Here is a 51,327-nt window from a genome sequence, read left to right on the forward strand (position 1 = left end):
ATTTAAAAGCTGGGATATATTGTGAATATCTGGTGAAAAGTTTGGGCTGGAGAGCTGAGCATCCTGCTAATGCCAAACTTCATCTGCTGTCTGCTGAAATTTAATGAAAGGCGAGAAATAATCTGTCTAAACCATTGGGCTAAATTTATTCCTGGGCTGGAAGTTATTACCCCTGAGCATCAGGCTCTTGAACCAAAGGGGATAAATTCACTTAATTTCACTTGCCTCATCACCAAAATATTCCCACAACCTATGGCTCACTTTCAAGGACTTGTCAGCCCATTTTCTCGATATTTATTGCTTATTTATTAATTATTGTTCTTCCGTTTTATAGTTGCACAGTGTATCTTCATTTGCACACTGGCTGAACACCCAGTTGGGTGGACTTTCATTGATTGTATTATGATTTTCGTGTTTATTGAGTATGCCTGCAAGAAAATGAATCTCAGGGTTGTAAATGCTGACATATATGTACTCTGATAATTAATTTACTTTTAACTTCTCATCCACAGTAATATTCTATCCAGTGCAGTAGCTTCCCCCACTCCCCCATACCAGACAGTGATGCAGCCTGTCAGAATGCTCTCCACGGTACATCCACAGAAGTTTTCGAGTGTTCTATTTGACAAACCAAATCTCTTCAGACTCCTAACGAAATATAGGTGCTGTTTTGCCGCCTTTATAGCTGCATTGATATGTTGGGGCCAGGTTAGATCCTGAAGAGATATTGACACCCAGGAACTTGAAATTGCTCACTCCCTCAACTTCTGATCACTCTATTAGGATTGGTTCGTGTTCCCTCGTGTTACTCATCATGAAGTCCACAATCAGCTCTTTTGTCTTAATGACATTGAGAGCAAGGTTGTTGCTGTGACACCACTCCACTAGTTGGTAAGTAGTATCTTGCTCCTGTATGCCCTCCCATCTCCATCTCCAGAAGACAGAATAAGAAAGTGGGAGAGGAAAAGGTGTCCAAGCTAGAAGGTGATAGGTGAGACCAGGTGAGGGAAAGGTAGCTGGCTGGAGGAAGGAGGGATGAAGTGGGAAGCAGGATGGTGATGGGTGATTCCTTCTTCTTCTGACCTTTACCATTTCTACCTATCCCCTCCCAACTTCTGAATTCATCTCCCCTCCCCCAACCACTCAACTCCCCCTTCACCTGCTCTTACCTATCACCTGCAAGCTCATACTCCTTCAGCTCTTCCCACCTTCTTATTCTGGCTTCTTCCCCTTTCTTTTCCAGTCCTGAAGAAGGGTTTCAGCCCGAAATGTTGACTCTTTATTCCTCTCCATGCCTGACCTGCTGAGTTCCTCCAGCATTTTGTGTGTATTACTCTGGATATCCAGCTTCAACAGAACCTCTTGTGTCCATGTTACAGACAAAGGTTGTGAAATGGTGAGATGGGAAAGATTTGAAACAAAGGGATCCAAAGTTCAACTTCTTCACATGGAGGGAGGTGAGTATATGGAATGAGCCTGCAGAGGGAGTAGTAGAGATAGATACAATAACAACATTTTTAAGGCCTATAGACAGGGAAAATACAAATGGGCTTTTTCCACTGTTGGGTGAGACTGGAACTAACATGGGTTAAGGGTATAGAGGCCTACAATCCGGGTGTAGGTCAATTGGACTATGCAGGTTAATACTCCTTCGAGAAGCTTGTTTCTCTGCTGAGGTTTCCTGTGACTCTATGACTCTAAAAGACATTTCGATAAGCATGAAGATAGAAACGGTTTATAAATAATGCTGGAGGAACCCAGCAGGTTAGGCAGCATCTATGGAAAGGAATCAGCAGTGAGACCAAATTTTAAAAGTGGGTAAGCCACCTATTGATAGATCTGGTGACTGCACTATCACTGGTCAACAAGAGCCAAGAGTAGCTCATCTTTCACTCTTAGGTTAGCACAGCTTTATTGGCATTGCAGTTGGATCTTTGACTGCCTGAAGGAAAATGGAAGAAATATACTGAGACAAATTTGACAAAGGAACTCTGTCTTATAGTCACTCCTTCATTGACTTGCTATTACTGTTATGGCTTTGGGTCCAGTAGGTAATGGTTCACTAGTTTAATTTCCAACATACTGTAGGTTTGCTTTGCCTGTTTGTCCACATCCAAATACCTGTGCCCTCAGGAAACTTGCTTTTGGATGAATTGTCTGCAGCAGAAATTTAACATTTATGCTCAGTGGCTACTGTATTGAGTCTACTTGCTTGTTAATGCAAATATCTAATCAGTCAATCATGTGGCAGGCAGCATCTCAATACATAAAAGCATGCAGACATAGTCAAAAGGTCCAGTTGTTGTTCAGACCAAACATCAGAATGGGGAAGAAATGTGATCTAGTGACTTTGACAATGGAATGATTGTTCGTGCCAGATGGGGTGGTTTGGGTACCTCAGAAACAGCTGATCTGGGATTTTAACACACAACGGACTCTAGACTTTACAGAGAATGGTGCAATAAATAAACAAAAAACATCTAGTGAGTGTCAATTCTTTGGGCAAAAATGCCTTGTTAATGAGAGATATCAGAGGAAAATGGCCAAACTGGTTCAAGATGACAGGAAGGAAACAGTAACTCAAATAACCCATGTATTACAACAGTGGTGTGTAGAAGAGCATATTTGAGTGCACAACACATTGAACTTGAAGTGGATGGGCTACAGCAGCAGATGACCACAAACATCCATTCAGTGGCCACTTTATTAGATACAGGAGGCACCTAATCAAGTGGCCACTGAATGTATGTTTGCTTTGCCTGTTTGCCCGCAGCCAAAGCCAACTCCTCAGGAAACCTGTCCAAATTCATGACTTATGTTGACATGCTTAAGAACAAGGATTATGCATAATCTGCATGAAATGAGAACAGAAAATGATTATAATAGTTTTAAACTGGTACCCAAGAGATTCTGCGGATGCTGGAAATCCAGAGTAACACACCACTTCTACTTGCAGCTTTTTTGCAAACACTCACCCAGCCTCTGAGTGAAGAAGATTCCCCTCATGTTCCTCTTAAACATTTTGCCTTTCACCCTTCACCCGTGTTAGTTCTAGTCTCACCCAACCTCAGTGGAAAAAGCCTGTTTATATTTGCCCTGTCTATTATCCTTATAAATGTTGTTATCGTATCTGCCTCAACTACTATCTCTGCAGGCTCATTCCATATACTCACCTCCATCCATGTGAAGAAGTTGCACTTTGGATCCCTTTGTTTCAAATCTTTCCCATCTCACCAGTGTTTCTTTCACAACCTTTCTTTGTAACACAGACACAAGAGGTTCTGCAGATGCTGGGTGAGACCAGGTGAGGGGCAAGATGAGTGCTTGGGGTGGGGAGATGAATTCAGAAGCTGGGTTGGGATAGGTGGAAATGGTAAAGGGATGAAGGAGGACTCATATCTCACCTCACAACTTCTCATTTTAATTCCTCCTCCCCCACTTCTCCCACCTACACATCTTTCCCTCAGCTGGTCTCACCTATCACCTTCTAGCTTGTACTCTTTCCCCTCCTCCTCGTTCTTATTCTGTCTTCTGCCTCCTTCCTTTCCAGTCCTGATAAAAGGTCACAGCCCAGAACGGCTATTCTTTACTCCTGACCATAGATGCTGCTGGATTTGCCGAGTTCCTTCAGCACTTTGTGTGCATTGCTCTGGATTTCCAGCATTGCCGAATCTTGTGTCCATGTTACAAGCAAAGACTGTGAAGGAAACAGTGGCAAGATGAGTTCCTCCAGCATTTTGTGTGTGCCACTTAAAAATGAAACAGCAGGGATAATAGAGATGTCAGAGAGGCAAAAAACAAAAATAGTCTAAAAAATAAAAATCAGAATGACAGGAGTTAGATTGAAAGTTAAAATCCTTTTATTGTGCAAGGTTAAACAAGGCTGTAGACAAAGCAAATTCTGCAGTACTAAGTTGGCAATGTTCATACAAAGATTTGATAATTTTTTAAAAATAAAATATTGAGCAGATTTTAATTAGCTCCCAGTTTGACTGAATTCTTATTATTTGTTACACAGGAGCACAAAGTAAGCATCTCTATGAACGAGGAAAACACGTCCCTTGGGTTGTACCAGCAGCATCTATTTAAAATAAAACAATGTGAAAATAAAACCTGTACAAAAATAAATAGCTTTGAAAGGAAGCTTAAAAGTACCTACTCTCCTTCATTGAAGGTATGACACTTCAGGTACACTATATACAATATTGGAATGCTACATCTGAATTGCTATTAAAATCTTCTATAAAATACACACTCTTGTGTGGGGTGTACTATATTAAACTATTACAGACAGTACCTTAATTAAATTACAGTTAATATGATTACAGGTTTGTCGCCCTTGCAATGGCCGACTTGTCAAGAGTTAAGACTGGACAGCAGCATAAGAAACAATTACAGTATGTTGGCCTGACTTGTGAAAGGCAACATTCTTAGCATCACTGAGGTAGATAGCTTTCTGGCAAACAACAAAGAGGAGATAACCAGTGGTATTTATTACCTTACTACATCAAACCAGTCTACATGGTTGACCTTATTCAGTCAGTTAGTGCATTTTCCCCATTTGCCCATGCCTACACAATCTGGAGCTAAACAAGCTTGCATCCAGTTAGTAACGGGCTTTCAATGATGTTGCTTTCCACTGAGAAAATGTAGCCACATTTAGCATTCCTGCAGGAAGCACTCCTCCGTCATGGGCTTGGGCCGTTTGGAAGGGTCGCATTTATTCTCTTCTGTGGTTTTGCCAGTATATTCAACACACAACACACTCTGTCTTCTTTCCCCAACGCCACAGGTTCTGGAGCAAGAGGACCAGGAGCCCAGCTGCCAAAGTGGGCACGGGACATCAGCGCAGGGTCTGATGCCTTCTGGCCCCAATGCCTTGTTACAGACCAAGGACACGTTGCCATCATTGTCCCGACACTCCACGTTTCTCCTCTGCCAACCAGACCCGCAGCTGCGAGAACATTCGGACCACTCTCCGGGAGTGTACTGAGAGACGATGGCCTGCTTGAAGGCGTTAGGAGATTTCTTGGTTGACTTGGCTTTCTGCTTGCTCAGTAAGACATCGTTGGTGATGAAGAAGCTATACTTCACCCTGGGAGGCAGTGCATTGGTAGAGATCGACAACAACTGAATTGTCAGTGGCTCCCGCAGCTGTTTGAAACTCTGAATTCTTTCCAGTGTGGTCGAAGAGCCACTGTACTTGAGAATAGCCCCTCCAAATGGAATGAATTGTTCTACCGTGATCACAGAATAATCTCCATTCAGAATGTACGTATCATCCAGCAGTTTAACAGCCAAGTAATTCCCATCATGCTTAATTCCTTTGTGACTTCGCTGTTTGACATCAATATTGGTGGCTCCAGCAGGGATGGTAACGATGTCATTGTAGCCATAGCTAGGAAGATAAAGCCACACCATTAATGCATTCAACATCCAAGATTGTTGAATGTCATTTCCAGTACACAAGTGTAAAGGAGAACAAAATAATTGTTACTCTGGATCCGATGCAGCACATGAAAAAATACAAGATAACGAGCACAATAAAAATAAAAAACTCAACGAATATAAATACATAAACACAAGGAAGTCTACAGATACTGGAAACACACACAAAATGCAGGAGGAACTCTGCAGGTCAGACAGCATCTATGGAAATGAATGAACAGTCGACGTTTCGGGCTGAGAGCCTTCTATGAAATAGCTTGTGTACATAGATTGATTATATGTCCACAAAGTGACACGAGGCACAGGAGTGTCTGTACACAAGGTGACTTACAGGAAATGATAAAGTAGTGGTGACAGGGGGTGTGGAGGGCTGAGCTAGTGGATGGAGGTTATGATTCATCTGACTGCTTGGGGCAAGTACTGTTTTTGAGTCTGGTGGTCCTGGCATGGATGCTACATAGCCTCCTCCCTGATGGGAGTGGGGTGGTTATGAACAGGGTTAGTGGGATCCTTTGCCTTTTCCAGCACCTTTCTGTATATACTGTATGTGCTTGATGGTGGGCAGGCTGGTACCAGTGCTGTGTCGGGCAGCAACCACCCGTTGTAGAGGCTTCCTGTCCGCCACAGTGCTGGTATCAAGGGTGATATTTGAACAAGAAAATAACACAAGGTAAGAAATACAGTTCAGACACAAGTGACGATTAAGTATGAACAGGGCATGAAAGATGGCCTTCAGTCTCTGGGGTGGCACGGTAGTGTAGTGGTTCGCATAATGGTTTACAGGGGTTCAGTTCCTGCCACTGTCTGTAAGGAGTTTGCACATTCTCCCCGTGACTGCATGGATCTCCTTTGGCTGCTCCAGTTTCTTCCCATTTCCCAGAACTGTACTGGCTGGGTGGTAAATCGTGGGCGTGCTGTGTTGGTGTCAGAAGTGTGGCGACACTTGTGGACTGCCCAGCACAGTCCTCGCTAATTTGAGTTGTTGCAAATGATGCCTTTCATTGTATGTTTTGTTGTGCATGTGACAAATAAATCTAACCTTTGGAAGTTGAATTGGATGCAACTGTAAACAATGATGAGCTCATGCACAGAATCTGCCTATTGTTCAGTAATGTTATGCCTGTAGAGCTAAGGTCTGACTGGCTTGCAAGCCCTAATTCACTCCAGGAGTAGACTAATAAGGACCAGATGGGGCCTGCAAAGTCTCTACTAATGTTAGAACTATTCAGTCTATTTTGCTTGCATTCAAGCAAGCTCTTCAGCTACACTGGTCTTCTCTAATACAACCTTTTCCCTTTCTGAGTATTTCCACATGCTTCATTTTCAAAATGTTTAAAGCATCTTTGTGTTTACCTACAGATGTATTGTGGAGAGCATTCTGAATGGTTGCATCACTGTCTGGTATGAGAACACCAGTGCATAGGATCAGAAAAAGCTCATGACCACTACCCTCCCTAGCACTGAGGACATCTTTAAAAGGCGATGCCTCAAGAAGGCAGCATCCATCATTAAGGACTCTCACTGTCTAGGACGTACCCTGTCTCATTACTACCATCATGGAGGAGCTATAGAAGTCTGAAGACACACACTCACCGTTTTAGGAATGACTTTTTCCTCTCCATGAGATTTCTGAAAGGTCCATGAACACTATCTTGCTCTCTTTTTGCACTTACTCATTTAAAAAAAAATAACTTATTGTAAGTTATAGTACTTTAGGTATTGCACTGCACTGTGCCATAAAACAACAAATTTCATGACAAGTGTCAGTGATATTAAACCTGATACTGCTATTTGCCTTTTTCACCTTGCAAGGTACAGGCTGAGGATCTCCTGTACTAATTACTAATGTGAATAAATGTCAGACTGGCTTCACTAACATTGAGGTGTGTAACTAACCAGTGGAAATAATGGCCCAGTTTCCCCACATGAGGACGTGGGGACAGTCCAAACATAATGATTGTTAATCTGCTGCTGTAACTTCTTTGCAAAATATTGGCCCAGTCACATGGCAACGTGAGGTGGCAATACACACAAATGCCATCTCGTGGCGGTAATGTATGGACTGCCATCTTGTGGGAGATCCAGAACAACTCCCACCCACCAAAATCACCAAGCCATACTAGCTGCTGGCTTAACTGGCAAGTCAAATATGCCAAGGACAATAAGACAAGGAGGCCGCCATCTTGTTCCTACTGTCTGTTCAACTCTTCAATAAAGTTTTGGCTTTTTATCTCAGTGTCTCTTTCCTGTACCAATTCCAAATTCCTCAATTCCAATTGCTCAGTCTTGAATATACTCAGAAACGGTGTCTTCATAATACTCATAAGAATTCCAATGATTCATTAAGTCTAGGTGAAGAAATTTCTTCTTCTCTAGATCCTGTATAGCAACCCTTACTGAGGCTGTGGCCCAGCCAGAAAATGCCAACTCAAAGCTAATTTTAGACCATCACAAATTCTGTATGTTTCAGTAAGATGATCAAAGTCTTAAACTTGAGTATAGGCCTAGTCTGCAAAATCCATCCTCATTCCCAGAATCATCCTGGTGAAATATTGTTACTTTCCCTCTATTGCAGTATCTTAAGCTTTCAAACTCTCAAATATTCTGACATATTCAAACAATATTACAAGAAAATTCAAATAATTAGTTCGTGTGTACTTGTAGAAATTAAACTTGGTGCCACAGTCACCTGTGGAGGCCAAGTCATTGGGTTTACTAAAAGCAAAAAATGGAGGGGAGGGGGAGAATCTCATGAAACCTACCAAATATTGAAAGGCCTAGACAGAGTGGACATCAAGAGAATGTTTCCAATAGTGGGGGAGTCTAGCACTAGACAGCACAGCCTCAGTACAAGGATATCCCTTTAGAACAGAGATGAGGAGGAATTTCTTTAGTCAGAGAGCAGTGAATCTATGGAATTCATTGCCACAGATGGCTGTGGAGAACAAGCGATTGGATATATTTAAAGTGGAGTTTGATAGGTTCTTGATTAATAAGGGCATCAAAGGTTATGGGGAGAAGGCATGAGAATGGGATTGAGAGGGATAACAAATCAGCCATGATGGAATGCCAGAGCAGACTTGATGGGCTGAATGGCCTAATTCTAGTTCCGTTTCTTTGTCTTATTGTCACGTTTGCAGGTAAATATTGCAGGTTAAATATAGAGCAGCATTTTGTTTACAATCCTAACTTGTAAAATTTTGAAAAACCCTTTAATTCCATTCCTTTTCCTGTTTTAGAAAAGGTTTAAAAGATTGAATCTTTCTCCTCTCTTGCTCCTGTAATTCTATCAACAGCTCTTAATTGCATCCTTTCCAAAACTTGAATTCTCTTCCAATAATGGGGCCCCAGTTCACCAGATGTGATTTAATAATTTTTTTTTCTGCAATTTCAGCATTAAGGCACTGGCATTAAAAGATTTAACAACCTCGGATTCACAGTGTAAATTTAAAGACTCTTACCCCATCTACACTCTCATCAACATAATTATGTGCTGTGTCGTATGACATGGGAGATCACGGTCACCATGATCATGATTGTTTTGGCAAATTTTTCTAAAGAAGTTGTTTGCCATTGCCTTATTCTGGGTGGTGTCTACAAGATGGGTGACCCAGCCATTACCAATACTCTTCAGAGATTGTCTGCCTGGCGTCAGTGGTCGCATAACCAGGACTTGCGATTTTCACCAGCTGCTCATACAACCATCCACCACCTGCTCACATGGCTTCGCGTGACCCTGGTCTGTTGCTGCACCTTTCCCAGGGGTGACCTGCAGGCTGCCGGGGAGAAGAAGCACCCTCCATCTCCACCCCACCACCCTCATCTGCATTCACCTCTTAATTACGACTCTAAAAGCCACTTGTTCCATCAAGCCTGTGCCAGCTCCCAGAGAAATCTCACAAATCCATGCCACCTCCTCCAGATTTTTTGTAGCCCTAACACTTGCTCTCACTTGTCTCCACCAAGTCCTCTTTGATTCCTCTGTCACTTGCCCACACCAAGGTGTCATTCACAGTAGCAAGTCAATATACCAGCACGTTCCTGGGATGTGGAAGGAAACTGACCACAGGGGCAACATGCAAACTCTACACAGACAGCATCCAAAATCGGGATCAAGCAAAGGGTTCTCGAGGCAGCTGAACTTACTGCTACACCATCAGTTCTTTTAAGCAGGTGCTTCTCCATGTACATCTGTGGAGTGGTTTTAACAAATTACTTATTATTTTCATGTAAATAGATTTTCAATCTGGTATAATTTGAGCTAAAATTATTTTTTTTAAAAATAGTATGTCCTGAAGAAGAGCCTTTGCCCAAAACATCGACTGTTTATTCATTTCCATAGATGCTGTCTGACCTGCCAAGTTCCTCCAACACTTTGTGTGTGTTGCTTTTTTTGTTAAATAGTTTTACTACTGATATTTAGAATAGTTTTGACATCTTTTGAAAGTTCCTAGGATTTCACTCATTGGAAAGTTGATGTGGAATTTTGTCAGGACTTGAGGGCCTGAGTTATGAGAGGTTAGGCAGACTTTATTCAGTGTTGGCTGAGGAGTAACCTCCTAGAGATGCGTAAAATCATGAGGGGCATGAGGTGAATGCATGAACACGACCCCTTTGCATTTATTTATCTATTTATACAACACAGTAACAGGCCTGCATCAACCAATTACACCCACGCGACCAATTAACCCACTGACTTGTACTCGTTTGGAATGTGGGAGGAAACTGAAGCAGCCAGAGCAAAGCCATGTGGTTATGGGGAGAACGTACGAGCTCTTTACAGACAGTGGCAGGAATTGAACACTGGTTTCTCATGCAATAATAGCACTACACTAACTGCTACACTACTGTGTCACACCCCAATTTTATTTCTAATTTTCTTACTTTTTTGCAACATAGTAACTTTTATGTCATGCATTCCAATGCCACACAACAACAAATGTCATGGCATACAGTAGGTCAGTGATAATAAACATGACTCTAATTCTCTTTTTTCCTCCCCTCGGGGTTGGGAAATTAACCACTACAGAACAGGGGTTTAAGATGATGGGGAAAGATTCAGGAAGGACTCAATGGGCAACCTCTTCATACAGAAACTGCTGGGTAAATGGAACCTGCTGTCAGAGGAAGCAGTCGAGATCTCTACAATGACATCATCATCATCATTAGCAGCACACACAAAATGCTGGAGGAACTCAGCAGGTCAGACAGCATGCATGGAAAACAGTAGAGTCAACGTTTCGGGCCGACACCCTTCAGCAGGACTGGAGAAGGGTCTCGGCCCAAAACAGCGACTGTTTACTCTTTTCCATAGATGCTGCCTGACCTGCTGAGTTCCTCCAGCATTCCGTGTGTGTTGCTCTGGATTTCCAGCATCTGCAGATTTTCTCTTGTTTGTGATCATCATCATTGTGTGCCATGTCGTATGACGTGGGTGATCATGATATTTCACCATGATTGTTCTTGGCAATTTTTTTTCTACAGAAATGGTTTGCCATTGTCTTCTTCTGGGCAGTGTCTTTACAAAACAGGTGATCCCAGCCATTATCAATACTCTTCAGAGATCGTCTGCGTGGCATCAGTGGACACTTAACCAGGACTTGTGATCTGCACCAGCTGCTCATACGACCACCCACCACCTGCTCCCATGGCTTCATGCGAACCCGATTGGGGATGGTGGGGGGTGGCGGTAGGGGAGCTAAGCAGGTGCTACACCTTGCCCAAGGGTGACCTGCAGGCTAGCGGAGGGAAGGAGTGCCTTACACCTCCTTTGGTAGAGATGTATCTCCACCCCACCACCTGACATTGCAATAACATTTAAAAAGCCATTTTGACAGGTACAGTTGATAGCCAGGAAAGGTTTAGAGCAGGAGTTCCTGACCTGGAGTCCGCAAACCTCTTGGTTAATCGTAGAGGTCCATGGCATTAAAAAAAAGTTAGGAACACCTGGCTTAGAGGAATATGGGCATCTTGGTTGGCATGGACAAGCAGGACCAAAGAATCTGTCTCCTCTTTGACTTTGAAAGATGAGGAGCATGAGGGAAACTTCTTCACTCAGATTGTGGTGCGAGTGTGGAACAAGCTGCCAGCAGATGTGGCAGATGTGAGTTTGATTTCAACATTTAAGAGAAACTTGAATAGATGCATAGATGTGAGGGATATGGAGGGCTACAGTATGGGTGCAGGTCGATTGGACTGGGCTGAAAATCATTCAGCATGGACTAGATGGACCGAAGGGCCTGTTTCTGTGCTGTAGTGCTCTACGACTCTACCGGCACAGAACTATTTGTAGAAGTGGACTTACTTGGATTTATTCAGAGAGCCGGTGACCTTCCTGCATGTCGAGCTATTCCCACCACAAACAGCACACTTGTCGAATTTCTTACTGGATCCAATGACGTGGTCACAGCCGGCCTTCACACACTGCCCATGGACACAAACTGACGTGGTTTCTGGGCCACATGGAGTGCCATCAATTACCTGCAACACCAAGAATTTGTTGAAATTAGGTTTAAATTTCATTGCCAAAAATACGCTGATGCCCAATATCTGACTGCTCCCAAGGATTCATTGGTCTAAGGATGGATTATGAGATGCTGGATGGAGAAGAAGGGGTGGGGAGGGTCTGAATTAGTATTCCATCTACAAACGCATCGCTTATCCAAAAGCCCACAGGATATTAAAGCGACCTTACACAAAACCCAATTTATATAATACTCTAAGAATGTATACAACCGCTTGGTAACCTTTAGAAGTATTTATTTATTTAGAGAAATAGCGCATCACAGGCTCTTCTGGCCTTTTGAGCCACGCCACCAGCAATCCCAATATAACCCTAGCCTAATCACAGGACAACTTAAAATGACTAATTAACCTAACTGGAACGTCTTTGCAGTGTGGGACGAAACTGGAGCATACAGAGGAAACCCACATCGTCACGGAGAGGACATACAAGGTCCTTACAGAAGACGCCAGGATTGAACTCCGAACCGTAATAGTATGCCACTAACTGCTATGCCCTATGGAGGAGTACATTCCTTCCTGGGAAAACAAGTTAGAAGTTTTTTTTTTGTGATGTCTCAAAGGATGAGAAGTTTATAACATAACATCTGTTTGCAAAGTTTAATAATCAGAATTCAGAGAATCCTGTAATTGCTGTCTTTTAAAATTGTCAAATTATCTTGGCAAGTGTTTTCAAATAGTCACACATTTCTGAAAACAATAATTGTACTGAAGGAAACTAGAAAACCTATTTAACTAATGCATCTGAGAAATTAATCAGACCTGTTTTAACTGGTTTGAAAGACAACTTATCTTAACTGAAGAAATTGGGGGCGAAGGACATCACCATCTCCAGTGGGAAGGCTGAAGCTCAGGTTCTTTAATGGGTTTCTCTATGGAACGGTCCCATTTTCAAAGATGGCGATTAGATTTATGTGTCACATGTGAAACCCATTTGGCTGGAATGGTGGGAGGGAAACATGACTTCAGTCGCTACTCAGTCACATTTAGGAGAAATGAGGATGAGAATTTGTGGGATACCACAACTTAATCCACTTGAATAAAACTGCAGATTTCCAGAATTTGACATTTCAAGTAACAAGTATTAGTCTTATATATAAAAAAACTAAAAAAAAATCCACATTTTATTATAGCTGTTGCTGTTATTCCTCTCTGCGCTTTATGGTGCATGGGGTGACAACCTTTGCTGTTTCTTTAGCATTTTGCCTGTTTTTTTTTACAAGCCCAAGTTGCTAGCTCAGTGCTTATCATGGATGGGAAGCCGGCTGGATTCGTACCTGTGACCACTCGCCTCGCAGTCCGGTGCGGCTGCCACTGCACCATCCGCCGGCATTTTATAGTTAGCCATGTGCAAATATTTGAAATTTTCTGATAGAAGTCTTTGAAAGTAAAATATACAGTGGATTCCTGTTAATAAGAAATATACATTGGATTCCAGATCATTGGGCCATTGATTAATCATGGCAGCCACTTATTTGGGATAACACTTACAGAACAAAAAACTAATTGAGAAAATATCCTGGATTCTCTTCATTTATTTAGGAAACTGCCAATAAGTTGGGACAGGAGGCAATTGCCCAACAGTTTCTAACTAGATACAGTTGCATGCACTTGTGTGGCTGTTAAGACACTATACTGTGCTTACAGCAAACAGTTTTTAAATAGCATCAGTTGTGTGTGTTTGTCTTCAGAAAAGTTGTGTGATTGGTGTCACTAATAGTTGGTCAGAGATAAGCAATAAGACAATTCAGAACAATTTTGCTCACTGCAGTTTCAGGCACTCTGGCTTGGAAATGCCAGAAACGGCCAGGAGTGAAAATTAAACAATTTCGCTACTTCAGCAAGTTAGGAGCTGCAAAGAATTTGAAGGTGTTGACAACTATCTTGAATGTTACAATGAAAATGAAGATTTGGAGGATTCAATCATCAGAAGCATTGGATCAAGATAGTCCATTATCTGCACTAGGTGTCTGTGCTGATTTTGTTCATTTACTGTAAATCAAAAGAACACAGCAGTGTATGATGGATTAATTCTTCTGTTGATAACTATGAGGAAATAATACAAAGTTTTATAGTACTGTAGTAGATTTGGCAGCGTTCTAATTTGTTCTGTATTTCATTTAAATACATAATTTGTTACTCAGTTTAATGATAGTTTGTCTTTTTTATACCTTTCTAACAACTTCCATGAAACTTCAGCTAATTGGGGCAGTCACTTAATTTGGGCCAAAATGTACTGGATCCGATGTGTCCTAAGTAACCGAAATCCACTGTATTTATTTTTGTGATATGAAATCTCCAAACATAATTAAATGCAAATTCCAACACTGCCATTAAAAGCCTTTTAATCCACACAGTGCCAAACATATGATTCACAGATAAAACTCATCCAAGGGACTATACAGAGCTGAGGCATTGACAGCATGGCCAATTGTCCTGCCAAGTTGGAGAGTAGTAAATTAAACAGAAAAAGTATTTCAAGATTCCTTAAAACTCAACTACCCACAGTTACATTGGGAGAGATCCAGTGGCTTGCAACTTCATTCTATTTTGTAGGGAGGGAAGTGTTTGAGAAGGTTTAACCAAATCATGGTGGATGCTCAGCGATGTTTGATACATGGACGTGAGCTGGGGGCGGTCAAGCTCATCCTTTATCGATTTAGAAAAAAAAACAGTACCTAGAGATGGAGTTTGTACTGAAAAGAAGAAAATAATATTAAAATAAAGAAAATGATACTGAAAAATATCACTGCATTTTAAACTTAATAACAAAAAAAATTAATTGTAGAGATTTTCAGCAGAGTGGCTGCAATAATGGATATTTTGCAGATTGTGCTTTTTGAATCTCTCACAACGATATGAGGTGAGAGGAAATCCCATCAATACAGCAAAGCAGCCGGTCACAGAGTTACACTGACAAGAGATTCAGATTCACCTACTTATCACATGTACATTGAAATACACAGTGAAATGAGTCATTTGTGTTAACAACCAACACAGTGATTAACTGGGGGACTACCCGCAAGTGTTGCCATAGGTTCTGGCAATACAAGTCAATATAAAACATGGTGAAACTGATGGGAACCCATCGTGAGATTTTGACAGAACCAGTCACCATGTTGTAGTTGACTAAGTGGTACCTAATGTTCTCCACAGCTGTTATTCAGGTTGCATGAAGCACACAACTATGTAGATTGCAGTTAAACTAGGATTACACTGGGTTTACAGTTCAATACAGTTAATCATAAATACAAGAGATTCTGCAGTTGCTGGAAATCCTGAGCAACACGCACAACATGCTGGAAGAACTCAGCAGGTCAGGCAGCATCCATGGAGGGGAATAAACAACCGATGGTTTGGGCTGAGCCCCTTCCCATCACTGTAAAACTGGGATTGCACTGCCTGCAACCGGGGAATGACATATCATCAATCACTCCATCACATCAGCACCATGATCCGATGGCAAGTGACAAGACAGAGACTTGCAACTTAATTTACTGAAAACAAATCTGCCCTAAATGATCAGGTTCATTAACTCTGCTGGAGAAATAGAACATTTAAAAGCTCACTGGAGATCAACAGTCAGCAGTCGATGTTTTTAAATTGCAATGTCAGCTGTTGAAGTACACTGAACCACTTGGAGTGTTGCAGTTGCTGACAATTGCTCATTAAACACACCCTCTATTGTATGTAGTATATATATAATAAATGTACTTTCAACTTAAGGATGAACATCCAATTCCATGTGTCAGGCGACTTTGCTTCATCATACTATCGCTGCTTTATTTTAACCTTTCTACCCACCTACGTACTATTACTACAGGTCATTAAGATACATCCATCTACAGACGAATATATTGTACATGTAAATCATGTGCTATTGCCTCTCCTAAGTGCCCATCCCAGGTCTCTGGTAAACAGAGCGGGCCAGCCACTCTGTAGTCCTGGTGTACCAGAAATCCTTGGACTGCCAAGTACAGAGGCTGCACACTTCAACATAGAACACAGAACAGTACAGCATAGCCCCTTCAGTCCACAATGTTCTAACCTTCTCTAAGATCAATCTAACCCTTCCCTCCCACATAGCCCTCCATTTTTCTGTCATGTGCCTGAGTCTCTTAAATGGCCCTAATGTATCTGCCTCTACCACCACCACTTGCAACAGATTCCATGCACCTTCCACTCTGTGTATATAACCTACTTCTGACATCCTTACTATCCCTGCTAGTAGAAGATAGAATAATTCAATACAGTCCAGGCCCTTCAGCCCACAATGTTGTACTGACCTCTTAACCGACTTTGAGCCAGAAATCGAGCCCATAAACATGAAATTAACTGGCCTAATGTAATGAAGGAATGGACGGCCAGATACCAGATGTTTATCAGTAGTACCGCCTCTTGTGGAATTGTATATTGTGGTTCTTCTGATGTCCTAACAGTGCTGTTAACAAAAGTTCTCAAATATATTTGGGCTTGTTAATTTTAAGCTTATTTTTATTTCTTATTTATTTTATTTAGGGATACATTGCAGAACAGGCCCTTGTAGCCCAACAAGCCGCAGCACCCAGCAACCCCGATTTAATTAACGGACAACTTACAATGACCAATTAACTTATTAATTGGTACGTCTTTGGACAGTGGGAGGAAACCAGAGCACCTAAAGGAAACCCACGCAGTCACGGGGACAATACGTAGACTCCTTACAGATGAAGTTGGAATTGAACTCTGAATTCCGATGCCCCGAGCTGTGACAGCACTGTGCCAACCTCTGCATTAATGTGCTGCTCCCATGGTTATTTAACAAAGCACTAGTTCTCAAATATACTTAAAAGTAAATTTTTTATCAACGTATGTACACGTCACCATATACTACCCTGAGATTCATACTTCATTGAAAAGTACAGTCCCTTCAGTCCACAGTATTGTGCCAATCTTCTAACCGACTCCAACAGCAATCTAACACTTCTCACTCACGTAGCCCTCAATTTTTCCTTCATCCATGTGCCTATTTGAGAGTCTTGTAAATATCCTTAATGTATCTACCTCCACCACCACCCATGCAAACATCACTCTCTGGGTATAAAACCCTACCTCCGACATCCCCTTTATAAGACCATAAGACATAACTGGAGAATTAGGCCATTCGGCCCAACGAGTATGATGGCTGATTTATTAACCCTCTCACCCTCATTCTCCTGCCTTCTCCCCGTAACCTTTGACACCCTTACTAATCAACAACATATCAACCTCTGCTTTAAGTATACCCAATGACGTGGCCTCCACAGCCGTCTGTGGCAATGAGTTCCACAGATTCGCCACCCTCTGGCTAAAGAAATTCGTACTCATCTCTGTTTTAAAGGAATATCCTTGTATTCGGAGGTTGTGTCCTCTGGTCCTAGACTCCCCCAATATAGGAAACATCCTCCAACATCTATCTGGGGCTTTCAATATTCCATAGGTTTCAATGAGATGAAACTCAGCAGGCCAAGGAAAAAGTACAGTCAATGCTCTGTGCCGAAACCCTTCGGCAGGACTTACAAACTACTTATGGACAGTGAAGGAAATTGGACCCCAATATTACAGCTGGCACTGTAAATCATTGTACTGACCACTACACTACCATGTCACCCTAATCAAAGAAATCAATCCAAACATTTTGAAATGGACATGGCTGAAACATCTGCCAAAAATTATTGAGAAAGCAAATGTTAGTACTCCAAATTAAAACAAGACATAAAAGCATTCAATATGTTGGGCAATTAGCTGCTGAAAAACAGCTTTTGTCCAAACTGTTAAAATGTTTTATTTACAGTTTATCCTACAGAGGTACTTACTTTGGGTTCAAATACTTTAAATTCACTTCTTCCTCTGACACGGCAGAAGAGTTTACAACGATCTCTCGGGGATACGCCTGAGTATTTGGGTGTCCACTTTACTGTATTGCCAATAAAGTCTTTGTAATTCCAGCTGTTATACCTTTCACACTGCTCCTCTCTGAAGCTCTTTCCTAATGCAAAATAAAGATAAGTTAATTTATTGCTTTGGGAATGATCTCTATTCCGTTTTAAATGAGAAAATATTCAATTTATTGCAATGAGACTTGGGTCCAAATTGCCAAATTTATTGTTACTTTCAAAGGATTTCAAAAATCCACTTGTATTCATTTCTAACTTGCAATAAAAAAAGATCAATAAACAAAGTTGTGGCATCTCTCTTCCCTTTGATCTTATTTTACGTCCAAGGGCAGTTCCTGCTGAACCTTCCAGCCTGATCAGATGGTTCACTGTTACCAGGTTTAACCTATGAACATGTCACTTTCAATCAGCATACAAACTACAAGCAAAGACAATAACTCTCATACTTGATGATTTTCTACACCACATTTTCTACAGTAACTGCAGTTAAGTATCATTTGTCACAAAGGTGGCATCCATCATTAAGGACCCCCACCATTCAGGACATGCCCCCTTCTCATTACTATCATTCGGGAAGACTCAAACACAACATTGTATGTGTATAGTATGTACTAAAATTACACACACACACACTATATATATTATATTTCTTTTTTAAATTTATAGTATTATTTTATGTTTTGCACTGTCCTGCTGCTGCAGAATAACAAGTTTCACAGCATACTGGCACGTCACTGATAGTAAACCTGTTTCTGATTCTCAAACAGCTCAGGTGACACAAGAACTACTTTTGTGAAATTAGACCTTACATAAATCTTGAAGATAATGCGTAGAATAATAATAAATCACATTGACAGGGTAGAGGACACCTATTTGCACATTGCATCACAGTTGATAACCCTCTCTTTACCAAACTGTGTAGATATCTTTAAATGACTAATAGGATGTACTCACCATTATTGTTGGGACACTCTTGTGTATTGCAGGATTGATACCGTGTCCGTTGCCCTTCGCAGTATTTCCCGCCGTTTTGGGGCACTGGGTCATTACATTCTCTGAATGAAAACTGGACACCCCCACCACAGCTTCTGGAACATTCTCCCCAGGGGCTCCATAAACCCCAGCTTCCCTCCACAACAGTCTGCAAAAGATACAAAAACTCTCAGTGCAGCTACAAAAAAAAGACTCCTGGTGAAATCATAAAAATATTTCTATTCTAAGAATCAACTTGCAGTATAGAAAGTCTACAGAAAGTAGTGTATATGGACCAGTCTATCATATGTAAAGCTCCCCCACCCCGCCACCATTAAGCACATCTGCATGAAATACCGCCACAAAAGAGCAGCATCAAATATCAAGGACCCCCACCATCCAGGTCATGCTCTCTTCTCGCTGCTGATATTGGGAAAGAGGAACAGGAGTCTTTGATCCCACGTCAGGAACAGTTAAGAACCCGCAACCATCAGGCTCTTGAACCAGCATGGATAACTTCACTCACCGCGACCCCGAATTGATTCCTCAACTTATTGACTCATTTTCAAGGATTCTACAATTCATGTTTTCAGGATCATTTATTTATTTATTTTTTTAATATTTGTCTTCTTTTGTGCATTGGCTGTTTGCTAGCATTTGATTGTGTATAGCAGTTTCATAAATTCTATTGCATTTCTTCATTTTCCTGTAAATAACTGTAAGAAAATTAAACTCAGGATCTCAGTACTTTGATAATAAATCTTAAGGCTTTGCAGGTTTCCCCTGCCATCCGAAGGTACAGCGTTCCTATGAAATGGTCCGTAAACTGGAATGTCATAAAGCGAAGAAGCAATTACCATTTATTTATATGGGAAAAATTTGAGAGCATTCGCAGACCCAAAAAATAACCTACCAAATCATGCCAAATAACAAATAAAATTTAAAATAACAGTAACATATAGTAAAAGCAGGAATGATATGATAAATACACAGCCTTTTCTACAATCATTGCCGCATTGTTCTCTGTAGCGAAAATCTCAGGCAAGCGCTCTCAGCAGAAACATGGCGCAAGCGCTCCAGGCAGAAACACTCTCTCCAGTAACCTTTAAGCTATGAAGCTGCCAAATCATACCAAATAACACATAAAAATACACAGCCTATATGAAGTAGAAATATGTATGTACAGTGTAGTATCACTTACCGGAATCGGGAAGACAGCGCCGAGCACACTGATGATGGTGTGTTAGGCTGAGTCGTCGGAGGTTGGGGTGGTGTAGTGGTCCCCACCCTCCAGGTTGGGGAACGATACCAATCCGCGAAGCATGCAGTGGCACCAAATTAATTAGCATGTTTATTTTGGCTTTTTTCTTAAAGATGTGTTGGGTGCATCCCGGCTACCGCTGCACCACTGCATGCTTCGCGGCAATGTATTGGTCCGTGGCCCGGGGATTGGGGAACTTCCATAAGCCAAACTCACTTTGTCCTTACTTCGTTCACCACGATCAAAACACTTAATTATGTCTAGTTTTACGCTAAGTGTAACACCCTTACGAGCTCTTTTAGGCTTTTCCAATACCTTAGAACTCATCTTGCTAATAAAAAGCTTAAAAAAGAAAGAAGAACTCATTTTGCTAACGGCTGCTCACAGGCACATGCTTAAGCAATGCCGGCTAGAATGCAGTTCCGGGTGAGGAGCTTGGCTGCTCAGGGCACGCGCTGCCTTTTTTTGTGCGCTGCCTTTTTCTGCACGCTGCCTTTTGCTGCACGCTGCCTTTTCTCGCGTGCTGCCTTTTTCCGCACGCTGCCTTTATCGCGCGCTGCCTTTTTCCGCACGCTGCCTTTATCGCGCGCTGCCTTTATCGCGCGCTGCCTTTATCGCGCGCTGCCTTTTCTTGCACGCTGCCTCTTCTTGCGCGCTGCCTTTTCTCGCGCGCTGCCTTTTTCTGCACGCTGCCTTTATCGCGCGCTGCCTTTTTCCGCGCGCTGCCTTTTTCCGAGTGCCGCCTTTATCGAGCGCTGCCTTTTTGCGCTCGCTGCCTTTTTCATAACAGTGAAAACACCTTCTGTTAGCGAAAACAGGTAACTAATGTAGGTCTTTCGTAACAGCGAGGTTTCGTAAGGGGAACGTTCGAAAAGCGGGGGACACTTGTACATAAATAAGTTCAATGTTCAAAGTTTAAATTTATTAACAAAATATGTATACCATATACAATCTTCATTCATCTTCTTGCAAACACCCTCAGGAAGACAAGGAAACACAATGCAATCCACCGAAAACCACACACAACAAAGATCGCCTCACATCCAATGTGCAAAGGAGGACAAATTGTGCAAATTGTAAAAATATAAATGAATAACACACAGAACATGAGCCGCCGAATCCCCAAAAGCGAGTCCACAGCTGCAGAGCCAGTTCAGCGCTGAGGCGAATGAGGCCAGGAGCCTGATGGCCGCAGAGCGACACGTGCTCCCGAATCTGGTGGTGTGGGACCCACAACTCCTACACATCCTGCCCAATGCTAGCAGCGAGAAGAGAGGGAAACAGGTTAAATGCAGGCAAGTGACATTGTTCATTTTTCGCTCTCGGCCTCGACGATTTTAACCTTGCTCGATGCTTTAATCGATGCAGAGTGATGGAGCGGAACATGGGTTCGCTTTCTGCTATCAGGGCACCGGAGCAGTTCCAATTTTCTATTGACTGTTGATTTAATTTTTCAGCTGTGGTTACATAACACTTTATTACAGCAGGGTTAATGATGTATCCCACCTCCGGGACTATTACTTACATTGTCCATGCCCACCCTATTAAATATGCAAACCAGAGAGTTCAGACACAATGGCCGTGAAACTGGGGATAAAGGAAGGTGAAGCCAGAACTGTGAATGCTAGGTTTACAGATAGTGCAGGCAGCAGATATTGCCTGGGCAGCACACAGAATGCAGGAGGAACTGAACAGGTCAAGCAGCATCTATGGAGGGGCGACTGTTTATTCCACTCCATAGATGCTGCCATAGGTGAATTGCTCCTGCATTGCGTGTGGGTCTGGACTTCCAGCAACTGTAGAATCTGGTGTTCAGTTTATTGCCTGGACTAATTCCACGACAGGGACTGGGAATCAAGTACTCCCAGACAAGGATTAGAATGCTCAATGCAGGTATTATTGTGAATGTTTGTTGTTAGCAAACCTCAGCTGCATGATTTAATCTTTAGTGAGCCCTTGTAATTTGAGTACTTGTATAACGTTTCCTTTCAAACCACAGAATCTTCAGGGGATGCAGACAAGATAAACCGTGGGCAATTTTGCTCTGTGAACCTATTGAAAATAAACATAACCAGCAGCTACTGAGGGGATTTACTTGACTGGGTCCCAAACCTTTCATTCTTTCAGTTTTGAGACTTGACTTTCCTGATGCAGATACATTGGCTTTGTCCCAAGACTATTTGGGTCATTCCTTCCTCCCTCCCTAGGGCAAATGCAAGGAGACAGCAAATGCTGAGCAGAGGGATCTTGGGATCCAAGTTCATATCTCCTTGAAAGTGACTACATAAGACGATAAGGTGGTTAAGGAGGCTTATGGAATGCTTGCTTTTATTAGTTGAGACAATGAGTTCAAAAGTCAAGCAACACACATCAAAGTTGCTGGTGAACACAGCAGGCCAGGCAGCATCTCTAGGAAGAGGTACAGTCGACGTTTCAAGCCGAGACCCTTCGTCAGGACTAACTGAAGGAAGAGTGAGTAAGAGATTTGAAAGTGGGAGGGGGAGGGGGAGATCCAAAATGATAGGAGAAGACAGGAGGGGGAGGGATGGGGCCAAGAGCTGGACAGGTGATTGGCAAAGGGGATATGAGAGGATCATGGGACAGGAGGTCCAGGAAGAAAGACAAGGTGGGGGGGGGAGCCCAGAGGATGGGCAAGGGGTATAATGAGAGGGACAGAGGGAGAAAACAGAGAGAGAAAAAGAAAGTGTGCATATAAATAAATAAATAAATAAATAAACTAACTAACTAACTAACAGATGAGGTACGAGGGGGAGGTAGTTTGAGAAGTCAATGTTCATGCCATCAGGTTGGAGGCTACCCAGACGGAATATAAGGTGTTGTTCCTCCAACCTGAGTGTGGCTTCATCTTGACAGTAGAGGAGGCCGTGCATAGACATATCAGAATGGGAATGGGATGTGGAATTAAAATGTGTGGCCACTGGGAGATCCTGCTTTCTCTGGCGGACGGAGCATAGGTGTTTTGGGCCAAGATCCTTCATCAGGACTGGCCGATCTTGGCCTGAAACATAGACAGTTTATTCCTTTCCAGAGATGCTACCCAACCTGCTGAGTTCCTCCAGCATTACTCTGGATTTCCAGCATCTGCAGAATCTCATATGTTCATGGCAAAGCCTACACTTTGCATCCATTTCTAATTGCCTGTGAGAAGGGGAGGGAGAGAGCCCTCCATGAACAGCTCCAGTCCTGGTGAAGATGTCCCCCTGCAAAGAAACAGTAGCCAGATTATTCCAAGACAAGATGGTGTACAGCTTGGAGTGGAATCCATGGGCAACAGTATTGCCAGGCACCTTTCTGAAGGTGGCAGTCATTGAGATTTGACATTGGATGTTCAGTACGGCTGTTGCACGACTCACCTTTGCATTCACCATCTTGGTGGGCAAACACATCCCATCAATGCAGATTCTGTCTTGTCCACATGGAGTCCCATCTCCCCAGAGGAGGCTTCCATTTCTGGTGTGACACTCGGGCTTATCCTCGATCCTGCACCACAGCTGAGAGCACACGTCGGAGTCCGATGTGTTTGGACAGTGTCTGTACTCCTCTCCGAAGATCTGCTGGCATTGTGTGTCCAAGTCATACACCTGCCCTGGCAGCTCGGTGGGCAATGAGACCGATTTAGCAGGGGCGTCCAGCAGGCAGTCTCCTGTCAACGAGATTGGCAACACTAGGATCAGGCAAATTTTCTTTTAAACCTTGCTTCTTCAATGAAAACTTTGCTTCTTCACAAGACCCATGTATTATGGTCTTATTGAGGGATAGAGTAAATCAGCCAATGCGGAATGGCAGAGCATACTTGATGGGCCAAGTGGCCTAATTCTGCTCCTATATATCATGGAAAAAGTAAATATTTTAGTGTATTTTAACTAGTCAAATCTGTTTAGTTCAAAAGGTTTGGGTTACATTGCTGTAGACTTCAATTCTGCTTGATGTCCTTCTTCTGTTACATTTGATCTCTATTCCAATGTCAAAAGGAAACATTTTTTTATTTATTTATATATTTAGAGATACAGCATGGTGACAGGCCCTTCCGGCCCAATGAGCCTGCGATGCCAAATTACACCCATGTGACTAACTAATCTACTAACCGGTATGTCTTTGTAATGTGGGAGGAGACCCAGAGCACCCTGAAGAAACACACGCAGTCACGGGGAGGACGTACAAATTCCTTACAGGCAGCAGCGGGAATTGAACAGAGGTCACTGGTGCTCTAATAGTGTTATATTAACTAATATGCTACAATCAGAACTGGAAAAAAGATGAGAAGTCAGAGTAAGAAGTGGGGGAGCAGAGGAAGAAATACAGGCGGTAGGTGATAGGTGAAACCGGGAGGGGTGAGGGATGAAGTAAAGAACTGGGAAGTTGATTGGTGAAAGAGATAAAGGACTGGAGAAGGGGGAATCTGATAAGAGAGGACAGAAGACCATGGACGAAAGGGAAGGGGGGCACACCAGAGGGAGGTGATGGGCAGGTAAGGAGATAAGGCAAGAGAGGGAAATGGTGAAGGGGCAGAGGGTAATTACCCAAAGTTAGAAAAGTTAATGGAAGGTTTGATAGGAGCAATTGTATCATTTCAACCAACCTATCAGGGTAAAATGGAATTAACTGGGGAGAAGGAAGCCTCTCAGAATTGTAAAACTAGTTGTCAATTGGGAGGGCTGAATTCAGCTTAGAATTATCAAACAATTACCTATTCCATCACATTTTCAATATTTAAAGGAGAATAAGTGTTCAACCATTGTGCACAAAACAGTTCACAGTAAACTGACCACCTGTTGTATTTGGGTATCTTCACCAATCAATGGTATTGATTCAAGAAAAGACTCCCCGCTCCCCTGTATGTTAATCTCATCTAGCAAGAATCGAATAAAAGATCTAAGGACTTCAAATCCAAGGGGAAACAATTCCAGAGGTTAAGTACACCAAATGTGGTCTTATATTTGGCATGTTTAATTAAAATTTAGAAGTGTCAATAATTATCTGAAAGAAGAAAGTTTGGTTTTGGATCTCCCTTTGACAAAGTGTCTCTAGAATTTCCGTAAGACCCTAAGGCATAGGTACAGCATTAGGCTACTTGGCCCATTGAGTCTGCTCTGCCACTTGATCATGGCAGATTCATTATCCCCCTCATTCTCCTGCCTTGTCGCCATAACCTTTGACACGCTTACTCAGCAAGAAACTACTGTGTTAATCTCCGCTTTAAATGTACTCAATGATTTGGGCTCCACAGCTGCCTGTGGCAATGAATTCCACAGATTCACCACCTTCTGGCTGAATAAATTCCTCCTCAGCTCTGTTCTAAAGGAATACCCCTATATTCTGAGTCTGTGCCCTCTGGTCCTAGACTGCTCCACTGCAGTATAGGAAACATCCTCTCCACGTCCACTCTAGGCCTTTCAATATTCAATAGGTTTCAGTGAGATCCCCCCTCATTCTTCTGAACTCCAGTGAGTACAGGCCAAAAACCATCAAACATTCCTCATTGTTAACCCTTTCATACCCGGGATCATTCTTATGAACCTCCTCTGGACCTTCTCCAATACCAGCACATCCTTTCTCAGAAAAGGGGCCTAAAACTGCTTACAATACTCCAAAAGTGGTCTGACCAATGCCTTAGATCTGGGTGCAGGTCGATGGGATTAGGCAGGAGGCTAGACTGGCATAATTAAATGGGCCAAAGGGCTTGTTACTGTGCTGTGGTGCTCTATAACTCTATAAATGTTCTAACTCCTTTAGTTGACGTGCCTTATCTTGTTACCACCAACATTTCAGTCCAGAACCAACACAATTTCTGGTGAAGGTCCGTGTTTGTTTAATGCAAGCTCAATGTCATTAAAACTTTTGTCAATACATGAATAAAAGCCTATAAGTGACAGCAGAAGGCCATTGGGTCCCTCATGTCTGCTCTGGCCATGAAGATCACAGCTGAACTCCATAAATTCTGTTGTATTTCTATACTTTCCTGTAAATACCTGCAAGAAAATGAATCTCAAGGTCGCATATGGTGACATAAACATACTTTGATAATAAATTTACTTTGAACTTTGACTTGTATCTTACGGCAATTTATAGTTTTTTGAAATTATAATATTGTACTGCTGCAGCAAAACAACACACTTCACAACATTAAACCTGATTCTGATTCTGTCAAAGCATCATAGGGCATGATTGCACTAAAATTTGCCTCTGCATATTTTAGCAAAGCCGCTGACCAGTTTAAGATACATCAGCTAATAGTTTTCACATAAATAGCAGAGGAAAGAATTTCAGACACACTTCAAACATTCAAAGGCCATCAGTGTAAGGTCAGGATCTAGAAATGGAAGAGTTTCTCCAAAGAACTTGCAGACAAATATATCTGGTGTCATATGCACAAGAACATCAAAATTAAATATTGATTTCTCTAACCCAGTAATTTCTCCCCCCTCCCTCTTCTTTCTTTCTCCATTCCTCATTCTGATTCCACTCTTACCCCTTCATTTCTCCTCACCTGTTTATCACCTCCCCCTGGTGTCTCTCCTCTTCCCCTTCCTTCCATGGTCCACTTTCCTCACCTATCAGATTCCTCCTTCTTCAGCCCTTTACCTTTTCCACATAACATCTCCCAGCTCCTAACTTCATCTTCCCTCCCCCAACCATCCACCTTCCCCCTCATCTGGCTTCACCTTTCAGCTTGTATCCTTCTCCTCCCCCCACCATCTTATTCTGTATTTTTCCCCTTCTTTTCCAGTCCTGATGAAGGGTCTCAAATTAGAACATCACCTTCTTATTCCCTTCCATAGATGCTGCCTGACCTGCTGAGTTCCTCCAGCATTTTGTGTGTGTTGACCAACACTGCCCAACTGCGTTGCTCTAGATGCAAATTACCGGGATGTTGGAAACATTGCTCACCACATGTAGACTTCCAAATATGACATGGATTTGAGGGTCCAGATAATCAATTTGTCCTGATAAAGGGCCTCGGTCCAAAAGGTTGACTCTATTCCTTTCCATAGTTGCTGCCTGACCTGCTGAGTTCCTCCAGCATTGCGCGTGTTGCTCGTTCATCAACTTGCTCTTCTGTGCAATTCTCTACATACCCCTCCCCAACCCATCAGGACAGAAGATACAAAAGCCTGAGAGCACAGGACACTTTTATCCCACTGGTATTAGATTCGTCAATGTACCTCTTGTATGATAAGATAGACTTGACCCCAGATTCTACCTCATTGTGATCTTGCACTTTATCACTGACCTGCACTATACTTTCTCTGTAGCTGCAACACCATTCTGCACTGTTGTTGTTTCACCTTGTACTACCTCAGTGGCTCCAGTTCCCTCCCACAGCCCAAAGACATGCAAGGTTAGTTGGTCATTGCAAACTGTCCTGTGGTTACGTTAGGGTTAAATAGCGGGGTTGCTGGGAGGTGCGGCTCGAAGGGCTGGAAGGGCTTATTCTGCGCTGTTTCTCTAAATAAATAAATGGTTTGATCTGCATGAACAGTAGGTAACGTAAGCTTTTCACAAAGAGCAACCTACCTATTCAAACTAATTTTGTTATCAAAGTACAAGCATGAAATTCATTTACTTGGAGGCATCTACCAAATTGGATGTGATTTTGTTTTGCAGCAAGTTTTATTTCTCTAGTTTCAACTACCAGCTGTCGGTCAGGAAAGTAAATGGAATTCAATAGGAAAACATGAGAGACTGCAGATACTGGAAATCTGGAGTAACATACACATACTAGAAGAGCACAGCTTGATCAAGCAGCATCTGTGGGGGCAGTTCTCAATGCCCCAGCTCAAATCCCTCTACAAGGACTCATGGACGATCTGAACCCAGAACAATTCCTTTCGCCTCTCAGACACTGCTCGACCCAGAGGGCCCCTCCAGCACATGGCCTCATTCGATAGAAGTTTGAAACTATGACAAGTGTTTACCAACACAAACCACCACATGGTTAACAATGCTTGGAGAATTTGCACTTAATACAACAATTTTAACTGTCAACACATGCAAAATGCTAGAGGTACTCAGCAGGTCAGGCAGCATCTGTGGAGGGAAATAAACAGTCACTGTTTCAGGCTGAGACCCCTGCATTTATTTGTGTGTTTAATTGACAAGTTTTATTTGGTTAATTTCCCCCCTCTATGTGCACATCTGCAATTAAAAAAACCCCATACTGGTTGTAAAACACAGACTCTAATCAATAAAAACGGAGAAGTCACATTGGAATTGAAAACAGACTCCATGGAAGCTATATCTCGAAATAGAGAAAACACACATCATCGAAGATTAGAGGACCGTTCCACCATTCACTTACCGTGACCATTGTCAAAGAACTCTGTAACATGAAATGCACTACAGGGAGACCAGGGCAGGGTGTTGTTGAGTCGAATGAACAATGGGGCCATCACATGGTTTAACTTCATTTGGCCAAACAGCTTATCACAGGCCTTTGAGTCGTCATGAGGCATATTCAATTCATGACCTGTCAGCATTAAAAATAATGACATTCAAATTCAGATCTAAAGAGCTAAAGATAGTAATTATTTCAGAATTTCTTCATGCTCTGTATGCAATCTGGGTGAACTTTGATTATTATCAGCAAATAATTAAACTGGAAAAAATTAACAAACGTTGCAATCGTTTAAAACTAGCAAGGACATGAGGGGGTGAGGGGGTGGGGCAGGGAGATGTCAGAGGTATGCTTTTCATGCAGAGTGCGGTAGGTGCTTAGAGCATGCTGCCCAGGGTGGTGGTAGAAGAAGATACATTAGAGATATTTAAAAGATTCCTAGATAGACACATGGATGATAGCGAAATGGAGGACTATGTGGGAGGAAAGGGTTAAGTTGATCTTAGAGTACATTAAAAGGACGGTTATATGGGAGGGAAGGGTTAGATTGATCTTAGAGATGGTTAAAGGGTCAGAACAACATGATGGTAAAAAGGGCCTGTACTGCGCTGTTCTGATCGATGGCAGCGTTACAGAATGCTATTACAGTGCCAGCAACCAGGGTTCAATTCTGCCACTGTCGCCCACTTTCCAAAGGTATATGGATGAAAAACCTAGAACATTCCAGCACAGAACAGTACAGGCCCTTTGGCCCACAATGTTGTGACATCCTTTTAACCAGCTCTAACATAATTTTAAACCTTCCCTTCTACATAGCCTTCCATTTTTCTATAATCTATGTGTCTACTTAAGAGTTTCTTAAATGTCCTTAACGTATTTGCCTCCACTACCACCCCTGGCTGTGCGTTCCATACACCCACCACTCTCTGTGTAAAGAAAAAAATTGCCTCTGACATCCTCCCCTGTACCTTTCTCCAATCCCTTTAAAATTATGCCCCCTCATATTAGCCATTTCAGCCCTGAGAAGAAGCCTCTGGGTGTCCATTCTATCTATGCCTCTTATCATCCTGAGCACATCGATCAAGCCACCTCTTCACTCCAGAGAGAAAAGCCCTAGCTTGCTCAACCTTTCTTCATAAGGTAAGCTGTACAATCCTGGAAAATCTCCTCTTCACCCACCCTAAGGCTTTCACAGTAGGTCCACTTGGATGTAATTGAGTAGCGTGGGCTCATTGGGCTGGAAGAGGCCTGTTACCATGCTATATCTCTAAGCAAAAGGGAAATTAAGTTTTAAAGAGTGAATTCAACCATTAACAGGACACCATGGAACTAGAGAAATTTCCTGTCTAAGGCACAAACAGAATTGTTGATCGATGTCATCAGATAAAAAGATATTGCCATTGATCCAAGGATAGAATTCCACTCCATTGACTCATTTCCCATTCATCTTTACAGTATAGAATTTCAGATCCAGAAATAATAATGAAATGTATCATTTGATCTGTATGTAAACATGCGACCCGGCTATTTGTGATTAATGACTCACTGTTGTACATCAGCAATCAAGAACATCTGTACATTATCTAGCAGTTACAAAAGCTACCAAAGCATAATAGCATTTTGACTTCAAGACTATCATCCAGCGAGCCAAGGGTACAGATAGCGCGAAGAATTTTGTATTTCCATTGTCAATATTAATGCTGCCTGACCTGCTGAGTTCCTCCAGTATTTTGTACTGTACGTGTTCCTTTGGAATAAGTCCAAATACATTAGAATCCATGGCACCTCCTCCATTTAGTACTGATAAAATATACTCAGCATAATAACTTCAGAACAAAAATAGTGTGATAAGAGCTGATGAAGGAAAAACAGAGGGCTATGTGGGAGAGAAGAGTTAGATTGATCTTGGAGTAGGTTAAAGGGTTGGCACAACATCATGAGCCAAAGGACCTGGACTGTGCTGTATGCTCTATGACAGGCACAGTATTGTAGTAGTTAGTGTAATGCTATTACAGTGCCAAATAATGAGATAATCTTTGTATTTTATTGATGATAAGATTAAGAGACTGCCATATTCTGTTGGCAGAGTCAAGCAAATTAGAATTTGATGACATCAATGAAGCAATGGAAGGAGGAATACACAAGACTGGCATGAAATGTGAAGGGAGGTCTCCGTGCTCAGATTTCAAGACTAGTACCAATTTACACTGCTGTAAAGTAATATGTCACCGTATCTGCATATTCTTGATCAAAAAAGTGACTAATTCATACATTCTTCATGTTACAAAGGCAGCAGCTCAAGTTTCAAGTTTTGATTGCATACAGAACTATGCAAAGGTCTTCAGCACATATACAGTATATCGCTAGAGTGTATAAGACTTTCGCCCAGCACTGTAGTAATTTTATGTATTGCACTGTACTGCTGCAAAAAAAAACAAATTTCATGACATATGTGAGTGATGATAAACCTGATTCTGATATGAGTTTCCATTGTGGACTGAGAATGGGAAGGGGCAGGGAGAGGGGAATCTTTGATTGGGAAAAGGGGAAGGGAGAGGGGAAGCACCAGAGAGACATTCTGTAATGATCAATGAACCAATGCCAGGTGTCTCAGGGCTGGGTGTGTCTGCACCTGCACCACCCCCCACCCTGGCACTCCTCTGCCACCTGTCACACACTTCACCCGCACCGATCCACCATCGCCATTCCCAACATCCTTTGCTCCCACAAGATTTACAAACTCTTTCACCACTCCATGTTGACAAGTACAGTACTGTGCAAAAACCTTAGGCCCATATATTTATCTAGTGTGTCATAGACTTTTGCACAGGACTGTACATTGAAACATACAGTGAAATGTGTTGTTTGTGTTAAGAACTAACACCCCCAAGGGTGCCCACAAGTGTCGCTGCACATTTGGTGCCAACAATGTAGTTAAGATTTAGATTAGATTGTTAAAGTTAAATTAATCCAGTGAAGTTTAAGAGCATAGCTCTACTTTAACAAATTGTTTGCAATCCAGAGTCTACATCCCCGCTGCGTGCTCGAATGCCAGTGACAAGGGCTGACCCAGAATCGGATGGGCCCGTGTAAGTAGGAGGCATGTGGAGTGGTCATTGGGTGTGCCCAGAGTCCAGCTCCCATCATCAGCTATTCTGGCAGCCATCAGAGTCTGACGGTCAATTGGAAGCCTAGAAGGCAGCTGGAGGCCTGTTCTGAAGCCGGAGGACCGTCTGTGTGTGTGGATGTGTGGGAGGGGAGACGCAGGGGAAGGAGGGAGGGATGGGGTTTGCTTTGCTGTTGTTGCTTTGTTGCTTGTTGTGTTCTTAGCTGTTCTGCCAGCATCGTGGGCATGCTGTGTGGGTGCTGGAGTGGGCGCGACACTTGCAGGCTTCCACCATCCCGAGGTGTGTTGGTTATTAATACGAGGACGCATTTCACTGTACGCTTGAATGCACATGTGATACATAAAAAGAATCTGAATCAGATCTTATTTTGCACAACTTTCAGGCAGTGTGGAAATGAAGTTGAATCGTAAGGCCAATTTTTGAACTGTTCTCAAGCTATCCAACCCAAATTCAATTTGCAAACAAAATTTGCATGTCATACAAAGCCAAAATTGGCGATGGGTGTGTATGACAATGTCCAAATGGAGAGCATTAATAAGGAGAATCCTTGAACGGTTAAGCAAGATATCGAGCAAAATACTTATGGCGTCCCAGATGTCTCCAGCACCTCTGACCAGGGAAAGTGGAAGGAAGCCAAATCTCCAAATCTTCTCTGGAGTACAAAACTGGCAATATGCCTAATCTGCTCTTAACAAAGCAACAAAGATATATTTTAAAATAAAGAAGTATAACTTTCAGTGATGAAGTGTAACTAATCCTTTTTGAGAAAAAAAAAGATAAATCCCTTTTGAAAACTAAGTTTGAAATATTGTCTTTCCACCACTGAAGACAAAATAAGTCCAGTCGAGCTGGAGTACTCAGAAGGGATGTGAATAATTATGTTCTGCAAGCCTCTAACCTCCTAATAGCTAACAGATGACAGGCTAACCGTTTGCTAATGGTGGGAGTATTGCATCTCTTTGGTAGCAGTCGGGTTAGTGCTACTGTGGGCTATGCATTGCTTATCAGAAGAGCCAGGTAAAAATCAGGGTAATTCTATCAGGGTTCAAGCATCTACTTGTCAGAGACAAGTCACTACTCAAACTCACAATACCATGCTCAGCTACCCATTGCTTTTATTATAACATCTTGATCCTCACCACTCAATCTTTGCTCAAAAATTTGACTCAAATTTCATTTATAATCAAGGATCAGCTTTATTCAGCCAAACAAGAAAAAGACTGCAGATGCTGGAAATCCAAGCAACACACACAAAATGCTGGAGGAACTGAGCAGGCCAGGCAGCATCTATGGAAAGAAGTACCTGTACATCTACATGGATTAGGAATTTGCTGCGATGTGTTGGTCAAGATGTGACATGCAACAAAAATCAAATACAACAATTAGAAAGAATAAAGAATTACATATAAGTTAGAGGTTAAAGGACAGATATGGAATAAAATGTACATGAAAATGTAAATGCTAGCACCTATTTATCATGTAAACAGCATTATAAAAGGTGGTTTAAAGTGGTTGCTGTGCAGTGGAGTGTTTGGGGTAATAGATGGGGGGGGGGGTGGCTAATAGAATGGTTGATCAGACAAACTGCTTTGGAGAAGGAACTTTTAAGATGCCGTGAAGTTTTTGTTTTACTAGCCCTTTCGCACTTTCTAGAAAGGAGCTTTGCAAAGGGCAGTTTGCTGGGTGGGTAGTGTCCGCAATGATATTTCCTACCGGCTTTTTGTCCTGCAGTGACTGTAGGCTGCAAGCAATGACCTTTTCTGCTGACCTGACAGTTCACTGTAGTTTTTGCATGTCGTGAGAGGGTGCAGACAGCAATGGTTGAGATGAGGTTGCTCTCTATGATGGCAGTGTAGCATTGCACCATTATGTCTGGGGAAGATGGAGCCTTACCAACTGCTGCAAGAAGGAATCTTCTTTTCTGTGAGTAAGAGGCCAGCTAATTATTTGTACATGAGAAGTGGCAGATGGGACCACCAGCAATCTTAGCTTACAAGATGGAGATAGTTCTTAAAATTTGCTGATCGTAAAATTACATATGGTACTGCCTGCTAACAGATGCCTCAGCCCAATACATAGTGGGCATATCCCTCCATATTATCGGTTGTATCTTCATCAGGTGTTGCCTCAAGAAAGCAACATCCATCAAAGTATCTCCACCATCCAAGCCATGCCATCTTTTTGCACCTACCACAAGGTGCAGAAGCCAGAAGTCCATCATCACCAGGTTTACGAACAGCTAATTCCCTTCACCCACTCAGTTCTGAGCCAACCTGCACAACTATATTCACCACCTCAGTATAGTAACACCCATGACCACTTTACACGACAATGAACTTTGCTTTCAACACACACAAAATACTGCAGGAACTCAGCAGGTCTGGCTGCATCTACGGAGGGGAATAAAGAGTCGACGTTTCAGGAAGAAACCCTTCATCGGGGCTGCAAAAATAGATGTGAAGTCAGAGTAAGAAGGCGGGGGGAGGGGAGGAAGCGGTACAAGGTGGTAGGTGATAGGTGAAACTGGAAGAGGGAGAGGGGTGAAATAAAGAGCTGGGAAGTTGATTAGTGAAAGAGATATAGGGCTGAAGAAGGGGGAATCTGACAGGAGAGGACAGAGACCATGGGAGAAAGGGAAGGGGAGGGACAGTAGAGGGAGTTGGTGGGCTGGTAAGGTGAGAGAAGGAAATGGGAATCAGCGGGGGGGGGGGGGGGGGTAAATTACCAGAAGTTCGAGAATCAACTTACATGTCATCAGGTTGAAGGCTACCCAGACAGAATAAAAGATGCTGCTCCTCCAACCTGAGAGTGACCTCTTTGTGGTAGAAGAGGAGGCCATGGACTGACAGCCATCTGGGTAGCCTCCAACCTGATGACATGAACAGACACTTCTCGAACTTCTGGTAATTGCTCCCTCCCCCTTCACCATTACTTCTGTTTCTCCCATGGTCTTCTAGCCTCTCCTATCAGATTCCCCCTTCGACAGCCCTTTATCTCTTTCACCTATCAACTTCCCAGTTCTTTACTTCACTCCTCCCCCTCTCCGGGTTTCACCCATCACCTACCACCTTGTGTTTCTTCCTCCCCTCCCCCCACCTTCTTGCTGTAGCTTCTTATCTTTTTTTTATTTCCAGTCCTGATGAAGGGTCTCGGCCCAAAATGTCAACTGTACCCTTTTCCATAGATGCTGTGGTCCTTCTGCCAATCACTTTAGTTCCAAGCTCTCTTGTTCTCAACCTTTTCCACCAACCGAGATACTGCCTGGATAATTCATAAACAGTGATAAAAGGACACAAGCTGATCATCTAAAAGCCCACTCTGCTACTGATCAGAATGGAGTTCTATCACTCTATACAAATTATACCACCTCACCAGTCTGAAATGTCTCTCTACAGTTTGCATTTGTCCTACTCGTATGTTTCACATCCTCAAGGATCGTCAACTTTGTGTGGTAGGGAGCCTGGTGTGTTCCTGAGATCCTAATGGCAATGCTGTCAGGAGTTTAGCCTTCTAGTGCTTAGTTTGTGGTAGTGCCACCCATGACAGTAGGGTCAAGGGGGAGGTTTCAGACCGAGCGATCCATCCACAAACTCAACAGTAGAGCTGGTGGAATTTGATGACACATCCCAATGGCAGTGAAGGCAGAGGAAGACTGCAGCCATTCACCTTGCACTCTATGCCACCAACCTTGACCCCGATCAAGGGCCGCGTGTTGGCTGCTCGTGCATCAGCCTCCCCATGTTAAACAAAGTTACACTCAGGCATTCTCCATTAAGGGTATGCACTCTAACATCCCAGAGCAGAATGTGTGGATCCTGGATTGGCCTTTACAGCCTCAAGGACACACCAACAGACAACTCCTTAGGAGAACAGCATACTCAGGTGTTCGAAAAACTACTGTTATACACTCAGTGGCCACCTAATTACACACATCTGCTCGTTAATGCAAATATCTAATCAGCCAATCATGTGACAGCAACTCAATGTGTAAAAGCATGCAGATGTAGTCAAGAGGTTCAGTTGCTGTTCAGACCAAACATCAGAATGGGCAAGAAATGTGATCTATGTGACTTGGACTGTGGAATGATACTTGATTCCAGATGGGCTGGTCTGAGCATCTCAGAAATTGCTGATCTCCTGGGATTTTCATATACAATAGGCTCTAGAGCAGAGGTTCCCAAACTGGAATCCATAGACCCCTTGATTAATGGGAAGGGTCCTTGGTTAATGTTAATGAGAGAGGTCAGAGGACAGGAAGACGACAGTGACTCAAATAACCACGTATTACAACAGTGGTGTGCAGAAGAGCATCTCTGAATGCACAACACGCCAAACCTTGAAGTGGATGGGCTACAGCAGCAGAAGACTACGGACATACACTCAGTGGCCAAATTATTAGGTGAGAAGGTACCTAATAAAGTAACCACTGAGTGTATTTTAGCTTGAAGGCTTACGATTTCTGCAATTACTTAACTTTTGAAATGTCCAATTTTACTCTTCTGCTTCCAAGGGATATCACTACAGATATTCCTGTGTTTCTAATACAGCCATAGCTTCACTACGGTTCTGATATTCTTCTGATAATGTGGTTCTCCAAAGAAAGAATTCAGTATTTTGTTTCTGCATGTTGGTGTTCCTCACCCTTCCTTTTCAGTCCTGATGAAGGGTCTTGTCATGAATCACTGACTGTCTATATTCCTCCATGGATGCTACCTGACCTGCCGAGCTCCTCTAGCATTTTGCATGTGTTGCTTTGTTTCTGCAACTGCCTGGTACCACTGGACCCAGACTTTCAAGGTCAATAGAGAGGAACTGTCCCAGTGCAATGGCTTTCCACTTTAAGAACTCTCCTGAGATACGATGGCCAACCAACACACAACTGCCTTGCCTGCTTGAATCTGAAATAAAACATATCTCAAGGTCTACTTCTAAAATAATTAAAAAGTTATTTGTAGAGAAATACTTGGCACCTGATCAGCATTACTCTGCAATTACTTAATCTACAGTATAATGCTCAACAGCTGAGTGATGTAACATTTCGATGCAAATCCTTTTATCAGCACTATGCTTCATCCTTGCAAGGCATAGGCATTGGCAGCGTGATGAACACAATGTGTTTTTAACAATGAAGCCGGTTCCTTGGGTATGGTAGCCCAGCCGTTAAGTTATTGGAAGAGTCTCTCAAAACCTAGATGACCTACTATAGATGATAAATCTTACTTTAACTTTGACCAGTCAAGAGATCAACAATCCCCATCTTGGTAGTGAGGCAATCTGAATTCCAATAATTACATAAATCTGGAATTAATAAGATAGGATCAGTAACCAAGAAAATCACTGGACTGTTGCAAAAACCAATGCTTCACTAATATGCTGAATGCAAGGAAATAGCCAGATGTACATGATTCTGTCACAACAGTGGAAATACAATAATACACAACCATCTTAGGCACATACATAGCTAGGGAGTCTGCATCTTCTGCCCTGTACCGTAGTAATTAGAGATTAAGGGAGCTAGGGCTTTACCCTTTGGAGAGAAGGAGGATGAGAGGAGACATGATAGAGGTATACAAGATAATAAGAGGAATAGATAGAGTGGATAGCCAGCGCCTCTTCCCCAGGGCACCACTGCTCAATACAAGAGGACATGGCTTTAAGGTAAGGGGTGGGAAGTTGAAGGGGGATATTAGAGGAAGGTTTTGTACTCAGAGAGTGGTTGGTGCGTGGAATGCACTGCCTGAGTCAGTGGTGGAGGCAGATACACTAGTGAAGTTTAAGTGACTACTAGACAGGTATATGGAGGAATTTAAGGTGGAGGGGGTTATATGGGAGGCAGGGTTTAAGGGTCGGCACAACATTGTGGACCAAAGGGCCTGTACTGTGCTGCACTATTCTATGTTCTAATTTTATGCAGCACTGTACTGTTGCTGCTGCAAAAAAAAAGAGATAAATTTCATGACATATGTGAGTGATGATAAACCTGATTCTGATATGGGTCTGTATTGTGGACTGAGAGTGGGAAGGGGGCAGGGAGAGGGGAATCATGGCTGCCATCTGTCCCAGACCACTCCCATGGTGCTTCACCCTTGCCATTCCCAACATCCATTGCTCCCACCAGATATAGAAACTCACTCTGGTCCACGTTGGCCATTACAGTACTGTGCAAAAGTCTTAGGCAACCTAGCTATATGTTGGTGCCTAAGACTTTTGCACAGTACTGTTTCTTGGACCTGATGAAGGGTCTCAGCCTGAGAAGTCTCCTGACCTGCTAAGTTCCTCCAGCATTTTGTATATGTTACTGTTAACTCACTTCTGAATGGCCCAGGAAGCTATTTCAGGAGGAAGTGTGTGTGGACAACAAAGGGTTGCCCTAGTCAGCAATCTGTCGAGGTCGGAAGTAACATATCAGTATTTTTGGTATTTCAGTTAACCTACATGTCCATCTCTCACCTTCCACCTACAAGAGGCTAACAATCAGCACTATGGAATTATTATTGGGCCATAATATTTTGCAGCACAAGAAGATAAGGAGGTGATGTGTGGATATCAGAATGGCGTAGGACCTGGTAAAGACACAATCAGGCCACATGGCTGGGAAGATAGAATTTGGACATGTTGAAAACTTGACTATTATGGGTACTGGCCTCCCTGGCATTGAGGATATCTTCAAAAGATGATGCCTCAAAAAGGTGGCATCTATCATTAAGGACCCGTCACCCAGGACATACACAACTGATGCTATTTAAAAACAGTTTGTTCTAAGCACAGTGTAATGTCTAACGGCCACATGAGGTGCAGAAGATTGATGCTAGTTAAAAACGTTTGCTAATAGACCCAAATAAGTGAATGGAATCCCAGCTAGTTCTTCAACTTGTTTTTGTTCTTTAAGAGTTATCCCAAATAAGCAGCTGTCCTGATTAACTTAAACGCAAACCTGACGAAGGGTCTCGGCCTGAAACGTCGACTGTACCTCTTCCTACAGATGCTGCCTGGCCTGCTGCGTTCACCAGCAACTTTGATGTGTGTCCTGATTAACTAATGGCCCAATTAACCAAATCCAAAGTATATTTCATTGTAATTTATAGTTTGTTTGTGTGCATTGCAATGTACTATTGCTACAAAGTAACATATGTCATGGCACATGTCAGTGATACAAAACCCGATTCTGAGCCCCAGGTAGAATGCAGCTCCTCATCCTGGGCCAATGCAACTGGACTATCAGCATAGACAAAGCTGGCTAGCACACACAAAATGCTGGAGGAACTCAGCAAGTCAGACAGCATCTATGAAGAGGAATAAAGAGCCAACGATTCAGGCCGAGGCCCTTCACCAGGACTGGAGAGGAAGGGGGCAGAAGCCAGAAAGCTCAGAAAGCTGGTTAGCCAGGTGGAAGGAAGCTGTGAAATGCTTACGGGGTTGAGGAGAGTAGAGATGCATCTCAAGCTTAGCGCCCGGATAAGTGTCTCCCGCTGAAGAAGACTTTTACCCGACTGTGTTCAATATCTAGTTCTCTAAACAAAAAATGTGAACACTACACCAAATTTTATTATTAGCAACTGTATAGTTCCTGAACCAGATTACCTTTATTCTGATTTATCATCGGGCCAAAGAGAAGTTGATGGAATTGATTAAGTATAGAGAGTATCATTTGAACATCGAAGAGAACAGGACAAGGCCACTCAGCCAACTATGTCCGTGATGAGGATGATACCAACTTAAACAAATCCCATAGTCTATTTCCCTCCAACTCACATGCCTGTCTAAATACATTGCTTTGTATCTGCTTTCACCACCTCCCTGGCACTGTGCTCCAGACCCCTATAAAGCCACTTGCTTCTCAAATCTTCCAACAATGACAGACAGACAAACAATCAAAATTTTATGAGAAACTGTGTGCCCCTGTGCACACACCCAAACTCACAGTTTCCAGGAGGTGCTTGTTTGCAAAGGTGTGAAGCCCTGTGCCTCTATCGTTGCCTGTTTCACCCTGATCGATACCTTTGCCCAGCTTCCGAGGCTCCCATGATCATCAAATCAGAGGCATACAGGGCAAGCACAGCTCCTTAACTCTGCCCAACAGGGTACACAGTGACTGGTGTCACTTGCCTTCATTTCACGTACACAGTTTGCAGGCAGAAGAGAATTCATCTTGCATGACTTCAAACATCTCCTTTCCTGGAGCAGATCAGGTGAATCCATCTGTTTTACGTTTTCAATGGTTTTTTCCACTTACATCCCAAGTGACCACCTTCCAACCCTCCAGTAATCCATTCTGATGTGCTCCTTCACACCCTCTTCCTGAAGCTTCTCTGCTTCCAACTCCAGGATCACTCTCTAATATCCATTAGTCTCTTCCCCAAACTACTTCAAACCACTTCAGACTCCCGTCGATCTTTCCTCACTCCATATAAGATATACTTAGAGATACAGCATGGTAACAAGCCCAGTTACACCCACATGTCCAATTAACCTACTAAGTTAATCACAATCTTTGGACTGTGGGAGGAAACCGGAACACCCAGAGGAAACCCACATGGTCATGGGGAGAACATACAAGCTCCTTATGGACAGCGGTGGGAATCAAACCCCAATCACTGGCGTGGTAATAGTGTTATGCTAACCTTTATCCGCCCATGCCCATGAAAACAGGCGATGCAGAGCACCCCTCATTGGGCCCAAAGACGGCAACAATGCCCAGGATTGTTTTGTTGAGATCATCAGAACACACAAGTGCAGGTTCCCCACACCGCCTTCACATGCTGAAGAACCTGAGCTCAAGTTAATAAACATTTAACGAATAGACCACAGTTATGACCGATTTTGCAGCCGATTGCGAGTTCCACTATACCTAGTTCATGTGCGGTGGTGTAGGCTGCCTGAAGACCGTTATCTTCAATCACAGCGCAGCTTCGGCTTTGGTCACACATGGTGCCAGTGTCCGCCACCCCAAGGGTATCGCAGCTCTTGTGGCCACAGATGTCCTGCAAGGAAGAAATAAGAAACAGTTCAAACACACTCCCTCCAAAAGAAAAACTAATGAGCAAAACACCCATGTTACACATACTTATCATGTTTTTCCCGCTGACTCAGTAGTAAATTGTTTAGTATCTGTGTGGAATAAATAAGAGTGCCGAAGACTGGTGAATAAATACTACTGACGTAAATTCATAAGACATAGGAGCTGAATTAGGCCTGCTCCAACATTCCATCATGACTGATTTATTATCCCTCTCAACCCCATTCTCCTGCCATCTCCCTGTAACCTTTCATACCCTTCCTAATCAAGAACCTATCATCCTCAGCTTTAAATATACCCAAAGATTTGGTCTCCACAGCCATCCATGGCAATGAATTGCATAGATTCACCACCCTCTGGCTGAAGATATTCCTTCCCACCTCCGTTCTAAAGTTATTTTGAAGCTGTGTCCCCAGTCCTAGACTTTCCCGCTATAGGAAACAAACTCTCCACGTCCATTCTATCTAGGCCTTTCAATATTCAATAGGTTTCAATGAGATCTCCCCTCAATCTTCAGCAAGTACAGGCCCAGAGCATTCAAATACTCCTCATAAATGATGCCAAACACTCTCTCATTAATAATGCCACATAACTGACTCATTAATAACATTTTATTTATTTATTGAGAGATACAGCACAAAACAGGGCCTTCTGGCCCAATGAGCCTCACCACTCAGCAACCAACCTATTTAACCCTCGACTGACCACAAAACAATTTACAATGACCAATTAACCTACTGCCAGGTACATCTTTGGACTAAGAGAGGAAACTGGCGGAATTGGAGGAAATCCACACAGTCATGGGGAGAACGTATAAATTCCTCACAGACACCGGCAGAATTGAACTCTGAATTCCGGCGCTCCGAGCTGTAACAACCGCTACGCTACCGTGGCACCCAATTCTTTAGTATCTGTCTGGAATAAATGAGAATAACAAAGACTGGTGAATAAATACTACCGACATAAACTCCAAATGCAGCACAGTCTAGGAGTTCCAGTAAAGATGGGAACAAATGTTCAATTAAAACGTTGCTTTACCAGCTAAACATTTAAGTAGCACACCGAGTGATATTTCAATTAAGCCTTTGTGGAATACACTAGCTGGCTGCTGTCACACTCAGTTATGCTCCCTTTCAAATCTGCAATTTTGCTGGCTGGCTGCCAGACACATTCTTAGAAAATACAGTTGTGTATCAATCAAATCTACCACTTTCAAAAAGCACAATGGTAAAATAAAACCCTCATCCAATCAATCTGACATCCTTAAACTTTCAGATAGAGGACAAAAATTACTTCATTTTTACATTTGGCTTTATGCAAATACTGTTTACTTACAATACAAACAAAGAATTCCTAACTTCTAACGAAAGGAACAGAACACCGAGGACTAAAGGGATTAAACACTCTGCTTTGGCCAAAATATTTAGGCTGTTGGATCCAATTGCCATTAAACTGATCAGAGGAGTTGCTACAACTTCAAGTAGAACATCCTACTATTTCCAACTTTTAGGAAAAAGTACTCTGCGTCTCAGAATAGAAATTTGCCCTGAAAAGTTGCGCGATGGAATCATCCATTTCAAAGCTTTAAATCTTTAGTAACACTTTAATTTTTCCATTCCAGTGCGATAATTAGTGTGCTGGCATTCATTGGAATGTCTATTTGAGTACATATTTATTCATCACTATTTTTGCTGATAGATGTTTTTCAACGTGTAATAATTTGGTTAGTGATCTATTTGGGTACATTTGGATATTTGTGTACTTGTCTTTGGGTATTTGTCTCTGTGGGTACATATTTATCCATCAGTATTGTTGCTAATAGATGTTTTAGAATCTCACTGCAGAAAGGTCACATCTTCACACCAAATTGCAAGTTAGCCACTTTGGAATGTTTACACTCCCTGTCTGTCACAAAGGAAAACTAAATAAGGTTATGGAGCCAGCAGGGGTACAAATCTACTGGCTGCAGTTAATAAATTCTCTCATTACCCTCCACAGATCAGGCTCTGAAAAAAAATCTAGCAGATGTAGAACTTGTACACTCAGACATTTACCTGTGCATTGACCAGAACCAACACCTTGAGCAGAAAACCAGCATGGGGCATTTGCTATTTCAAAAGCTCAGAAATAGTCCCACATCTCCTAGCTAAGCAGAGAGCTTAGATAATTATATCCAGGGATGGCATGAGGTGTCTATATAGCTACTCTTGCACTGTCGTTATTAAAATCTGGTTGCCTGTAAGATTTTATTTTTAAACATGTCAAAATATAACTTTGGATTTCCAACGTATCAATTATATTTCGGATAGGAAAGTGGTTTGGGCTACTGGTCGGTCTCTCAACCCTACCGCTTAACCAGTCACCTGTCTCTCCTAAACTGAAACCCCGATTCACCTTGAATGAATAGAATAAAGGACCATGACTGATGGTCAGTTCTCCATTTATTGAGCCACACCGCTCAGTACAACACAGATTAACCGCAAGCAGCGGGTATTGTTCACAGCCTGAACTAAACCACAGTAGTTCCAACTCACCAGACACTTGCATCATCTCCCTCCCCCATTTCAAGTCTAACAAATCTCTTTACCTGAACCAAGTCACAAGAATCTGGACCGCGGTATTGTGTAGAGCGAGACACCCCAGTGTGTACACTGTGGAAGACATTTCTCCCATAGACGATAATCAGCAGCTAGCTCTCCGCGCAATGTACGCATCAGAACCCAACATTTGCGCGGATAATTTCGGCGGAAGTTTTGTCCCCGAATTACCCTCCCGACTTGCGAATTCCCTCGAACTACCAGCCGGGAGCGGTGATCCAATGGCAGGACTTGGGAGCCGAACTGCCTCCAGGATCGGGATCCTGAGATACGGAAACCCCGCGAGCACGGCACCTCCTGCGAGCGCAGCACTTCCCCGAACCGCTGAACTCTTTCGCCAGCCCCATCTCCCCGTGCTGATCGGGTCTGGAGCATGGACCCTCCCGGGACACCGGTAACCCCTTGGACCACTGGGGAGAAAGGATCCTGCGCCTGGATTTCGGACTGCCTCCTCCTGTCACTTCGGGGAGAGTTCAGAGATTGCCGGGGATAGGAGGGGGTTTTGCAGAGAGAGGGTGGTGGTGGAGATCTGCGGGTCACTAGAGGAGACAGTTGGGTCCGGGGTGCTGCGGAGCTCTAGACCTACAGACCGAGACTGGAATCCCGCGAGAAGCGGAAGAGGGAGATGAGCACCAGGAGTGGAGGAGCCCAGGGTGCGGGAGACATGAGACATGAGACAAGAGAAGAAACGGGGTCCCAGGATGGTGGGGAGGGGTATATACCGGGGAAAGGGAGATAGGCACCAGGAGTGGAGGAGTCCGGATGCCGGAGACGTAAAACAAGGAGCAGGGGGAGGAGTCAACAGAGAGAAGGAGCGAGGTACCAGAATGGTGGAGAGGCAGAAATCCCGGAAGAAGGGGAAGAAGGAGATGGGCACCTGAGGAAGAGGGTGTGGTCGGGAATCCTAGGGTGCTGAAGAGTAGAGGGCTGCAAGGAAGGAGAAACGGGAGAGAGAGTGTGGACACCGGGAAGAGGGTGCTTCCGGAACACTGGAAAGACAATGGTCCCCGGGAAATGGGCACCGAGAGAGAAGGAGCGAGGGGTCCCGGGATGTTGGAGAACGTGCGGTGGGGAAAGGAGAGTCCCGGAGAAGGATGGAGTGCAGCGAAGATGCAAATATAGGGAGAGAAGTGTGTGAGTGTGGTGTGGTGTGGTGTGTGTGTGTGTGTGTGTGTGTGGGGGGGGGGGTGGTGGTGTTGTTCTCAGAGTGCTGGAAAAACGAAGGTCCCAGGAGTGTGGGCACATCGGGGGATCCCCAGGAACAGCAGAAACAACGCGCGCAGCGCGGAACGCACCGTTACGCACGCGTCAGGATTCGAAAGCTGGAGGAGGGAGAGGAGAGGATAATGGTGAAGGGGCGAGTGGACTCCACCAGCCCTCTTTCAACTCACCTGGCGGGTGAACAGCAGCGCCGTGTCGTAGTGCTCGGGGTGCAGGTCGCTGGGCGGGTTGAAGCTACGCTGCCAGGTGCAGAAACGGCGCAGTGTGAGGCCGGCGTTAGCGGAGACGGAGGGACCCTCCTCGTCGTTCCCCGCCACCAGCACCTTGACCACTACCACGTGCAGCAGGTTCCGGATGCTGGGGTCCCGGTAAAGACCGGCCACCATTGCCATCAGTGTGAGCAGGTAGTGTTCGAGTCTGTCGCCGTGCCGCTTCGCCATCGACGCGTCGGCCACCAGTAGCGTCTCCATGAAGCGCGCCTCGGACACGAATCGGCGAGCGCGGCCGTCCGGCTCAATATGGGGCGGGCGGAGCGCTGGCAAGACGGGAGTCGACGGGCAGCCCCGCCACTCCAGCCGGTGAGGGCGCCGTAGCGAATGACCATCGGACCGCGGTTCGATCAGGTAGTCGTATCCGCCGGCCGAGAAGGCGCCCCGCATGCCTCCGCACAGGCTGACGGCTGCCCGCGACCCCCGGCTCCCTAGCAGCCCACCCGAGTAGAAGCAGCGGCGGAGAGACGGTTCGTCCCGCTCCCGGGACTCACCCAAGCGCCGCACGCTGAAGCCCGGGGCCAGGAAGCTGGAGTCGGGTACCAGGTGGAGGGTGAAGGGGGTGCCGAAGGCAAATAGGCGGTAGAGGCGCCGCTCGGCAGCGCCGACCAGCTCTGGGTGCTCGTCCCGCCCGTTCAGCTGCACCGGTGTCACCTCGGCCACGCACGGCTCCTGGGTAGCGGGGAGCAGCGGTTGGCCGAGCAGCAGTAGCACCGTCAGGGCGCCGACGAGCGGGGTTAACCTGCTGGGCATGGCCGGGCGAAGGGGAGGGGTCGTGGAGGGTGTGGATGTCAAACTTCAACGCACAGGATGAGGCGATCGGCAGGCTGGGCGCTAGGCTCCGGCCACTGACTGCTTACAGTGCCGGCACCTCCTTATATACTGTCACCGCCGCCGCCTCCGTGGCCGCGACCCGCGCCCCGCGATCGCCACCGTCCCCGGAGTCGGACTCTTGCGGAGAACTTTCCGCCAATCAGCGGTTGCTTCGCCACGCCCCCACCCACCTTGCTCCCCCCCTCCCGCCTTTAACTCTTGGGGCGCCGAGGACTAAGTGGGGGAACAGAGAGAGAGGAGGGGAGGGAGAAGAGAGAGAGAGAGAGAGGGGGAGTGGGAGAGAGGGGAGAGTTGGAGGAGAGGGAGGTAGGGGATGAGGGAGGACAGCGGGAGAGGAGGGAAGGGGGAGGTAGAGAAGGTGGGGAAGGAAGAGGAGAGGGAGGGAGGGAGGGGAGAGATGGAAGGAGAGGTGAGGATGGGGTGGGGACATGGGGAAAGGACGGAGGTTGGGAAGGGAGGGGTGAAAAGGGTAGGGAGGGGAGAGAGAGGGGAAGGGAGGGGGAGAGAGGGGAGAAAGGAGAGAGCGGGTGAGAAATGATAGCGGAGAGAGATAAAGGGGTCGGGAGGAAGGATTCCCAGAACCATTTCAGTCAGTGAGCCCAAGAAGAGACCATTCCTCCCATTGCAACTCCAACCCCACTCCCAAATCGTTCTGGACTTCGCCCTCTGTTACACCCTGCCAGGATGAGGAAACCCCCCCCTACCACAGCCCGAACCTTCCTCGCTGCGCAATCCGTCGGCTCAGTGCACCAGCCCCGGCAAGGAAAATCGGAGCACCTCAAGACCTTTGCAACTTGGGGATGGCAGGTTTACTCTCGGAGACGCGAGAGGAGGCAAAGTTTGTGTCTGATAAAACGGGGGGGGGGGGTGCTTATAAATAGAGAGCAATTAACGTGAGCATTTCAGATGTAAAGGCGTTCAGAACGCAGGTGATTGAGAAGGTTCCAGAGCTGGCCAGACCAACTTTATGGGGACTGAGATGGTTTGACTTGGAACTCGCTCCGAGCGCGGACTGCAACCGTTCCCAAGCCGGGAGAAGAGAGGGACGGGCCGGGGGAGACTGGAACCCACAGCGCTCTCCAACGGCTACTTTAGCCGGCGGGAACAGAGATCTGTTATCCCGCAGTTCCACGCTGAAACAAGCACCTGATTGAGCGAGGCAAGACACAAGATTCAAGACTGTTTATTTAATCAATCATCAGTACACGAGTGTAAAGGAGAACGAAATAATTGTTATTCCAGATTCAACGCAGCATAAAAACACAATAAGCATAAAGGACACAAAAACAGCACAATAAATATAAGTATAAAACATTCCTATATAGCAGAATCAGGCTTAATAGCAATGCCCCTTATCATGGTTCCTTCAGGTTGTTATAGCCGGGGGTGATAATGAGGATAAGCTCCCACTACCTATTAAATGCTCCCAATGGTGTGCGCCTTTGACAACCAAATCCAGCTCCTGGTCTTCACGTGTGGTATAGCAACTAAGCCCGGCGGAACTGTTCCTACTGACAGGAGAAGGGACAAAGGTGGGTTACTGACGCCTTAAAACCTGTCGCTTCGGGCAGATGGGGTTTGTCAGCCGTGGTTGGCAGCTCATCGAGAAGGAGAACTCTGATCTCAAACCTCGGCTGCCTTGCGGGAAGACTTCAGGAGTAAACCCCGAGGGAAACATCTGGAGCTGGAGTCCCTAAGATAGTTCTACATTGAGCTTAACGTTTACTTGGCGACACCCGCGACGCTGCTGGTGCCAAGCTATATCGGTCTCTGCCGTTCCTTTGGGTTTATCGGATCCGTGGAGAGGGGGAGCTTGCTATATGGGCAACAGCTTGCTCTCCATATTGTACTGCCCAGGCTTGCGTATCTAGTCAGCTGGGATGCAACATCCATGGTCGACCCTGAAGCGCGTCCTTAATTACGGATGCCGCCTTTTTGAGGGATTGCCTTTTGAAGACGTCCTCGATGCTGGGGAGGCTGGTGCCCACGATGGAGCTGGCTGAGTTTACAACTTTCTGCAGTTTTTTTCGCCGATCTTGTGCAGTGGCCACTCCATACCAGACGGGGATGCAACCAAATAGATAGATATATACTTTATTGTTCCTGAAGGAAGTTACAGTGTCACAGTAGCATTCCAAGTGTACAGATATAATTATTAGAAGAGAAGTAGAAAGAATAAAAAAATTAGTAACCCCAAAGAGGGTGTCACCACTTCTCCGCTATAGGTTGACCCATTATATAGCCTGAAGGCCAAGAGTAAGAATAACCTCATAGAGATCTTTAGAGCAGCACAGTTGTCTCAGTTTATTGTTAAAAGTGCTCCTCAGTTCAGCCAAGGTGGCAGACAGAGGGTGAGAAACATTGTCCAGAATTACTTAAAACTCCTTATGTAAATGTGTGTGTGTGTGTGTGTGTGTGTGTGTGTGTTGCCTGAGTATGAGCCTGAAAGCTGCCACTGCAAGCCTGTTTTTCATTGTTTCTGTACTTCTGTGGTTTACATATCTCAGAATCCCAGATACCTTGTTCTTTTTTTCCTCTTTAAGGCAAAGTGGTTGTTTTATGAATCCATATGCCCCATTTCTTGTCGTAGCAACCTTCATAGCCATTATCCAGATCCTCATAATCAAGTCCTCAAAACCTTCCACTAGAGCTGGTTGGAGAATTATCATATTGAGTTTATTGCCATGTGCACCAGGTAAGGTACAACAAAAGTTTTGCAGCAGCGTCATAGGCTCCTGGGTTCACTCAACACACAGAATGTAAATTATACAGAAATCATACAAGACTGGGCAAAAGAAGAGGAGACAGCAAAAGGGGCTGCAGAGGGTTGTAAACTCAACCAGCTCCATCACAGGCACAACTCTCCCCACAACTGAGGACATCTTTAAGAGGTGGTGCCTCAAGTAAGCAATGTGGATTGTTAAGGACCCTCACCATCCAGGACATGCCCTCTTCTCATTACCATTGTGTAGCAGGTACAGGAGGACTCACACTCACTGTTTTAGGAACAGCTTCTTCTGCTCCCCATCAGATTGCTGAAAGGCCCATCATCCTATCTATCATTATTCATTTCCTGCATTTTTTTTGTAATTTATAGTAATTTTTATGTCTTTACATTGCACTCCTACTACAAAATATCACATTTCATGTCATATAAGTCAGTGATTATAAAATTGATTCTGACAATACAAAAACACCACGCGAAGTGCACACTTTATTCGGTGCAGGAGGTATGTTCATGGTCTTCTGCTACTGTAGCCCATCCACTTCAAGGTTCTACGTTTTGTGTATTCAGAGATGTTCTGCTCACTCTTGTAATGCGTGGTTATTGGAGTTACTGTTGCCTTCATGTCAGCTTGAACTATTCTCCTCTGACCTCTGATTAACAAGGCATTTTTGCCAAAGAAATACCACTCACTGGATTTTTTTTTTGGTGTGTTTTCCACACCATTCGCTATAAACTCTAGAGCAGGGGATCCCAACCTGGGCCACCTGTTGGTTAATGGCAGGGGGGTCCATAGCATAAAAAAAGATTGGAAACCCCTGCTCTAGAGGTTGTTGTATGTGAAAATCCCAGGAGCTCCAAGATATTCAAACCATCCCACCTGGCACCAATAATCAGTCCATGATCAAGGTCACTTGGACTACATCTCTTCCCCATTCTGATGATAGATCTGAACAACAACTGAACCTCTTGACGATGTCTGCATGCTTTTATGCATTATGTTGCTGCCACATGATTGGCTGATTAGATATTTGCATTAATGAGCAGGTGTATAAGTGTACTTAATAAAGTGGCCAATGAGTGTAAGTCCTTGGTCATGTAAGAAGTGGTCTGTACTGTTCAGTCGATAGGGTTATGGTTGTGAATATTCTGTTTGCCACGAGATGGTGCTATTAACCAAGAATTCCAAACACGGATAATTCGGTTGTAAAATAATAAAATGCATCCAGTTAAACAAATCTTTTATTTACATATTCAATGTCCATCAACGATATTTTAATTTGTGACATAAATATGATAGAGTTTTTTTTATTTCTTGTTCAAAATAAGTTGCAGACATTTGTAAACTCAGTCAGCTCCATCATGGGCACTAGGCTCCCCAGCATTCAGGGCATCTTCAAGGAGCAATGCTTAAAAAAGACAGCATCCAACATGAAGGACCCCCATCACCCAGGACATGCCCTCTTCTCATTGCCACCATCAGGGAGGAGGTACAGGAACCTGAAGGAAGGCACACACTTAACAATTCATGAACAACTTCTTCCCCTCTGCCATAAGATTTCTGATTGGACATTGAACCCATGAGCAATACCTGCAATACCTCACTTTTTTTTCTCACTTTTTGCATTACTTATTTAATTTAACTTAAAAAAATAGATTTCTTACTGTAATTTTAAGTATTTTATTATTACAGACTGCAATGTACTGCTGCTGCATAACAACAAATTTCACCACATATGCCAGTTATATTAAACCTGAATCTGCTTCTGGATTAAATGAGGAGTGTGTGTGTGTGTGTGTGTGTGCGTGTGAGGAACAGGGCTTATTTTGCTGTTATTATTCTGTGTTGTTCTACTGAGCATCATGGGCAAACTATGTTGGCCCCGGAATGTGTGGCGACACCGGCGGGCTGCCCCCAGCATATCCTCAGGTTGTGTTGGTTGTTAACACAAATGACACATTTCACTGTATGTCCCTTTGTTCGTGAGAGTAGTCAATGAATCTGCTCTGATCTGATGGTTCTTAATCATGGGTTGCAACATTACAGGATGTGGGATCTTTGGAGAGAGTGCAGAGAGGTTTACCAAGATGCTGCCCGGATTAGGGGACATGTGCTATAAGGTGAGTTTGGGCAAACTTAGATTGTTTTTTTTTCTGGAGGGTCAGAGACTGAGGGGCGATCTGATAGTGGTTCCTGAATTAATATCAAACAATGAAGTATATAGCTTTAAGGTGGGGGGGGAGATTAAAGAAAATGTATGGGATATGTTTTTCACACAGAGTGAAAGACACGTGGGATGAATAACTATCATTGGGTGGTGGAAACAGATACATGGTGTCAGAACGACAACGTTTCCGTCAATGATAGCAACACATTCAGCTGGTCATTGATTTCAGGAAGACGGGGTGCAATGCACATGCTCCTGTGTGGAAGTTGAGAGGGCTGAGAGCTTCAAGTTCCGAGGTTTGAACATCACAAATGGCCTGTCCTGTTCCAACCATGTTGATGTCACTACCAAGAAAGATCACCAGCACTTTTACTTCCTCAGGAGGCTAAAGAAATTCAGAATTTCCCCTGTTGACTCTTACCAATTTTATCAATGCACCATAGAAAGCCTTCTGTCTGGATGCAACATGGCTTGATACGGCAACTGCTCTGCACGGACTGTGAGAAACTGCAGAGTGTTGTGGACACAGCTCAGCACATTATGGAAATAGCCTTTTCTTCAATGAACTCTGGACTTCCTGCTGTTTCAATAAAGCAACCAACATAAAGTCCCCATCCAACTTGGACATACTCCCTTCTCCCCTCTGCCATTGTGCAGAAGATACCAAAGCCTGAAGCACATACCAGCAGGTTAAAGGACAATTTCTACCCCAGGGCAATACAACTATTAAATAGTTCCCTAGTACAACATGATGGACTCTCGGCCTCACAATCTACCTCGTTATGATCTTGACCTTATTATTTACCAGTACTGCACTTTCTCTGTAACTGGTACACTTGTTATTGTTTTACCTTGTTCTACCTTAATGCACTGTATAATATTTTGATCTGTGTGA

At 43.9% G+C, this 51,327-nt stretch overlaps 1 protein-coding gene across 1 annotated transcript; it reads right to left on the reverse strand.

Moving 5' to 3' along the window:
* Nucleotides 1-3,842: 3,842 nt before the first annotated feature.
* LOC140185155 (A disintegrin and metalloproteinase with thrombospondin motifs 8-like) lies at nucleotides 3,843-45,619 on the reverse strand. The gene is made up of 8 exons (XM_072238544.1): nucleotides 44,607-45,619; nucleotides 40,451-40,583; nucleotides 28,439-28,606; nucleotides 23,493-23,782; nucleotides 18,840-19,026; nucleotides 17,805-17,977; nucleotides 11,753-11,928; nucleotides 3,843-5,398 (listed from the first exon to the last, which is right to left on the reverse strand). The coding sequence occupies exons 1-8, from the start codon at nucleotides 45,456-45,458 to the stop codon at nucleotides 4,660-4,662; spliced, it is 2,718 nt and encodes a 905-aa protein (XP_072094645.1). The 5' UTR covers nucleotides 45,459-45,619; the 3' UTR covers nucleotides 3,843-4,659.
* Between the last annotated feature and the right edge of the window lie 5,708 nt (nucleotides 45,620-51,327).

The sequence above is a fragment of the Mobula birostris genome, chromosome 20 (genome assembly GCF_030028105.1).
Source record: "Mobula birostris isolate sMobBir1 chromosome 20, sMobBir1.hap1, whole genome shotgun sequence".
In the NCBI taxonomy this organism is placed as follows: Eukaryota; Metazoa; Chordata; class Chondrichthyes; order Myliobatiformes; family Myliobatidae; genus Mobula; species Mobula birostris.

Coding starts and splice junctions, on each gene's coding strand:
- LOC140185155 (XM_072238544.1), bottom strand. CDS start 45,458: ATGCCCAGCAGGTTAACCCCGCTCGTCGGCGCCCTGACGGTGCTACTG. Junction 19,027..23,492: donor CCAAGATGGTGAATGCAAAG/GTGAGTCGTGCA, acceptor TATCTTTTGCAG/ACTGTTGTGGAGGGAAGCTG. Junction 11,929..17,804: donor TTAAAGTATTTGAACCCAAA/GTAAGTACCTCT, acceptor TTGGTGTTGCAG/GTAATTGATGGCACTCCATG.